At 43.6% G+C, this 72089-nt stretch overlaps 2 long non-coding RNA genes across 2 annotated transcripts in view; one reads left to right on the top strand and one right to left on the bottom strand.

Annotated features, from left to right (window-relative positions):
- LOC121870129 overlaps positions 1-19029 on the top strand; it is a 73537-nt gene extending 54508 nt beyond the window's left edge. Inside the window, exon 3 of the long non-coding RNA XR_006089652.1 lies at positions 18228-19029. This is a non-coding gene — a long non-coding RNA (uncharacterized LOC121870129). The remainder of the gene's footprint in view (positions 1-18227) is intronic.
- A 12744-nt stretch (positions 19030-31773) lies between these two features.
- Positions 31774-59384, bottom strand: LOC121870128. Its single transcript, XR_006089651.1, has 3 exons — positions 59295-59384; positions 46923-47109; positions 31774-31843 (listed from the first exon to the last, which is right to left on the bottom strand). It is a non-coding gene; the product is annotated as an uncharacterized LOC121870128 (long non-coding RNA).
- Positions 59385-72089: the final 12705 nt, after the last annotated feature.

The following is a 72089-nucleotide window of genomic DNA, read 5'->3' as shown; positions in this document are numbered from 1 at the left end:
TCAGTATTTGTAAAGGATTAATTACGGGTCGAGAAGGAAAGAAAAAATATATATATTATACTCGTTATTTCACCCATATTAAGACATATATATTATTGTAATTTAAAAGAACACCTGGCGTATTAATTATCAAGGACATGGACCACACAATAGCGTCCGTAATAAGTACGTCAAGGGAAGCAGGAACTCTCTTTTACGTGTATCTTTCTACTTACCTGTCCTACCTGGTCCTACCTGGCCTCACCTGGTCCTACCTGGTCCTACCTGGTCCTACCTGGCCTCACCTGGTCCTACCTGGTCCTACCTGGTCTTACCTGGTCCTACCTGGTCCTACCTGGTCTTACCTGGTCTTACCTGGTCCTACCTGGTCCTACCTGGTCTTACCTGGTCTTACCTGGTCCTACCTGGTCCTACCTGGGTCATGATTCTTAAACGTACTTACGATATTTTTTTTATTTTTTCTCGTTTTAGTGCTTATTATTATTATTATTATTATTATTATTATTATTATTATTATTATTATTATTATTATTATTATTATTGAAGGGGAGATATTGACTTTTTTTTGTCATAATTTAAAAGTAATTAAGTTAAATAAATTCTCATATGGCAATTTAGTAAGAGGAAAAAAAATATTAGCGTATGAATCTTTGAGAATCTACATCGGTGTCGTAACTTTAAGGAAACGATTAAATAAATTCTCAAAACACAGATTAAGGGAGATATTTGTGTCGGAGCTGAAGAGTTATATACAGGGAGTTAATTTGGTATAGTACCCCCTTCTTCTTTCTCCCACCCCCTGAGACTCAAAAGGGGGAAGGGGAATGGGGAATTCAGTGGTATCCTGCCCCCTTAACTTTCCCTTCTCTTGTCATCTGGGGGAAAAGGAGGAGAGAAAGGAGCGGGAAGAGGGGGGTATAGGGCGAAGGAAGAGAAAGAGGGCGGTCAGGAGAGGGGGGAAAGGGGGACGGGGAGAAGAGAGGAGGGGAAGAAGGGAGAGGGAAGAAGAATTGGAGGTAGGATGAGGGAGAGAGGGGAAGAGGGGAGGTAGAGGAGAAAAAGGGGATAAGGAGGAAGTGGGGAGAGGGGAGGTATAGAGGGGGAAGTTAAATGATGGCAGGTGTTGGTTGTGATCCCTCACCTCAACCCAACAATTTTTCTTCTCACTACGGAAATAACTTACTCTCTCTCTCTCTCTCTCTCTCTCTCTTGCGGCACGATCCTCCTGTACACAAAATATTCTCACTTTGCCATCCACCACCAGGCAGGATAATGTCTTCTCACCGATATTGCTTCGTGTTGAACAGCTTGCAGTGTTGAAAATTGTGTGCGTGGCTCCCACATGTTGCAAGGAGCCGTGAAGTGTGTTGGTGCAGTGCTGGGGGAGGGGTGGGGGAGGGGAGGGGTGGGGGGGAGGATGAGGTGGGAGTGGGGAGAGAAGGAGGGTGGGAGAAAAAGGGGGGAGAGAAGGAGGGTGGGAAATGGGAGTGAGGAAAGATGAGGTTGAAGTGTGTATGTATGTATGTATGTATATGTATATATGTATGTAAGTGTTCCTCATGCATATCCACAGTTTTGAAGATCGAGAAATGAACTTTGGTAGGGAGGTCGGGATGGTCGGCGGATAGGCAGGTAACTCAGCCATTACTATGTTAGCTTTTATAAGTTAGAGTAAATACGTCATAAATACGCCATAAATACGTCATAAATACGTCATAAATACGTCATAAATACGTCATAAATACGTCATACAGGTATTTCTATTTTCAAGGACTGTCTTAACCCAAATTCTTCCTTCAAATACTTCAAAGTCCACAGATTTTTTCCTTCTTTTTTCATTTCATTCAGTCTCCGCCTTACCTCTCCTCCTCCCTCCTTCTGCTTTCAACTCCTTCCCTTTATGTCTCAGGTTTTCTTATGATGTTCTTTAATTATTCCATGACATGATTCCGCCATGACTAGACGAGCGTGGAAATTGAATGACAGAGTTGAAAGAATCTATTTGATGGAGGATTGAAAGGATGTCAGGACAATGTATCAGGGTTATGACAGTGTTGGTATCAGGGTTATGATAGTGTTGGTATCAGGGTTATGACAGTGTTGGTATCAGGGTTATGACAGTGTTGGTATCAGGGTTATGATAGTGTTGGTATCAGGGTTATGACAGTGTTGGTATCAGGGTTATGACAGTGTTGGTATCAGGGTTATGACAGTGTTGGTATCAGGGTTATGACAGTGTTGGTATCAGGGTTATGACAGTGTTGATATCCGGGTTATGACAGTTGTTTGTATCAGGGTTATGACAGTGTTGGTATCAGGGTTATGACAGTGTTGGTATCAGGGTTATGAGAGTATTGGTATCAGGGTTATGACAGTGTTGGTATCAGGGTTATGACAGTGTTAGTATCAGGGTTATGACAGTGTTGGTATCAGGGTTATGACAGTGTTGGTATCAGGGTTATGACAGTTGTTTGTATCAGGGTTATGACAGTGTTGGTATCAGGGTTATGACAGTGTTGGTATCAGGGTTATGAGAGTATTGGTATCAGGGTTATGACAGTGTTGGTATCAGGGTTATGACAGTTGTTAGGTACGGTGGCTGGCGACAGGTGTTGTACTCAGGTTATGGCAGTGTTGGTACTGTGCTGCAGCGTCGGTATCAAAGGTTGGCGGCAGTGTTGGCATCAGGGTTATGGCAGTGTTGGTATCAGGGTCATGACAGCGTTGGGTGGTTTGCGGTTATGGCAGTTAATGTGGCATCATAGGTTATGGCAGTGTTAGTACCAGGTCATGAAGGTCGTTTCGTTTCTAAATCGTGACGAGCAAACTTGTAGGTCGTGATAGCCTTCCTAGTCGTGACGAGTCTTGATAATAGGACAAGACTCCAGGCCATGTCCTCCACACCCGTGCCTCCTACAAGCTCCTGTGTGAGTACCCGTCGAGTCACCACTGCAGGAAGGTGCTAGTCCTCTCTCTCTCCACCATATATTTATTCTCAGTAAAATTAATCCAGCTGTGAGTTAATTCCTGCACACACACGCACACGCACACACACACACACACACACACACACACACACACACACACACACACACACACACACACACACACACAACACGAGAAGTGAGTCACAAAGGCCAGTAGCTATTTACAGCGTGTTGGTCATCGTAGGGGATATAACACCCAGTACAGTGTCCTCTTGTTGGCACCGGCACACTCCCTGGTCCTGCGGTGCCAACATTTAGGGGTCCAGTAGTGGTGTCTGGCCCGAATACGGTCCAGTAGCCTAACTCCGTCGCCAGAGGGAACCGTTACAAATACGAAAGAGATTGGGAGTGTATGCGTGGCGACTTGTGGTGTAATGGTCAGCATGCTCGCCTCGCAACTGAGCGGACCCGGGTTCGATCCTCGGGCAGGGTGAAACTATGGGCAAGTTTCTTTACGCCATTTGCCTCGGTTTTCCTAGCAGTAAGTGGGAACCTGGATGTTAATCGATTTGCGGATCGTGTTCCGGGGTAATGGTTAGCCAGTGCAGTTGGTCATGCAGCTCGTTAACTCAGGGTGTGGTTGTTGTGTTGGCGACAGCTTCTACACCTTAAATAAATTCACGCCTATAGGTGGCCCTTGGGCCGGCCATCCTCGTTACCTCGTTACATGAGGGGCTACCATTAGTGTGTGTGATGCTAAACACACACACGCACACACATACACACACACCGTACATAACATATCACGTTTCCTTTCCCTCCTTTTCTCTCTATTTGTGAGCCAGAGGGCCAGCCTTTCCAGGAATGTACTGTACCTACTTGTAGATCAAAGGTAGAGTGAGTAGGTCCAGGGGAGTAGGTCAAGACTCTACAACACCTGGAAGTGAGGGAAGAGTAAGACCCTACCTTTATCTCTCAGGGCAGGTCGGGCGAAGTGACTTTAAGCTCCACATTGTTACTGTATACTGTATAATGTTTTCCTTCTGTGTGTGTGTGTGTGTGTGTGTGTGTGTGTGTGTGTGTGTGTTAGGTTAGGTTGTCTCCTATACTATAAATACTTTCATTACTAACTAACATTTGTTGACGTTATATATCCCGTTATATCTGTTGGGAATATAATTCACAAAATATAATATTTCCCATTTTAAAAGACTTACTGTAGTTATATATTTGGTTATATATTACAGGTTTAACTCATTTGATAACATTATTATTCGACAGAAAAATATGAATTCATAATATTTTTGGACGGTATGATAGTCTATAATGAAGGACTGTTGAAATACAGACAGAGGAAGAGAGACAGACAGAGAGAGAGAGTCAAACAGACAGACACAGACAGGCAAGCAGACAGATATAGAAAAAGAAAGAAAACGAAAAAAAAATTGTACCTACAGACGAAATTTTGTGACAACACAGAAGCGTATAAAAGCATTGTGAATGTGTCTATAGAAACACGCTTTACACAAACACTAACACAGACAACTACATCACGACATGAACAAACACACGCTTTACACAAACACTGACACAGACAACTACATCACGACATGAACAAACATGACGGTCGGGCACAAAGGTCATCCCCCTCCCCTCCAGCAGCGCCTACGTCAGATACGATCGAGTCTATTACCTAGATCACTGTGTATTCAGCACATGTAACAGTGACACCAATTAACAGGTAGTGATAGTGTCGTACAGGTGATGTCTTAATTTAGATATTTAAATTACAGATACATCATTGTATCGTCGATTAAGTGAGCCAATTAGACACGTTCTGATATACAGGTAAGTTAAGGGAGGATATTTAACCTTAAAGTATTCAACCTTTTGCCGTAAGTTAAATAGATGAGCAGTGTCGTTTCTAACAACAAGCGGAATAATCTTTTAAATCTGACATTCAACTTTAGTCCATTCCAGGGGATCGGGAATGGTCTGCTGAACGGGGAGTAATCTGGGCCCTATGGGAGCTGGGATATTCAACGAAGGATACTGTTCGTGGTGTTCAACGAGGTTCAACGTAGGAGAGTAGTGGCAAGGGAGAGTGTGGGGAAAGGATGGAAGAAGATGGGAGAGTGTGGGGGAGGGTGAGAGAAGGTGGGAGAGAGGAGGTAGGAAAAAATAGATTATGGGAGAGGGAAGGTTCAAAGAGTGGGAGGGGATGGAAGAGGGAAGACAAAGATAAGGGAGAGGATGGGGCGGAGTGGTAGAGGATGAGAGGGCAGAGGAATCAGGGAGAAACGAATTTACAGGGAGAAATAAAATCGTAGGAGGAATGGAGTGGAAAAGAAGAGGAGGAAGCGACGTCCAGGAAGTGGTAATTGAGGAGAGAGGAAGGAGAGATACAGAGAGAGAGAGAGAGAGAGAGAGAGAGAGAGAGAGAGAGAGAGAGAGAGAGAGAGAGAGAGAGAGAGATATGAAGGGATTGGCACAGAAGAAGAAAAGAGAAGGAGAAGGGGAAGATGTCAAAGCCTTCAGAAAGGAGGAAGAAGAAGAGAAGGAAGAGGCGGAGGAGGAGGACGAAGAAGAGGAGGAAAGTTACGTTAATTAAAGATTTATCTATTTTGTCAAGTTTCATGAGGTATACACATTATATATACACATCATACATACACCAACTGACCAAAGTATACACACGCACACACCAGCTGTCAGACATACAAACACACGTCTCTTGTGAACAAAAAAAGTCCTAGCGTGTAAAAATTGAACTCAGAGATGAAAGGCATTTACTGTAAGAGAGAAATCTGGAATATTGAAATGGTACTGGAATACTGAAATGGTTTAGGAATACTGGAATGTTACTGGAACTTGAAGGGTACTGGAATTCTGGAATAGTTCGGGAATACTGGTATGGTACCGGAACTTTAGGGGTATTGGAATTCTGGAAGGGTTCGGGAATACTGGAATGTTATTGGAATTTGAAGGGGACTGGAAATTGAAGGATACTAAAATTCTTGAATGGTTCGGAAATACTGGAAGGGTTCGGGAATACTGGAATGTTACTGGAATTCTTGAGTGGCACTGGAATTTACACACTGCAGTAAAGTTTTAATAAAGCAAGTAAGTTTCCTCAAAAAATGGCCCTGGTAAGAGGGGGGGTGGAAGGCACACTAACCTGGATGAGTGGGGGGCCAGCCTGCCAGGTGAGGGGTAGTAAGGCATCCTTTACCTCACCTCTATTAACACCTTGTCGAGGAAGGAAAAACACTATTATATACATGGGAACAGTACACAATGAATCCAAGATTATTTTGTGTGTGTGTGTGTGTGTGTGTGTGTGTGTGTGTGTGGATTAACGGGGAGGTTTGCCAGAGGGGAGGGACGGGGAGGAGGAAGGAGGAAAGGAGGATAGGAGGGAAGGTAAAAAGGAGGAGGGAAAGTAGGAAGCGGGGATAGATGAAGGTAGGAGAAATGGGAGGGAAAGTAGGGGAAGAGGAAGGAAAAGTAGAGATGAGGAGAGAATGGACAGAAGCAGCAAGGGATGAGGAAGGAGAGAGTGAAGGGAGAAAAGGAAGGAAGAAATGGAGTGAGGGATGGGGGTGAAGGAGTAAAGAAATGTAGGATAAGGATGGAGAGAATGGTTGGAGTCAGAGAGATAGGGAGGGAAGGAGAGATAGTGAAGTGAGGGGGATAGAGGGGAGTGGAAGAGGCAGGAGGAAGCGGGGGGGGGGCAGGCAGGAGGTAGGGAAGGAGAGAGAGGGGAGGGGAATTTGGATTAATCCTCAGTTAGTCCTCTTGGGACTCCTTCAACTGGCCCCTGTGGTTGATACTGGTTCGTGTGGTAGTTGTGTGGTTGTTGTTGTTGTAGTTGTTGTAGTTGTTGTGGTGTTTTGTGTTGTTGTTGTGGTAGTTGTTGTTGTAGTTGTTGTGGTTGTTGTTGTTGTAGTTGTTGTGGTGTAGCTGTTGTGGTTGTTGTTGTTGTAGTTGTTGTTGTAGTTGTTGTGGTTGTTGTTGTTGTAGTTGTTATTGTTGTGGTTGTTTGTTATATTGTTGTTGCTGTAGTTGTTGTGGTTGTGGTTGTTGGTTGTTGTGGTTGTTGTGGTTGTTGTTGTTGTTGTAGTTGCTGGTGGTTGTTGTTGTTGGTGGTTGTTGTTGTTTGTAGTTGCTTTGCGGTTGGGTGGTTGTTGGTGTTGTGGTTGTTGCTTGGTGGCAGTTGTTGGTGTGTTGTATTGTTGTTGGGTTGTTGTTGTTGTTGTAGTTTTTGGTGGTTGTTGCTGTTGTGGTTGTTGTTGTTGTAGTTGTGGTTGTTGTTGTTGGTGGTTGTTGTTGTAGTTGTTGTTGTGTTGCGTGGTTGTTGTGGTTGTTGTTGCGGCGCTGTTGTTGTTGTTGTTGTGGTTGCTGTTGTTGTTGTTGTTGCTGGGTGGTGTTGTTGTTGTTAGTTGTTGTTGGTTGTTGCGTAGTTGTTGTGGTTGTTGTTGTTGGGTAGTTGTTGTGGTTGTTGTTGTTGTAGTTGTTGTGGTTGCTGTTGTTGTGGCTGTTGTTGTTGCAGCAGTTGTGGTGTTTTGCTGTAGTTGCTGTGGTTGTTTGCTGTTGTTGTTGTTGTGGTAGTTGCTGTGTGTGGCTTGTTGTGGCTGTTGTTGTGGCAGTTGTTTGGCTGTTGTTGTGGTAGTTGTTGTGGTTGCAGTTGTTGTGGCTGTTGGGTTGTTGTGGTTGTTGTGGTTGTGGCGTTTGGTTGTTTGCTGCAGTTGTTGTGTGTTGCGTGGTGTTGTTGTGAGGTTGTTGCTGTGGTGGTTGCTGTGGTTGCTGTTGTGGTAGTTGCTGTGGCTGTTGTTGTAGTTGTTGTTGTGTGAGTTGCTTTGTTGTGGTTGCTGTGGTTGTTGTTGTTGGTAGTTGTTGTGGTTGTTGTTGTAGCTGTTGTGGTTGTTGTTGTTGTTGTGGTTGTTGTTGCTTGTAGTTGTTGTGGTTGTTGTTGCTGTGAAGTTGTTGTTGCTTGGTGGGTTGTTGTGGTTGCTGGTTGTTGAGTTGTTTCTGTATTGCTTGTGGTTGTTGTGTGCTGTTGGTAGTTGTTGTTGTGTGCTGTTGTTTGAGTTGTTGTGGCTGTTGTTGTGGTTGTTGTTGTAGCTTGTTGTGGCTGTTGTTGTTGTAGTTGCTGTGGCTGTTGTTGTTGTAGTTGTTGCGGTTGTTGTTGTGGTGTTGTTGTTGTAGTTGCTGTGCTTGTTGTTGTAGTTGTGGTTGTTGCGATTGTAGTGATGGATGTGGCTGTTGTTTTGATTGTTGTTAGTGTTGTTGACTCTTGTTGTGGTTGTTGTTGTTGTTGGTGTGGTTGTTGTAATTGTTACATGGATTGTGTTGGGCGTATGATGCGAGGTACTTAACACACACACATCACAACAAACATACATACACACACACATACACACAAAGGGAATACCTATGACGTAAATATTTTAAATGTCGATATTTCATTCTTCTTTCATTTCATCCTTCATTTCATTCACTTACTTCACCATATCTACCTTCTATCTTCACCCCCACCAAAAAAATAAATTCAAAATAATGATAAATACAAAAAAAAACAGACGTATATTAATACAGGAAATTCAAGTTATATATACTTTTTCCTCACACACATTATACATGTTGCCTCTGAATTGTTCCTTTGGTGTTTAAAATAATAATAAAAAAAAACACATCTCATTTTGGATTTTGTTTCTGTAATTAATTTGGGAGGGTGTGGGGAGGGGGAGGGGAGGTGAGGGAGGGAGGGGTGGGAGGTAGGAGGTAGGGGTGAGGGAGGGAGGGGGGGGGGGGTGAGGTGGGGGAGGGGGTGGAGGGAGGGGGTGGAGGTGGGGAGGTGAGGGAGGGAGGGGGTGGGGTGGGGAGGTGGGGAGGGAGGGAGGGGGTGAGGGGAGGGAGGGGAGGGAGGGGGGTGGGAGGGGGGAGGTGGGAGGGAGGGGGTGGGAGGGGAGGTGAGGGGAGGGAGGTGAGGTGGGAGGTGAGGGGAGGGAGGGGTGGGAGGTGGGGAGGGAGGGGAGGGAGGGGTGAGGGGGGGAGGTGGGAGGGGAGGGAGGGGGTGAGGTGGGGGAGGTGAGGGGAGGAGGGAGGGGGGGTGGGGAGGGGGGAGGTGGAGGGGAGGGGGGGGGAGGTGGGGAGGGGTGAGGGGAGGGAGGGGGTGAGGTGGGAGGTGAGGGAGGGAGAGGGTGGAGGTGGGGAGGTGAGGGAGGGAGAGGGGAGGGGTGGGGGAGGTGAGGGAGGGAGGGGGGGTGAGGTGGGAGGTGGGAGGGAGGGAGAGGGTGGGAGGTGGGGAGGTGGGAGGGGAGGGAGAGGGTGAGGGAGGAAGGGGGTGGAGGAAGGGCGTAGAGGGGAGGGGTCGTAAGGGTAAAAGTTAGAGGGAGAGAGAGAGAACTGAGAGAGAAACGAGAGATAGACAAAAAGATAGAGAGAGAAAACGATGCAGAGACAGAAAAGAAAGGACAAACAGACGGATATACAGATAGAGGGACACACACACACACACACACACACACACACACGCTCACACTCACACACACACACACACACACACACACACACACACACACAATAACTAAATAAATAAAACAAAGAAAAGGAAGAGAGACACAGATATAGAACTAGTAAGAGAGAGAAAAGGAGAGAGAGAGAGAGAGAGAGAGAGATATTGCAGTTAAAAGTTCAGATTAACTCGTGCAATGGTAAAGGGAACAGGAGCAGAAATGGATGGACATGGGAGGACACGGAGAGACATGGGAAACGATAAGCTGCAAGGTAACTGATATATACAGGTGATGAATATTGCAGAGGAGATACATCCAACAGTCTCTCTCTCTCTCTCTCCTTTCACAGTTTTCCTTCACTCTTCTTCTTTCCCGTTCTCACTCTCTCTCCTCTCTTTTTTTCCTCTTCCTCTTCCTCTCCCTCTCACAAGGTAAACTCTCTATCGCCTCCCGTCCACTAAATCACTAAAGTTTTAAGTAATCCTGGCACCATTACTGCCTATCTATCATTCAATCTGCCATCCATTCACGAGCCATAACTCATCCATTCACGAGCCATAAATCATCCATTCACGAGCCATAAATCATCCATTCGAACCTGTATTCGTTGTCCATCTGTACCATCAGCTATCTATCCATCTTCCATTCATCCATCCACCTACCAGCCATCCATCAGCCATCAATTATTTCATCAATCATCCGTCAACTATCTATTCATAATCCCTTCATCCATCAGCCATTCCTCAATTAATCATCCACCAATATCCTCCATCAATCATCAACCATACATCAGTTCATCCACAAAACATCCATCAATCACCCATCAACCATCTATCATTCATCCATCAATCACCCATCAACCATCTATCATTCATCCATCAATCACCCATCAACCATCTATCATTCATCCATCAATCATTCTATCACAAATTGCCAATTCCTAAAAAAAAAAAAAAATATATATATATACTAAAAAAATCCATTAAGACGATTACTTAAAAATAAAGGTGTCTGTTATTGGTTGTTTACTTGTATACATAAACAAGACATAACATTTAACTTTTACAAATGTTTATTTTTTTTAAAGTATTGATCACAAGTGTCAAATTGGTTCGTGTGTTTTCGTTTTCGTAGTGATTTTGTTTAAAGGAAATAGACTCGACAAAATAATATCCTCTGTAGAATGATCAAACTTGGTGGGGTTACAACTGTGGCATAGCGCGGGTCGTCGTGTTTGTGGAGTCCGTGGCTTTTCTGGCGTCCGTGGCGTCTCAACGTCATCCTCCTTGTATACCTGTTGTACGCTTCAGTCCTTTAAATCATAACACTGTCACGTTGTTCCAAGAGTTCACGATCCTTACTCCAGAAAAAAAGTTGGCCCTGATAATTTTTCTGGACTTGTGGCTTCTTTAACCTCAAGTGACATCCAGTAGGGCGAGCAGTCACTAGTTCCTGGTACAGTATTAACATTCGGCTTAGTAATGTTCGTCGAGGTGTTATATAAACTTCTCTTTGCCTGTCTGTTGTATATAAGCTGCAGGGGTTCTAATCTCCCTGGGTATAACGGAGGTGTCTGAGTGCAGTCTCTAGCATATCTCGGGGACCAGACGGGGAAGGAGGAAGGGAAGGGATGGGAGGATGAATAGAATGAAGGGAGGAAGGAAGGAATGGAAGAAAGGAAGGGGGGAAGGGAGGGAGAGAGGGGGGAGAAAGGAGGAAAAGGGAGAATTTGAGGGGAGGAATAAGGGAAGGAAGGAAAGAAGAAAGAGAAGGAATGGCAAAAGGATTAAATAAAAGAAGGGAACGAAGAAATGAAGGAAAAATAATAGAGAAATAAACCAAAATATATAAATAACACCCAAACCCTAAAACTGAACAACAATAACCAATAACCAAACTTGTAAATCACTAAAAAAAAAAAAAAAAATCCTGAGTGGTCAAGAGGATCACAATGGTGGATAAACTCTGTCCTGAATTGACGGCAACGAGCATCATGTGTACATTGTCTTCTACCACCTGCTCCCACTCTCAGCTGGTTGATAGTGCAACTCTTACAGCTGGTTGATTGGGACTCAGGTGGTTAACTGGCACTCTCTCATGTGGTTGGCTTTCTCTCGCTCTCTCTCTCTGTCTCTCTCTCTCCCTCTCTCTCGTTTACCTCCATCGCCTCACCACTTTATAAATATTATGTTAAAAATAACCTTTTCGCTTCTCTTCTCCATGAGGTCATTTTACACACATTCATCGCCTCAAGTAAACAGTGGGGTGAGGTGGGTGGGGGTGTGAGGTGAGTAGAGGGGGGGTGGATGGGGGTAGGTGAGTGGGTAGGTGGGAAGTGGATGAACCGGGTGGGTTAGTTTACTACAAAGTGGATAAGGTGGGTAGGTGGAGTGTTTATTGGATAAAGTGTGCACAAAAGTATGGGCGTGATGTGGGGTTGGTGCTTGGCGTGGTGTGGGCGTGGGATAGGTGTGATGTGGGTGTGGTGTGGGCGTAGTGTGGGCGTGATGTGGGCGTGGTGAGGGCACAGAGGAGAATGAGAACATCCCTCATTGACCGTAATCTGTCTTCAGCTCGTCGAGTCGAGAGGCATTGGAAGCGTCCCCTTCATCCTCCTCCACCTCCTCTCTTTCTTTTTTCATTCCTCCTCTCTTCGCTTCCTTCCCTCTGCAATTCTTCCTAATCCTTCTTCTCTTCCTCCTCTTTTTTCTCCTTCTCCTTGTGTAGGTGTGACATAGAGGACAAAGGTGTTAAGGGAGATTAGAGGACAAAGGGTGTTAAGGGAAGGTATAGAGGACAAAGGGTGTTAAGGGAGGACATAGGAGGACAAGAAAAGGCATGATGAAAGGGAGCAAGTTAAGGGAAGACATAGAGGACAAAGGGTGGGGGAAGGCATAGAGGACAAAGGTGTTAAGGGAGACAGAGGACAAAGGGTGTTAAGGGAAGACATAGAGGGACAAAGGTGAGTCTAGCAGAGGACAAAGAGGGGAAGACATAGAGGACAAAGGGTGTTAAGGGAGGACAGAAGACAGAGCATGAGGGGAGGGATAGAGGACAAAGGGTGTTAAGGGAAGGCATAGAGAAGTTTAAGGGGAGACATAGAAGACAGAGAGGTTTAGGGAGGACATAGAGGACAAAGGGTGTAAATAGAGGACGTAAGGGAAGGGATGAGACCAGCTCCACTCTGCTATTGGTCATTTTCTAATGGAGTCAGGAATAAAAAAAATAAAAACCTGCTTCTGTACACCGTCTGGGAGAGAGAGAGAGAGAGAGAGAGAGAGAGAGAGAGAGAGAGAGAGAGAGAGAGAGAGAGAGAGAGAGAATTATGACGCACATACACTATAGATAAAATACACACACACACACACACACACACACACACACACACACACATTACCTTGTGGTTCATCAGGCGATAAGATGAAGGTAAATCACGATTGATGGTGGGGAAGAGAGAGGAAGGAGGGAGGGGATGGATTGAGGGAAGGAAGAAGGAAGGAGAGAGAAGGAAAGTGAGAGAAGGGGGGGGAGAAGCTACCTGGCAAAGTGAATTATAAAGGTAGGGAGAGAGAGGGGGGGAGGTGGGGAGAGGAGGACGGGAAAGGAATAAGAAAGAAGGGTAAGATTGGGAGGGGAGACAGAGAGGAAGGGAGAAGACGGAAGAAAAGGAGTAAGGAGAGTAAGGAGGAGGATAGAAGGGAAGAAGACGAAGGGGGAGGAGAAAAGAACATGGATATTGTGTTAATTTCATGGGTCTCTCTCTCTCTCTCTCTCTCTCTCTCTCTCTTTCTTCCTCTCTCTCTCTCTCTCTCTCTCTCTCCTCTCTCCTATATTTTTCTATTCGATCTTCCTCCTCTATTACTCGTTCTTCTCATCCCTCTCTTCCTCGTTCTCCTCCTCCTCCTCCTCTCTCCCTATCCACGCTTCTCTTCATTATATCCTTCCTCCTCTCATCTCACTTCTCTATTAATCTTCTTCATATACCCCTTTCTCTTCCCCTCTTGCCTCTCTCACTCTGTCTCTCCCCTCACCCAGTGTCTCTTTCTCTCCTCACCTAGTCTCTCTCCCCTCACCTATGTCGTCTCCAATCGCCTATGGGGAAGAGAGAGAAGAGAGAGAGAGAGAGAGAGAGAGATGGGGGCTAGACTCTGTTTCCCAACATAGTAATTTACGTAATGGTTCCCTACTTCAGAATTAGTACTCCATTGTGTCTACCTGTGTCCACCTGCCCCTCCACCTGTGTCCACCTGTCCCTCCACCTGTGTCCACCTGTCCCTCACCTGTGTACCTGTCCCTCCCTGTGTCCACCTGTCCCTCCACCTGTGTCCACTTGTGTCCACCTGTATCCACCTGTGTCCACCTGTCCCTCTACCTGTGTCCACCTGTGTCCACCTGTCCCTCCTGTGTCCACCTGTCCCTCTACCTGTGTCCACCTGTCCCTCTGCTGTCCACCTGTCCCTCCACCTGTGTCCACTGTATCACCTGTGTCCACCTGTCCCTCTCCCTGTGTCCACCTGTGTCCCTCCTGTCCACTTGTGCCACCTGCTATCCACCTGTGTCCACCTGTCCCTCTCTACCTATGTCCACTTGTGTCCCTGTATCCACCTGTCCCTCATCTGTGTCCACCTGTATCCACCTGTGTCCCCTGTGTCCCTGTGTCCTGCTCCTCCTGTGTCCTGTCCCCATCTGTGTCCACCTGTGTCCACTGTCACTTGTGTCCACCTGTATCCTGTGTCCACCTGTCCCTCTCCTGTGTCCACCTGTCCCTCACCTGTCCACTTGTGTCCACCTGTATCCACCTGTCCCACCTGTCCCTCTACCTATGTCCACTTGTGTCCACCTGTATCACCTGTCCCTCTATCTGTGTCCTGTATCCACCTGTCCACCTGCTCCTCACCTGTGTCCACCTGTGTCCCACCTGTCCCTCTACCTGTGTCCACCTGTCCCTCTATCTGTGTCCACCTGTGTCCACCTGTCCCTCTACCTGTGTCCCACCTGTGTCCACCTGCCCCTCTGCCTGTGTCCACCTGCCTCTCTACCTGTGTCCACTTTTGTCCACCTGTATCCACCTGTGTCCACCTGTCCCTCTACCTGTGTCCTGTGTCCACCTGCTCCTCTGCCTGTGTCCACCTGCCTCTCTACCTGTGTCCACTTTTGTCCACCTGTATCCACCTGTGTCCACCTGCTCCTCTGCCTGTGTCCACCTGCCTCTCTACCTGTGTCCACCTGTTCCTCCACCTGTGTCCACCTGTGTCCACCTGCCCCTCTACCTGTGTCCACCTATTTCTCCACCTGGCAGAGCTGGAAGTGGATGCCAGGCGTTAGTGACCGCTTGTGCTGGCAGGACAAAGATGAGAAGGAAGAACATTAAATGAAAAAAAATGAAAGAAAGTACAAAAGGAAGAGAATTCAATGATAAAATGAAAGAAATCGAGAAAGAAGAAAGATAAATGGCTCAAAGGACTACAACAAAATATACAGAGACAGATAAGGGGTAAATCCGCACCATCCTCGGGGCCAGACGGAAAGACCCATTGGGCTTCGAAACCTTTTCCGAACCCGGTATCTAATGCTTCACCTACCTGCCTAATGAACCCCTGGAGGCTAAGTAACGTCTCATTCTCTCCCTCTCCCTCCCTTCTCCCTCCCTCTCTCCTCCCTCTCTCCCTCCCCACTGTCCCTCCTACTGTACCTCCTCCTGTACCTCCTCCTCTCCCCCCTCTCTCACCCCTCTCCCTCCCTTCAGCTCCTCTACCTCCCACCCTCTTTCTCCACCTCCTCAGAAGTGGATTCGATCGACAAGAAAGATTTCACTAATTAGAAAAGCCCTTTAATTAATTCTAGTAATTAAATAAGCAGGGATTAATTGATTCATTCATTTTGGTGATGATTAGAGAGAGAGACGTGTTAAAGGCTTGTGTATTGCTGTAGGGACTTCTTGGTTAGTGGGGTGAGAGGGAGGTGGTAAGAATGAGGTGGGTGGGGAGTGAAGGGAGGTGGAGGTGGGGTGGGGAGGAGGTGGGTAGAGAATTGAGAGAGAGGTGGGTGGGGGTGAAGAGAGGGTGGGTGGGTTGAGGGAAGGGATGGGTGGGGTGAGAAGGAGGTGAGATGGAGGTGTGAAGAAGAATGGGAGGTGAAAAGAGAGTGAGAATTAGAGAGAGCGAGGAAAAGTGAGAGAGGGAGGGACATGGTGTGTTATTGTTGGTGAGCATCGGAGAGGAGGAGATGATGGATTATGGGGAACACACACACACACACACACACACACACACACACACACACACACACACACACACACACACACACACACACACACAGAGTATCCAGAATTTATATACACCAACGTGCTCTATGTAATTTTTTCAAATAATTCATATTTATTGGACCTTAAAAGCCAATTACACTGCTCTCATTGTGTCAGCTAGCATGATGTTGCTTGTTTGAACGGTGACCTGTGACCTTATCTCTCTCTCTCTCTCTCTCTCTCTCTCTCTCTCTCTCTCTCTCTCTCTCTCTCTCTCTGTCTCTCTCTCTCTCTGTGTGTGTGTCTGTGTGTCTGGTACAATCAAGATGGAGTTTACTGTCATGAAGTTATATTCTGGGCAAGAAGTGATCTGAGAAGGAGGAGGTGGAGGAGGAGGAGGGGAAGGAAGAGGAGGTGGATGAGGAGGAGGGGAAGGAGGAGGAGGAAAAGGAGGAAGAAGAAACAAGATGAAGAAGAATGAAGAATATTTATAATGAATAGAGAGAAAATTAATAGCATCATCATCATCTTCTTCATTATTATTATTATTATTATTATTATTATTATTATTATTATTATTATTATTATTATTATTATTATCTTCATCAATGCGTTAGTCAGCCCTATATCAGCTTCTTCTGACTGACTGACTGACAATGTTTTATCAGCGTGAGAGAGATTTTTCTATAAATACGTCTCTCCATCTGCGCTGCCGGGAGTATGGCAACTGTTTGGATATTAGTTTATAAAAGATTACAATAATTCGAAAAACAAATATATTCATTCATAAACCGGTGTAAAAAAAATTGGGGAAGGGGGGGCATATTGCCATTACGTGTAAACAGTTGTAAATCATTGACGTGGCGTTGTAAATTATAACAAGTTTACTATCACACTGTTGTAAATCATCATTATCTTCTTATCTCTCAAACTTGTGTATATTATCGACATCCTTCCCTCCCCCCTGTCTCTCTCTCCCCTCCTCCTGTCTCTCTCCCCTCCTCCTGTTTCTCTCCCTCCCTCCCTCCCTCCATCACGGACCAAGTTGACATGTCTCAGTTCCCTCCTACTGACGTGATGAAGATATAGAAGGTACCCTCCCTCCCTCCCTCCTTCTCCTTCTCTCTCCCTCCCATTTGTTTGATACACGCGTTATCCCCTCTGGCCCTGGCGGTAAAATATAGACGATGGTTATATACGTGTCTGTTTGTCTGTCATTTTTTTTTCTCTCTCTGTCTGTATTTCTGTCCGTTTGTTTGCCTGTAATCATAACTTCTCTGGGAGCCGATTGTGTCTTCATGTGTGTGTGTGTGTGTGTGTGTGTGTGTGTGTGTGTGTGTGTGTGTGTGTGTGTGTGTGTGTGTGTGTGTGTGTGTGTGTGTGTGGCATTGGCCTGGAGTGCAGGGTCTTAATGTTAAGTGTTCGTGTTTCACCGGATAAGGTAAATTTAACACTAGGAACCTTTGAAATCTTTACTCGATACTCAGGTAAGTGACAGCAAGCAACAACATCAACAAAAACAACAACAAAAACAACAACAACAACAACAAAAACAACAACAAAAACAACAACAACAACAATAATAATAAAGAAGAAACAAAATGATTACTACCCGTCCATCTGTCCGCCCGTCTGTCTGTCTGTCCGTCCGGGTATATTGTGAATGCTGTGACCGGACTAGAAGGAATTAATGGCCCGTTTAATCTCTTCTTTTTCTTCCTCCTCTCCTTTTTTCTCTTTCTCTCCTCCTTCCCCTCCTTACCCGCCTCCTACTCTTCCTCCTGTTCCTCCTCCCATCATCTTCTTCCTTCTCCTCCTACTCTTTCACTTCTCTGTCTTTAGTCTTGTCTTCCTTCCTCTTCACCTCTTCCCTCCACTCTACCTCCCCTCTCTTTTTTCTCCTTTTCTCCTCTCCTCTACACCTCCTCCTCCTCCTCCTCCTCCTCCTCCTCCTACTCCTCCTCTTCCTCCTCACCTTCCTCTTCGTCTTCCTCCTCCTCTTCTAATCACCTGTCTTCCTCTCTCCTCTATACCCTCACTTCTACTCGCCACAAAACTCATTATCATTAGCGCTCCTGCCCATTCCCTCATTCATCATATATTCTTTTCGCCTCCAGTCCAGAGACGGTATATCTTAGTCTCCTATGTCCGTCACACGTCTTCCTATACCTGTCACCTGTCTCCTATGTCCGTCACACGTCTCCTGGTACCCGTCACCTGTCACCTATATGTCCGTCACACGTCTCCTATACCCGTCACCTGTCTCCTATGTCCGTCACACGTCTCCTATACCCGTCATCTGTCCCCTATGTCCGTCACACGTCTCCTATACCCGTCAGAAGGTCTCCTATGTCCACCACACGTTACGGTATATGTCCCTCTTCCCCGGGCGACGTGACTGATAGGTTAAATCCCTTCTGTGATGTTATAGCTGCCTGAGATGAGTTGACCTTGTGTGTGTGTGTGTGTGTGTGTGTGTGTGTGTGTGTGTGTGTGTGTGTGTGTAGTCAGTAATGTATATCTCTCTCTTCTCTTCAGGTGCGAGAGTTACCTGTCGTGACGTCATCGATCTGATCTGTACAACACAGGTAAGTGAGGGAAATACTGTCACCTTAATTAGCGAGATATATTATGCACGTTGGATAAAATGTTGGACAAATGTTGGAGAAATTGTTGGACAAGCTGTTGGGAAAATACTTTATATACCCTATTTGCGTCGATACACCAAGACTAATAACAGAGAAAGAAGGACGTGTTCAGAGACTCGAGTCCAAATCAGTTTCGGATTCTAAATTCACAGGAAAAAACTAACTTAAGTTTACTAATGTCTTATTCATTCACAAATTCTGAGTCTCACTTCCTCTCAAAAATCAGATGTAAACAAACCGCCACCATTACAGCATTCAAGAGAAACGAACTTAAAACGTATTTTACCTTAATAGCATGACAAAGTTCACTGTAAATACGTATATAAACAGTATAATTACACAGAGAATTGAGTAACAAGTTTTAAAAGATGGTTTAGACAACGTATTCAAGTAGACAGAGGGAGAGAGAATGTTTTTAGTGCAAGGGAACAGTTACAGAAGAGAATCTGTCCAACTCGGTGACGCGCCTAAAAAAAATGTCTTCAGATTACCGTAATATATTTCTCCTTGCCAGTGTTGGAGCGTTAATCGGTGTTTTATTAGGCCTAGAGTGGGCTGTTTCTCTTGGGGTGTTGTGACTAGTGTTGAAGCGTTAACCGGTGTTGTTTAGGGTTTGTGTTGTGAGCAATGGTGGATGGGGTGTAGATGCTTTAGGGGAAGGAAGGAAGGAGGGAAGAAAGGAAAAGGGAAAGGAACACACAAACAAACAAAGGAAGGAAGGAGGGAAGAATGGAAGGAGAAAAGAAAGAAAGAAAAAGGAAGGAAGGAAGGAGAGGTAGTGATTAGAGACGGAAAGAGATATATTGTGGGGAGGGGAGAAAGAGAGAGAGAGAGAAAGAGAGAGAGAGAGAAAGAGAGAGAGAGAGAAAGAGAGTGAAAAGGGGAGTAGAAGATAAAAAAAAATATGAAGAAAGAAGGGGAGAGGTATAAGAAGAGATAGAGAAAGGAAAACATAGAAGGGAAGGGAGATGAAGGGAAGGGCAATGAAAAGAGAAATAGAGAGCAAGAAATGAAAGTATAGAAAAATAATAAGAAAGAAAGATTAAAAAACAGAGAAAGAATGAGAAAGGAATAGGAGGGGGAGAAGAAAGGAGAGGGGGAGAACGAGGAAGAAGAGAATGAAAAAAACGAGGAAAAGGAGTAGGAAGAGGAGGAGGATGAGATAAAAGAGGAATAAAATAGCAAAAAATATAGAGGGCAAGGAGAGCAAATCTAAGAACAAAAGAAACAGAAGAAGAAGGGATAGAGGGAAGAGGAGGACGAGGAAACGATATAAAAGAAGAAAAGGAAGAGAAAACAGAGATGGTGAAGGGAGAAAGGTCACCTCAGCGTGATGAATAATGTAAAACAAACTTTCCAGGATACAAGGGGGGGCGCCCAATAAACTTTAGTCCCGGTGTTCTGCCTTGGGTAAATCCGGATCTGTGTATGTAAACAAACTCTTCCTCTGCCTTCCCACCCCTTCGGTACAGTGACTGATGTTAAACAAGTCCCACGAACGCTATCACGAACCTATTTATTTTCTACATAATATCTTGTTTTTTTGTGTCATATATATTTTTTTTTTCCAGACATCCGCTATATTTTATAGAATGTGTTAATATAATACGAATTCTTTACAATGGGATCTTTAATATAGGTGATATAGTTCGCCTCTTAACTGCGCAAAACAAATGATGATCGATTTGCGCCGGGGTGGGGGGGGGAGTTAAGAAAAGTATGTAGAAAGTGCTATTATCAGTTGTTACTCGTATGCTTTTTTATGTGCGTATTTCATCAATATTCTTGAAGTTTTTAAAAGTTACTAAGTGTGAGCCGTCGAGGGTAGGGGGTGGTGGTGAGGAATGGCCGGGCGTCGTTGTGTCGACCTCCCTGAAATATGGTCGTATGCTTCCACTCTGCTTCTCTTTCTCACTATTTTTCACTTTCATTGAGCACAAGACGACACAGTCCTTTTATGATACACACACAGACACACACACACACACACACACACACACACACACACACACACACACACACACACACACACACACACACACACACACACACACACACACACACACACACACACACACACACACCACAAGTCACATATAAAGGAATAGGAATAGAAATAACAACAACAGTAGTATTAAACAATGTATAATACCCAACTATCCTAACCTAACCTAACCTCACCTCAACCAATGCTCCACATATGCTCAACCAATGCTCCTCTTATCCTACCTTTCACCTATCCACCCAAATTTATTACCTTACTCCACCACACCTTATCATTCCTCCTCCTCCTCGGCGTTTCTCTCTCAATCTCCCTGTTATCATTCTCTATGGGGTTCTTCCCTCCATCATCGTCTACTTCTCACGCACTGCCTTCCGTCTTCATATCTCACACTCGTGTTTCTCATATATAACCGAGGGCTGGTGGGCCGTGAGAGAGAGAGAGAGAGAGAGAGAGAGAGAGAGAGAGAGAGAGAGAGAGAGAGAGAGAGAGAGAGAGAGAGAGAGAGAGAGAGAGAGAGAGAGAGAGCTTCATGTAATAAGAGCCCTTGAAAGACAGAGATTCGAGTCTAGGCGAATTTCCACCCCTGTACATACTCTCAAAGATCTTATCATAACTCATAATAAAAATTTAATTCATTATTGCGGTTCAAATCAGATTAATAAATGAATAATTAAAAAAAAATATATATATAATAAAATATATTCTGGTTAGTTGGATGCTGGAGGTAGCGTAAAGAGATTGGTGAATTGTTTAGTGTCTCTTGAATGAGATTTATTTTATTTTTTTAAGCGAGATGTTGTAGAGATGGAGAGGGAGAGATAATTGAGATAAGGGGAATAGAGTGAGAGAGGTGGTGGATGAGACACACACACACACACACACACACACACACACACACACACACACACACACACACACACACACCTGCAGTAATAAAGGGGCATCGTAAGAGGTACCATAAGTGTCCTACCTGCCTGCCACAACACCTCAAGTGGCGGCGAGGAATTACCTACATTAGCAGAGTTTCTCAAGACCTTGGCTGCCGAGTGTTGTTGTGTTGGTCTGTTGCTGTGTCTGTGGGTGTTGCTGCTCAGACACCTCAAGCACCACAAACCAAACACCACAAACAAACACCTGGGACAAACACCTCATTAGAAGATTAAGATGATGACAGGTAAGGCCAACGGTAACCCTCACAGCCTCCTCTCATTGGCCTGAAGAGCGAGGAATCCCCCGCTACCTCACACTTCATGAGGAAGGTGATGAGGGAGCGGCTCAACTCTGGAGGTGATAACAAGGATGAGATTCAACCAACTCTCTCTCTCTCTCTCTCTCTCTCTCTCTCTCTCTCTCTCTCTCTCTCTCTCTCTCTCTCTCTCCCTCTCTCTCCCTCTCTCTCTTCCCTAAAGACTTCCTCATTGTTCCAGAAATATCCTCACTGTCTCGGTACACTCCGGGTATATTGTTCCACCCAGCCACCGACCTCCGGCTGAACAGAATCGTCCTAGAAATGAACAACAGAAGTACAAAACATTTAATTAATTCCACCCCCCCCCCCCAAAAAGAAGCAATAATAAACTTTTCCATTTACTTTTCGAGAAACAATGTATGATTTAAATAAAGTTATCCTAGTGAACTTAAAGGTAAAAGGGGATATTTTTATTATTATTGTTTATTCATAATTAAATGTACAAGTAGAGATACAGACATAAAACATACGGAATACATAAATTCCCAGGCGGTTACAGTATTATAAATTCATTCAGATGTATAGGTACAAATTCAGGTTTAATTAACAGTAACTACAGGTTAGAGTAAAGCCCAGGTGTTGAAAGTTATCATAAACTTAATACCTTAACCTAAATATGAATTGTAGTTAGGATGCATTTAACTTCATATCTATTTAATATCTTAACTTATATATACAATGACAAGTATTTCAGATGTACGTAACTGAGTCACATAATTTTCTCTTAACTTATGTAGTAAAGTAGTAATTAATTCTAGATACACTTAAGTTAGTTATACAGTAGATACATCATAGTCTAGTATCCACAAATACTCGTGGTTGTGTTGAGGAAGTTCTGAGCGGCAGGAGGGTGTACTGACCATCAGAACGCCACACACACTCAGACGACTCGAGTGGCGGTGATAGGGACAAGATCGGGTTAAGTGTATGATGCATCTGGTCAATGTTTGCGGCGTCCTTCAAGGCGTCGAGCCGTATAAGGAACCTTCTCTGTTTGTTGTGGTGCCAGCCTTCCTAATGTGTTGTGTTGTGTTCCATGTGTTGTATTGTGTTGTGTTTTGTTGTGCTTTGCTGTATTGTGTTGTGTTCCATGTGTTGCAGTGTGTTGTGTTTTGTTGTGTTGTGTTGTATTATGTTGTGTTCCATGTGTTGTGTTGTGTTGTGTTCCATGTGTTGTATTGTGTTCCGTGTGTTGTGTTGTGTTGTTATTCTTACATTAGTGATGGCCCTCGCCTGTGAGAACTTAGCCAAAACCTCAGCAAATGGTAGCCAATGTATCCTAACCTAACCCAAACCAACCTAACCTAACTTAACCTAACCTAACTTAACCTCACCTCACCTCAACCTCAACCTCACCTCACCTCACCTCACAATGCGGGCAGCTAACCAGACAAACGGCTCTAAACCAGCTTCAATAACTAACACAATGCATACGTTGGCCCACACTGTGAACTGGGTCGTCGTCCTACTAACTACTGTACTACCATCCCTCTCAATGTGATGTATTTCCTTCTTTGTGTACAAACCTCTGTCCTGCGTGGCAGTGAACAGTGGCATTACCTACATGAATCTGACCGACGTATATGTATGTATGTGTGCGTGTGTGCATGTATATGTACATGTACATGTATATGTTTGTATATGTGTATGTACGTATATGTATATATGTGTGTGTGTGTGTGTGTGTGTGTACATATATGTATATGTACTGTCAATGAATATGATGCAACTCTTTGTGTACGAACCTCTGTCCTGCATGGCAGTGAACAGTGACATTACCCACATGAATCTGACCTCTATACATTTATAGTTGTTAATGAATATGATGTATTTCTTTGTGTGTGAACCTCTGTCCTGCATGACAGTGAGAAGTGATACCACCCTCAGTGTCAAGACCTGACTGAATTACTCAGAATAAGCAAACTGTACTACAAGCTCTCCCAATAAATTTGTTAAACTAAACTCTCAACTATCCACACCCCACTCTAAAGCTTCTTTCTTTCATCCCTTTCCTTCTCTACCACACAAATAGAAGTGAATAATCCTTCTACCTACTCACCCCCTCCCACCCATGACCTCCCACTCACCCCCTCCCACCCATGTTCTCCCTCAACCCCTCCCATGACCTCCCACTCACCCACTCCCAACCATGACCTCCCACTTATCCTCTCCCTCCCCCCTCCCACCCACGCTGTCCCTTCACCTCCCAACTAAGACCTACCACTCACCTTCTACTGATGACCTCCACTCAACCCCTCTCACCCATAACCTCCCACTCACTCCCCTCCACCCACCCCCTCCCACCCCTCGTCATCCTACAATGAAATGACGTAGATTATTCCTCAACTTGTAATGTTTGCTTCTAAAGTTACGAGGGAAGAGGCCTGTCTGTCTGGTCTGTCTGTCTGTCTGTCTGTCTGTCTGTCTGTCTGTCTGGTCTGTCTGTCTGCTCTGTCTCTCTGTCTGTCTGTCTGATCTGTCTCTGTCTGTCTGTCTGGTCTGTCTGTCTGTCTGTCTGGTCTGTCTGTCTGTCTGTCTGTCTGTCTGGTCTGTCTGTCTGATCTGTCTCTTTGTCTGTATGTCTGTCTGTCTGTCTGGTCTGTCTGGTCTGTCTGTCTGTCTGTCTGTCTGTCTGATCTGTCTCTCTCTGTATGTCTGTCTGTCTGTCTGGTCTGTCTGTTACTACTACTACTGTATACCTCAGTTTAGTCTTGGCAGAAAAGATTGTTAATATTCTTTATGGTTATACTTGAGGGAATAATCCTTGTATATATAAATACTAGAGAGAGAGTTGGTGTGCAGTTCAGGCCAGCAACTCGAGCACTGAAGCAGAGTCCTGATACGGTCATTGTCAAGAGGTCAGAGGTCACCCACTATACACCTCTACCCTCTCTATCCACCTCTATCATCTATCGCTAACACCAACACCATTCTAGATCTATCTCTATACACTAAACTATCCTATCACTATCCCCCCTCCTCCCCCAGGGTCGAAGGTTTAGCAACAAACTGGTCTCAAATCTCAATTTGTATTCGATAAAACCAATCCTGTATGTCGAAAATTCCCCACTGGGTAATTACGGTTATTGGCGATACAGTCCCAGAGCAATTTCACCGCCATATTGTTTTTTATTTAGGGGAGGTAGAGTGGTGTTAGCTAGGCGGGGTGATGAGTCTTTCATTTTCGTCTAATAGGAAATAATAAGTTTACCGGGTTTTTTGGGGGGTTAAGAAGGGGGTGGATGGGAATAGGAAAGGAGGAAGGAGTGGTTGTGCTGACGATAACACAGTCTCAGTGCCATTTGACGCCATATTTAATGAAGTTTTTTCTTTCTTTTTACGTTGGGATCTTATGAGTTTTTAAAGACATTTTTATCTATTTAATCTGGTGCTTAAATGAAGAATACCTTAAGCTGCCTCACTCACTCCACCAACTGACTGATCCCTAAAGTTACTCTCTCTCTCTCTCTCGTAGCAGGTACTGTATAACGTAAAGTCATGTTCTGATTTACCCCGTCAAGAGTGCCTTATTATGTTCTGAGTGGCTGGTGGTCTGATTGACAGGTAATCTGAGTGACTGAACTCTGAAATGCCATAACTGTGAGTGGCTGTTATCTGGGTGGTTGTATATACTCAGGTGTGATTAGCCAGGTTGGTTTCTGAGTGGCTGTCCCTCAGAAGGACCGGGATCTGAGTGGCTGTCCCTCATTATAACACAGCCTAACGACCTGTGGCTCTTCAGTACCTCGCCGCCACTCAGAGTTACTTATACTAGTCCTACACTACGAAAACTTACTTACTTCAACCTACTTAAATGCACTTAATGGGAAAATGAGAGTTAGGAGATGTACATGTAATTACTTAAACCTTCCCACCAGTAGTGACTCACTTAACGAAGAATAGTGACTCACTTAACGAAGAATACTGACTCACTTAACGAAAAATACTGACTCACTTAACATAAGAATGGAAATGACCTATTATTGCATACTGGGCAGTCCGTTTACACAACTATTGCTCATATAAGCATCCAACCTATGTTTGAAGCTATTCAGCGTATTCCAGTTAATGATGATATTTGGTAACTTGTTCCATTCATCCCACTCTGTTTCCAAACCAATTTTTACAATTTCGCCCTAAATCTAAATTTGTCTAATTTAAAACCAATTGTTACTAGTTCTCTCCTGGTTGGATAGTTTGAATACCTAATGTCCCTTTGTTTAGCCCTGGCTTCCATTTATACCTATCAGGTCGCCCTCGCTCTACGTCTTGAGTGCAAATTAAGACGCTTTAACCTGTCTCTGTACTCAAGGTTTCCTAATGCCGGATTAGTCTTGTCATTCTCCTCTGTATTCTTTCCAAGGAATCTATCCATTCTGTACCGTGACCAGAACTGCACTGCGTAATCAGGTGAGGTCTCTAAGCGCAAGATATAATCTTAAGATGACCTCGTTAGTCTTGTAACTAACACTCCTTTGTATGAACCCAAGTACTTTATTAGCCTTGTTACTGAAGGAAGAGTACTGCCCTTAACGAAGAGTACTGACTCACTTAACGAAGAGTACTGACTCATAACGAAGAGTACTGACTCATAATGAAGAGTACTGACTCATAACGAAGAGTACTGACTCACTTAACGAAGAGTACTGACTCATAACGAAGAATACTGACTCACTTAACGAAGAGTACTGACTCATAACGAGTACTGACTCCTTAACGAAGAATACTGACTCATAACGAAGAATACTGACTACTTGAAGAATTTCACTAACAAAAGAATAGCTCACTTAACGAAGAATACTGACTCACTTAACGAAGAATACGACTCCACTTAACGAAGAATACTGACTCATAACAAAGAATACTGACTCATAACGAAGAATACTGACTCCTTAACGAAGAATACTGACTCATAACGAAGAATACTGACTCACTTTACGGACATTGGTGATGAAAATAATGAACATTGTGTGGATCATTTAACGAACATCAGTGACTCGATTAACGAACAACAGTGACGTATTTAACGAAGTATAGTGACTCATTTAACGAAAGCAGTGACTCACGAAGCCAGTACGAGTCGTTTTCACAACTCTGCAGTTTCGTAATGATTTTGGCTCTGTCAGTGAATGGGTGAGTCAGTCAGTTAGTCAAAGATAAGCAGACAGAAAATGAGGACATAAAAACACAAACAGCGATAACATACACAGAGTCATTTATATACTTACACATACACTGAGAGACATACACACCAACAGTGATACACACACACAGCAATAATGTACACAGACTGGCACTAAAACACACACACACACACACACACACACACACACACACACACACACACACCAAGAATCCCAGTTTTAGAGTTAAGTGTCTGTCGCCGTAACTGTTCAAAATATGTATGTAATTCAATCCTTTGGAAACTGCCCCTCCCCCTCCCCCCACTCCCCCCCTCCCCTCTTCACCCTCCTCTGGCAGCGTCAACACAGTGCTACTTCACACACACTCACAAGGACGATCATCCCATGTCTCTGTTATGGTAAAGTGAGCCGTAATGCCTTCCATCATGTAGGTCCGTCACATTCTGTCATCCAAATTGGAAACATGAATTAACCTTTATGAAGTGGACCTGTCGCCTCCTCCTCTTACTCCTCTTCTTCTTTCTTCTTCTCTTCCCATCCCATTCTCTTCCTTCCTTCACGGAGGTAAGTACAGAGGGAGAGTGAGAGGGGGTAAGGAAAGGAAAAGGGGGTGTGAGTAATTAAGCGTGGAAGATAATTATGATAAGTGAGAGAGACAAACATATGACACTACATACCAGGAGTAAAGGACTATATCCATGACCTTTAACCCCTCTTGACCCCTGACCTAGAGCCTCAAGAACCTTATTTACGTCACCACCTGACTAGATTGACCTTGACCTCTATCCTAGTTCAGAAAGACGCCTGCGAGATTCTCAAGAGGTTCGTAGGCTAGGTTAGGTTAGTTAGGTTAGGTTAGGTTGAGTTAGGTTAGGTTAAGTTGGGTTTAGGTTAGGTTAGGTTAGGTTAGGTTAGGTTAGGATTTTCTTAACTTGTGAGGTAAAGATAGTATGGTAATGGATGTTTAAGGTTCGTAAAGTGTAAATATTCCCTTAAGGTAAAGTAAAAGCAATATTAAGGTGTTAGTGGTGGTGTAAGTGGTGGTTGTAGTGGTGGTAGGGGCCCTAGTTGATGGTGGTGATGGTGGTAGGTGCCTGGGTGAAGGTGGTGATGGTGGTAGGTGCCCCAGGTGATGGTGGTAGGTGCCCCAGGTGAAGGTGGTGATGGTGGTAGGTGCCCTGGGTGAAGGTGGTGATGGTGGTAGGTGCCCCAGGTGATGGTGGTAGGTGCCCTGGGTGAAGGTGGTGATGGTGGTAGTGCCCTGGGTGAAGGTGGTGATGGTGGTAGGTGCCTGGGTGAAGGTGGTGATGTGTGGTTGCCCAGGTGAAGGTGGTGATGGTGGTGGGTGCCTGGGTGAAGGTGGTGATGGTGGTAGGTGCCCCAGGTGAAGGTGGTGATGGTGGTAGGTGCCCTGGGTGAAGGTGGTGATGGTGGTAGGTGCCCAAAGTGAGGAGGTGATGGTGGTGGGTTCCCAGGTGAGGTGGTGATGGTGGTAGGTGCCCTGGGTGAAGGTGGTGATGGTGGTAGGTGCCCTGGAGTGGTGGTGATGGTGGTAGGTGCCCAGGTGAAGGTGGTGATGGTGGTAGGTGCCCTGGGTGAAGGTGGTGATGGTGGTAGTGCCCCGAGGAGGTGGTGGTAGGTGCCCCAGGTGAGGTGGTGATGGTGGTGGTGGTGATGGTGATGGTAGATGCCAAGTGAAGGTGGTGATGGTGGTGATGGTTGCCCCAGGTGAAGGTGGTGATGGTGGTGGGTGGTGGGTGATGTGCATGCCCAAGTGAGGTGATGGTGGTAGGTGCCCCAGGTGAAGGTGGTGATGGTGCTAGGTGGTAGGTGATGGTAGATGCTAAGTGAAGGTGGTGATGGTGGTAGGTGCCCCAGGTGAAGGTGGTGATGGTGGTGGGTGGTAGGTGATGGTAGATGCCCCAAGTGAGGGAGGTGATGGTGGTAGGTGCCCCAGGTGAAGGTGGTGATGGTGGTGGTGCCCAGGTGAAGGTGGTGATGGTGGTAGGTGGTGGTGATGGTAGATGCCCCAAGTGAGGTGATGGTGGTGGTGCCCAGGTGAAGGTGGTGATGGTGGTGCCCCAGGTGAAGGTGGTGATGGTGGTAGGTGGTAGGTGATGGTAGATGCCCCAAGTGAGGGAGGTGATGGTGGTAGGTGCCCCAGGTGAAGGTGGTGATGGTGGTAGGTGCCCCAGGTGAAGGTGGTGATGGTGTAGGTGGTAGGTGATGGTAGATGCCCCAAGTGAGGGAGGTGATGGTGGTAGGTGCCCCAGGTGAAGGTGGTGATGGTGGTAGGTGCCCCAGGTGAAGGTGGTGATGGTGGTAGGTGGTAGGTGATGGTAGATGCCCCAAGTGAGGGAGGTGATGGTGGTGCTCCAGGTGAAGGTGGTGATGGTGGTAGGTGCCCCAGGTGGTGGTGATGGTGGTAGGTGCCCCAGGTGAAGGTGGTGATGGTGGTAGGTGCCTGTGTGGTGTGATGGTGGTAGCTCTGGTGAAGGTGGTGATGGTGGTAGGTGCCTGAGTGAAGGTGGTGATGGTGGTGCCCCAGGTGAAGGTGGTGATGTGGTAGGTGCCCCAGGTGAAGGTGTGGTGATGGTGGTAGGTGCCCAGGTGAAGGTGGTGATGGTGGTAGGTGCCCTAAGGTGAAGGTGGTGATGGTGGTAGGTGCCCTGGGTGAAGGTGGTGATGGTGGTAGGTGCCCCAGGTGATGGTGGGTAGGTGCTGTGAAGGTGGTGATGGTGGGTAGGTGCCCTGGGTGAAGGTGGTGATGGTGGTAGGTGCCCTGGGTGAAGGTGGTGATGGTGGTAGGTGCCCCAGGTGAAGGTGGTGATGGTGGTAGGTGCTGGGTGAAGGTGGTGATGGTGGTAGGTGCCCCAGGTGAAGGTGGTGATGGTGGTAGGTGCTCTGGGTGAAGGTGGTGATGGTGGTAGGTGCCCCATGAGGGAGGTGATGGTGGAGGTTCCAGGTGAAGGTGGTGATGGTGGTAGGTGCCTCTGGGTGAAGGTAGATGGTGGTAGGTGCCCTGGGTGAAGGTGGTGATGGTGGTAGGTGCCCCAGGTGAAGGTGGTGATGGTAGGTGCCCTGGGTGAAGGTGGTGATGGTGGTAAGTGCCCCAAGTGAGGAGGTGAGGTGGTAGGTGCCCCAGGTGAAGGTGGTGATGGTGGTAGGTGGTAGGTGATGGTAGATGCTTGAAGGTGGTGATGGTGGTAGTTGCCAGGTGAAGGTGGTGATGGTGGTAGGTGGTAGGTGATGGTAGATGCCCAAGGAGAGAGGTGATGGTGGTGGTCCAGGTGAAGGTGGTGATGGTGCTAGGTAGGTGATGGTAGATGCCCAAGTGAAGGTGGTGATGGTGGTAGGTGCCCGTGTGAAGGTGGTGATGGTGGTAGGTGGTAGGTGATGGTAGATGAAGTGAGGGAGTGTGATGGTAGGTGCCCCAGGTGAAGGTGGTGGATGGTGGTAGGTGCCCAGGAAGGTGGTGATGGTGTGGTAGGTGGTAGGTGATGGTAGGATGCCCCAAGTGAGGGAGGTGATGGTGGTAGGTGCCCCAGTGAAGGTGGTGATGGTGGTAGGTGCCCCAGGTGAAGGTGGTGATGGTAGGTGGTAGGTGATGGTAGATGCCCATGAGGGAGGTGATGGGTAGTGCCCAGGTGAAGGTGGTGATGGTAGGTGCCCAGGTGAAGGTGGTGATGGTGGTAGGTAGGTGATGGTAGATGAGTGAGGGAGGTGATGGTGGTAGGTGCCCAGGTGAAGGTGGTGATGGTGGTAGGTGCCTGGTGAAGGTGGTGATGGTAGGTGGTAGGTGATGGTAGATGCAAGTGAGGGAGGTGATGGTGGTAGGTGCCCAGGTGAAGGTGGTGATGGGGGGTGAGGTGAAGGTGGTGATGGTGGTGCCGGTGAAGGTGGTGATGGTAGGTGCTGTGTGAAGGTGGTGATGGTGGTAGGTGCCCGGTGAAGGTAGGATGGTGGTGGTGGTGTGAAGGTGGTGATGGCAGTGGGTGAAGGTGGTGATGGTGAAGGTGGTGATGGTGTGAAGGTGGTGATGGTGTGGGTGGTGGGATTATGGTGGTGATGGTGTAAGGTGGTGATGGTGTGAAGGTGGTGATTATGGTGGTGGGTGTAGTGGTGATGGTGTGAAACAGGTGATTATGGTGGTGGTGGTGTAGGTGGTGATGGGTGTGTGGGGTGATGGTGAAACAGGTGATTGTGGTGATGGTGTAGGTGGTGATGGTGTGAACAGGTATTGGTGGTGGTGGTGGTGTAGGTGGTGATGGTGGTGGTGATGTGTGAAACAGGTGATTTGGTGGTGTGGTGTGTAGGTGGGTGATGGTGTGAAACAGGTGATTATGGTGGTGGTGTGTAGGTGGTGATGGTGTAAACAGGTGATTATGGTGGTGGTGTGTAGGTGGTGATTGGTGGTGATGTGTGAAGGTGGTAATATGGTGGTGGTGGTGTAGGTGGTGATGGTGTAGGTGGATGGTGTGAAACAGGTGATTATGGTGGTGGTGGTGGTGTAGGTGGTGATTATGGTGGGGGTTGAGTGTAGGTGGTGATGGTGTAAACAGGTGATTATGGTGGGGTGAGTGTAGGTGGTGGAGTATGGTGGGGGAAGGTGGTGAGTATGGTGGGTGGTGAAGGTGGTGGTGGTGGTGAGTGCAACTGGTGATGAGGGTGCGTGAAGGTGTGGTGAGAGTGGGGGGTGGTGTGAAGGTGGTGAGTAGTGGTGGTGAGGTGAACTGGTGATTATGGTGGTGTGTGTGTAGTGGTGATTATGGTGGTGTGTAGGTGGATATGGTGTGTAGGTGGTGATTGGTGGTGTGTGTGTGTGGTGTGGTGATGGTGGTGGTGGTGTGTAGGGTGAATTGTAATAAAGAAGATAATATTTCCAGCCTTACCTCAAGGGGCCATGATCTATTACTGAGCAATAGAAGGGTATGAATGATTTCAGTCTTGAGGACTTAAACTTTACCTTATTAACTTGGTAATGAAAAATGGTTCACCATATTATTACTAATTACTCAGCCTTACCTCCAGCATTTTGAGGAGGAACTCAAACACCTGTGAAGCATTAACATTTGCTTGGTGACTGCAGCAACCCAGATGTTGGCACGCTGAGGAGATAAGAGAAAATTGTTTAATGATGCATACACAGAAAAATTTAGGAAAACATTAAGATAACTTAAAAAAAAGTAAATCTGACTCTTTGCTGAAAGTACATACATATATCCCTTAAACAACGAGGGGTTAGGTTAATGAAAACACTGCAAAGACCCAAAACCACGATGTTCACCTATGGGAAGCAAAAAAATAATAATAAATAAATAAAAAATCCATAAAAAAAAATTCTTTCCACATATGCTTTTTATTTTATACAGTGAACCCTAACTTTACGCGGTCAATTGAACCCATTGACCCACGGAGGCCCGGGAGAAACATGTAAAGTGAACAACATAACATATGGGATTAATTGAAATAGAGACCGACGATACCAAACTCCACTTTTTCCCGACACAATGCCTATGTTCTAGTAAAAATAGCATCTTAATTTTATGATGGTACACTACACAATTAATATTTAAGAGAAATAGAGAAATACAGTCGCCAAGTTAATGTCCATTCAAAAATGGACAATTCTCACACTGGCTTCTGAGAAATGTTTGGGGAAAACACTAGATTTTTAGATATAGTAATAAATAATACCAAACTAAAGTTATGATAATATAATTGACATTGCTGGATTTTGTAAGACCAGGAATATTTTGAATATAAATGTCATATATTTTGCACAAAAGATAACATATTTACTCAGAGTAAACAAAATACTTACATTAGATCTAAAATTTGTACAGTATGTCTAATGCAAAATCGATGTTTATATTCAAAATATCATCAAATTGTAAGAATTCAGCAATGTAAATTGTATTCTGGCGGTAATTTGTATGAATTTTATGAGCTAAAAAAAAAGTTATACTACCTGCATATATGAGTAGATGCACAGCGTAAAGTGAGAATTCCGGTTCAGGCAGGGTACCGCGTAAATGTAGAAACTGTAGAAACACGGTGTACAAAAAAAGACGTGTAAAGCGGGTATTACTGTAGTTTTATATTATATTTTCTTTTGCCGTATTGTTTTAATAGAGTGGCAGAATTGTTAAAAAAGTCCGTCTTTCTGAGACACGTGCCGGGAGTCAGCTGGCTGGCATGCCAGTCAGCTGTGGCCTGCGAGAGATGGAAATGCACGTTGTCATTGTAACAAATAATGAAAATGTAAAAGTTGTGGAAAAACCATTCCACTACTCTAATATGACATAGAAATAAAGAAAATATAATATAAAACTATAAAATAAGAAATATTCTGTCTCTCAAGATGCAGTGTCTAACTGGCAGCATTCGTTGCACTCAGGGCAATGCACTTGTGCCGAGCAGGAAGTCAGGCGACGTGACATCACAAGAAACCGTGAGTGCACCACAGAGGGTGAGGCCGCAAATGTTTAAACCCATATAGTTTAAGAGATATGTGCAGGTCACAAATCATTACTGTACTACACACATATAGCAATATCACCGGGTCTTAGAGTTGAAAATGTTGACGGCTTAGGACATACAGTGTACTGTATACAGTAGAACCTCAATAAATTGACTAATTGGGGCAGATGCCAGTCCAAAAAATATGAAAGTCCGAAAATGTAATAGTATTTTCTTGAATAACTACTACCAAACGCCTTTTCCTTTAACCTTACGCTTCAGGTGACATTCCAGAACATCACTGGCGCACTCGGTGACGTTCCAGAACATCCAAATGGCAACCCGGGTAGTTCCAGAATGTTACCATGCACCCTGAGATTTCCAGAACGTGCTTTTTCCGCCATGAATGCCTAGCCGGTTAACAGGTTCCAGTGTGTCTATTTGCCTGTCACCAACGCCGCCACACAGGGGAAGCTTCCTGAACATAATTACCTACTCTAGTTTGTTTCATTTCCATTGTTTGTCCATTTTATCATGTTGTATCAAAGTAATATTGCTAAAAGTAGTGTAGTATTACAGTATAGTCTCGATTTACACGGATTTCCTTTACGGGGTTGGTCATTTACATGCACCTGGCCAGACCGGCAATTATTAGTTATGCGGTACATTACATCATTTTCAAGGAAGCAGCATCGGGCAGGGTGCCATCTAGGCCCCAGTCAACAAAACATTACAGAGTTCTTCACCTCACCCGCCACAGCCAGCCCAAGTCAGTGATAGTGAGGATATGAACTTGAGGGTTTGACAAAGAGGCCCTGCAAGCCTCTGTGGTGGATAGTGATACAGGTGATAAGGATACAGGTGGGGCCAATAATCTGCCCCTGCACTCGAAACCAACCCCCATCCCCGTGTGCCCAGCCATCTCTTCTACTACGTAAGTGTTAAAAACCTAATATTATTGATATTTCTCTTAAATATTAATTGTGTGTGCATACCATCATAAAATTAAGATGTTATTTTACTACAACGCACGTATTGTGTCGGAAAAAGGGTAGTCTGGGGTCGCCTAGTCTCTATTTCAATTAATCCCATATGTTCTGTTATTTTTCGCTTATGAAGCCGCTTTATGAGGACCTCCATGGGTTTAATTGATCGCAGAAACCGAGACTATACCGTAGTGTAAAATAACGCTACGATTATGTTATAAATGTATTTATTTGTGGAATTATTAGTATTTTATACATTATTTGCTCTACGAAACACAAAGACAGCCAGACAGCTTGGCAACCAACTGCGTGTGTGTTGCCGAGCACTTTTTATGAAAAATTATGCAAATAAATGAGTTATTTACAGGAAATAGGTATTATGACCAGTAAATATATGCATTACTGGCCATCCCGGATACAAAGGCAAGCAGAAAATAGCCCCTAAGTGCGCGAGTGACCACGAGCGTCAGCTGCCAAAAAACAGTCCCTTTATCTCCCACGCCACTGCTGCCACAGGGAAGTTTCTAAATGGTCAATATATAGTTTTTCTTACTTCTTTTGATTGTTTAATAATTTAAAAAGGTTACAAATTATTTTTGGAAATGTTTTGATTTTTCTCGATTTACCTCTGGGGAAACACGGCCAGGGGCAAAAGGGTTAAATTAAAATTTACGCTAAATAGAATTTCTGTTATTTTCACTCAATTTAGAAAGCTAGTTCACTAAATCGAGCGTGATTCCGTTAAATTCCATGCCAAATGCGCAGCTTGGCGCATGGGGTTTGTTTATATCCGCTCAGTCTGTGTCCTGTCACCACATGAAGTGCTGTTCATTGTTACCTCTTGGTCTACATCTCAGACAACTAACTACTGTGCTTAGACATCATGCTGAATGTCTCTCAGATATCTCAGAAACGAAGTGGTGTGGGGAAGAATGCAACAGCACCTTTGCTTACCGTATATAAATATTCACCTTAATGAATAACACCAAGTTATTCACCAAGTGAGTCACCATGTTATTCAAGACTCTAGATCACTTGGCTTGCATCTCTCTCAAAGGTCAAGCCAGGGTCAGCTGATTCAGTAAACACTGCTCGCTCGCTACCACTCTCTCACGGCCCAGAGAGGAGCAGTTCACTTCATATCTCAAAGTGCTATTAACAACACTTCCCTGGAGAGAATTCATAATTTATTCTCTCAGATTATATCTATGTATATACCTGCTACTTAATAAACAGAAAATGCCAAGAAGTGTTTACATCAAGCCCTACCACTTAAGGGTTCCAGAACTTAATTAAAACAATTGGTGTTATACCAAAACAGCTATCACACTTGGTAGCAAACGGTGAGACAAATACTATAGGCTAGTGCAATACTCAAAAACAATAATTATATTGAAGAGCCAAGTGACACAAGTGACACTAAGTGAATCATCATCAAACAAAGCATTTTCAAGGAAAATAAGTGGACAGTTGTTATAAACACTTGCAAAACATGTACACAGAAATACAGTGGTAACAAAGACAATATAAATACTTGCTGACACATGAGTCAAACTCCCCAGCACCAGCTAACAGCTCATGGTCAGCCGAGTGGAGCCGACATTAACCGAGCCCACCCGAGTGTTGTCTCAGTGTCCCAGCAGCTAACGGCCAGCCAGCCAGCACTACAACACAGGAGTACTAGGAGGTTGTCATCGTGGTTCCAGACAAGCAAGCAGCATTGCTTAAACAATCAAGCCTTTCCAGTGTGCAAGAAAGGTCAGCCCCGAGTTGGTCGCCACAAGAAAGGTCAGCCCCGGTTTGATCGCCACAAGAAAGGTCAGCCCCGGTTAATCGCCAGAAGACGTGCGACGTCATCCTTCCCAGAGTAGGACATCATCGACTTCTGACGTCACCACCCGGCGTCGAAACTCTACTTAACTCTTCAGTTAGGTAGATCACAAACAATCATTATTTTACAGAATACACAAACACAAGTGAATTTCAAGAAGTCTTCACACGTAGTCAATATAAAATAAGCTCTTTGCAACGCCTATAAGCAAAACTAAATAAACAAACTTATAAAGTAAGAGAGGGCTCTCACAAAGTATATACAGGTACTCTTCGACTTGCGATACCCAGTCATACGACCATCTAGTCGATAAAAATATTTTCAAATTAGGTATTTTCGAAGTCCGACATTAGTGATCGCTATGTACTGACAAAATTTTTTTGCAATTGCCTTAAAATGGCTATGTATTTTCTATATTATTTTAGATTTTCGATTTTAATTAATTCATTTTACTTCAATCTGGTCGCCGTGTTCAACCTTGTCAAAAGTCGGGACTGACTGTATATAGATACTCCCGACTTTCGACCACCCGACATATGCATCACCTCAGTTCATACAAAATTTTGTCCAATTACGTAATTCGAGTCCCAACATCAGTGATTGGCGCTTGTGTACTGACAAAATTTTCGTTTGTAATTCACTTTAAAATGGCTGGCAAGCTTAAAAGTGAGTTTTGTGGTGCTGAGAAGAAAAAGAGACACCCAATTTAAATTTTCTATGTATAATTTAAGCATTTTCGACTTACGACCTGGATTTGGGTCCCTAACCCCGTCGTAAGTCGGGGAACAGCTGTACTTTTAATAATTTTAATTTTCCTAAGAAATATTAGCAAACCAGAGCAAAGAACATTTAGGTCCATGGGCGCTGCTTGACCCGTCAGTTGCTTTGACACAGGTGCCCGAGGAGGTGGGAAACAGAGTTGACAATTGTTTTTTGTGGGAATATTATTTAATTCACTCTAGTAATGATACAATGTTTCTTATTATGTTATCATAGGTAAATGCATGGCTTACATACGGTAATTTGTTTATCACTACATTAGTAATGTACTGTATTTTTGGTGTTAGTTATATCATTTATTAATCGGCGGAAAATACGGACAATCTGCTATTCCGGACAGGTGGCCCCCTTTTTAGTCCAGATCTTCGAGGGTTCACTGTATGTTGATTTACAATGAGTCAGGACTTCATGCTCCGCCACAGCAACAAACCAAAAAATCTTCTGAAACTACAGTCTCCCGACTCATACTCTAACTACCTCGGCCCAACCACCCGCAATTACTAACCTGCCTCAGTCCAGAATTCGACCATCCACACAATATTACCTACGCGCGAGTCGGTACCCAAAATTATTTTCAAATGACACTCACATTTTCTATACCGAAACGTTTCCGGCCCAGTACCTAGAGCATCGAATGGCTTGGGTTGCCGCGTGGCTACAGCACCCACGCTGTAGCAGCTTAGTTGGTGTTTGGCTGTCGTTGTATCCGCAACTAATCGCGCTGTGTACTGACAATATTTTCGTATTTAATTGACTTTAGAATGACTGGAAAGCGTACAAGTGACAGTGCTGGTAGTTTCTCAGAAGAAAAGGAGACGAAAATGAAAATAATAATGCAGTATGAAAATGGAAAAACTGTAGCATCAATTTCACGCGACCTAGGCTTCTCGCATTCAACCATATCTACTATTTTGAAGGACAAGGAATGTATTCGTGAGGTAGTGAAAAGATCAGCATCTTTAAAGGGAACTATATAACTAAGAAAGACAAGGTCCCATTCACGAGATGGAAAAATTACTTGTAATGTGGATGGAAGACCAGATACAAAGGCATGTACCCTTAAGCCTTCTAACCCTACAAGCTAAGGCAAGAAGCCTTTTCGAAAGCCTGAAGGAGCAGGCAAGAGAATGAGGCAGCAAACCTTCACAGCAAGTCATCGGTGGTTTAACAGATTTAAGAACCGCTACAGTTTACATAATGTTAAGGTGAGTGGAGAGGCAGCTAGTGCTGATGTTGTTGCTGCCGAAGCTTTTAAGGAGGAGCTAGATCATGTCATCGTGAAAGGAAATTATTTGCTTGAGCAAATATTCCATGTGGATGAAACTGGATTATTATGGAAGTGCATGCCTGAACGGACATACATCCGCAAAGAGGCGAAAACAATGCCAGGATTCAAGGACCGAATTACACTTCTGTTGAGGGGGAATGTAGCTGGTTTCAAGATAAAGCCCTTCATGATCTATCATTCAGAGCTCAAGAGCTTTTAAACATGTCAGAGAGCACACACTGCCAGTGTTTTATCGCAGTTACAAGAAAGCCTGGATGACCCTAGTACTGTTTGAGGATTGGTTCATGAATTGTTTCAGTCCTCGAGCCAAGGAGTGTTGTCTGCAACAAGGGATTGCATTCAAGATTTTAATAATTTTGGATAATGCTCCGGAACACCCACCACACCTGGAAGACACTACCTATGTCATCCAACCCATGGATCAAGGTGCTATTGCAGCTTTTAAAGCTAATTATTTACGAATGACCTTCGCTCAGGCTGTTGCTGAAGGTGAGAAAACACTCAGGCAGTTTTGGGAAGACTAAAACATTTTGACATGTATAAAGAACATTATTGCAGCATGGGATGAGGTTGCAGAACAGGGCATGAATGGAATATGGAAGAAAGTCCTGTAAAGATATGTGAACAGTTTCAAAGGATTTAATGAAGATGAAGCAATTTCTGAGATTAGTAACAAGATAGTGAAGTTGGGTAAACAGCTGGAGTTAGAAATTGATAATGAAGATGTTGTGCAATTGGTTGAAAGTTTAGCAGAAGAGCTAAGTAATGAGGATCTTATTAAACTGGAGGCACAGAAAATTGTAGAGGAAGAAGAGAGACAAAATGTAGAAGAACCTGCACCCCCAAAAAAATTTTCAGTGAAACAAATGGCAGAGGCATTTGCTACTATTAATAAGGGGATGCAAATGTTTGACGAAATGGATAAAAAAGTTGAGCTTTTTGCAAAAGTTGACAGAATGATCCAAGATGCACTTGCTTGCTACAGGGAGATTTACAATGAAAAGAAAAGGCAAACTGTGCAGCCTAAATTGGACATATATTGTAAAAAGTCCCCCACTGCTGTCTCCTCACGCCCCACCACTGCTGCCTCTTCACTCCCTAAAGATGATCCAATACCTTCAACAAGCAAGTATGTTAGCCTGTCTGAAGAAAGCAACATTGATGACCCACCCAGCACTGTCTCCTCCTCTGCTTCTTTCAATTAATGAAGTCTCCATGCTTAATTAAAAAATTATAGAGGCCCTGTGTGCATTCAGCTGACTACATTAAAGGTAAGTGCACAGTAACACTGTATCCATTCTTCATTATTGATTACTTTTACTGTACTGTATTTCATTTTAGATTATCTATGTATTATTTTTGCATTTTCGACTTACGACCTGGTCGTTGGTCCATAACCCCATCGTAAGTCGAGGAATGACTGTATATCATTTCTCACTTTTGATCTTTTTTCATTTTTGTATTTCTTTAGTAGTAGTAGTAGTAGTAGTAGTAGTAGTACAGGGGAACGAGAGCATCTGCCCCAATTCCGACAACTGCTACAGATATCGACTATGAGGCAACAGTCACTGAATGCCGCATAGATCTGCGGCTCCACTAATTTAACACAGATAGGATGGCTTCTTATGCATTAGGATATTTAATATTAAGGTAATTAAATGGTGGCGAAGGTGTGGCTATTGGGGGAGGCTGGAGGCCACGTTATTAAAAAAAAAAAAAGTAGTAGTAGTGAGTATATATAACTGATATTACACCAGTGAGACCATATATATAGTGGTTATTTGTGCCAAGGATATATAAACAAGTGCTTTGTGTGACAAACTCTTGTCCATAGTGTATCATTCTGATGTATGGATGGTCGCCATTAGGGGCCGTAGCCTACACACCCACGCATGTCGCTACTACCTGGACACAGCAGTCCAGCCTGTCACCTCTCTGCCCTTCCCTCATAAGAACCAGTATTATCTAGTGCCTGGGACCAAATCATATGTTCGGAGGCGGACGTAACTGCCGCCCAAGGTGCAGATCATTATGCCGGGTGACAGACATTGATGTGTCTGTTCTAACCAGTACCAAAAATGCACTAGCTGTGGTTGTGAGAGAAACAACCGACCATGTGTGTCTTGCATAAAGGGAAACAATTGCCGCAACCCTTATAACCTTAATGGCAGGGAGCCGACACAGGAGGTCACAGTGGATATCGCCGGGACCCAGCCACCCGCTGATATCCTAAACGATAGCAGTGAGTCTACTCAACCTGAAAATGTAGTACCAATAAACGCTGCTCCAATAGTAGCAGATGTCCACGAGGTGAATGAGAGACAGCCACCACAGTGGAATGGCATGTCGATGGAAAATGCAGACATATGAGTTAAAAAAACTTACTCAGAAATTGTCAGGTGGTCGCCAGCAAACCTGTTTGAACCACCTAAGTGTGCGGCCACCAAAGAAATGATTTGGGAGATGATTAGTCTCATAACTGAGTACACTCAAGACCGCCTCCTTGACCCGTTAGCTCTTCATATACTGGCAATAATACCACATCTATTCTGTCAGAGGACACACACAAAGACTAAGCACAAAGAAAATGCGGCAGCAATGAAGAGAAGACTGACACTGTGGCAGAAGGGGGCCCTTGATGATCTCCTATGTGAAGCAAGAACACTGCAGGAGAGACTAAAATCTGCAGGAGACGGAAAGCAAAACACTGATGATGCTGCAAGGAAATTTGGAAACAAAATGCGTGTGGGAAAAGTGTCTTTGGCGGTAAGATCTCTCACAGAGGAATCCACCAGTGTCAGTCCTACCAATAAACAGAGAGACATTAAAACAACTGAAAGAAAAACATCCCTCTGCAAGTGATGACGAAGGCATCAGGTTTCAGGGTGCCTATATCACACCAAATGCTGTCCTGTTCGAGAAAATAACAGGAGGGATCGTGTGGAAAAAGGCACTGAAGACTCAGGGAGGTGCCGGCCCCTCAGGTCTGGATGCAAACGGATGGAGAATCATCCTCAGCACTAACAAGTTTGGCCCCGCAGCAAGTGATCTCTGCACGGCCATTGCCGTCCTTGCAAGAAAGCTGGCATCCTCATGCTGCCATCACCTTCATGCTCTGACGGCCTGCCGCCTCATTCCCCTGGATAAGAATCCAGGATGTAGGCCAATAGGAGTGGGGGAAGTGCTGAGGCAAATCATCGGAAAATGCATAATGGAGGTGGTAAAGGACGATGTCAGGGCAGCAGCAGGGAACCTGCAAGTTTGTGCAGGCCAACAAGCTGGAGGGGAAGCTGCCATTCACGCCATGAGAACGATATTTGAGCCACGTGATTGTGAGGCCGTTCTCCTGGTCGACGCTTCAAACGCATTCAACATACTTAACCGCAAGGCCGCACTGCACAACATCAGGATCAATGTCCAAGCTTTGCAATGTACGTTGAAAACTAATATAGGAATCCATCAGACCTTTATATAGTAAACAACAAGGCCCTAAGAGGTGATACCATTTTACAATCAACCGAGGGAACAACACAGGGGGACCCTGGTCCAATGGCAATGTATGCAATATGCCTATCAGTGCTCCAACAAGAAATAAAATTTGAAACAACTGGGGTCAAACAAGTGGCGTATGCTGACGACCTTACAGGAGCAGGAAAAGTGGAGGGCATCAAAAAGTGGTGGGACTTGGTAACATCGCGAGGTCCACAAATAGGGTACCACCCAAACGCCAGCAAGTCCTTCCTCATCGTGAAGCCAGAACATTATGAACGGGCAAAGGAGGATTTTGGCGGAAGTGAGGTCAAAATAACTAAGGACGGCCAAAGACATCTAGGCGCAGTAATTGGCACTACGGACTTCAAGACCGAGTACAGTGGGGTATGCTATAACGAATCTAATTGGTTCTAGAACCTTGTTCGTTATAGCATTCGTTCGTTATATGATTAATCCGTTCCAGGCCCCCAAATACAACCACTTAACACTGAAAATTATAATATAAAATTGTAAAAATTGTAAAAAAGTGCATAAATATGCATCTAAACCCCTGAAATAAAGAATATCATTAATATTTGTAATAAAAAAACAATAAATTAGAAAAAAAAAATTTAAATAATGTTCGTTGTAGGAGTTTCGTTCGTTATAGCATTCTCAATTTTATAGGTAAAACCGTTCGTTATAGGAATATTCGTAGTAGGATCCGTTCGTTATAGCATACCCCACTGTACGTAGCGGGAAAGGTGAATGAGTGGGTTAGTGAAATCCAAGCTCTGTCTGAGATTGCTAACACAGAGCCACATGTGGCTTTCGCTGCATTCACCCATGGAGTCAAGCATCGTTGGAACTACCTGATGCGTACTATCCCTGATATCGGACCCCTCCTCCACCCTCTGGAAGAAGCTATCAATGTCAAGTTCATTCCCAAATTAGTGAAACACACTCACTTAACCCCAGCAGAAAGAGCACTTCTTGCACTTCCATCAAGACTGGGAGGGATGGGACTAACCAATCCAGAGGAGATTGCAGCCACCGAACATCAAAATTCACTTAAGCTCACGGCAGCCCTCACGGACCACATAATAGCCCAGAATGCAACAGGGGAAGTGGATACCAGTGAAGTAAATAAGATTCGTAGGTCCATTACGACAGATCGACAGCACTGCCAAAATGATAAGTTGCAGCAACTGTTGCTGCAGGTATCAGAAAATTATAAAAAAAGTAGCTATAGCGCAGGAGGTGGGCGCCTCAAACTGGTTAACTACGTTACCGATAAGGGCAAATGGTTTCAGTCTTAATAAACAAGAATTTACAGATGCCAATGCTCTAAGGTACGGTCGGCCAGTAGAAGGTCTGCCCTCCCAATGCGTGTGTGGCTCTTCCTATGATGGCGATCATGCCATGGTGTGCAAGAAGGGGGGCCTCATATGCATGAGGCATGACAAGGTAAGGAACCTCACAGCAAATATGTTTCAGGAAATCTGCCGGGATGTCATGGTAGAACCGACCCTCCTTCCATTGGATGGTGAGATCTTCCAACACAGGACTTCAAACACATCTAACGAAGCCCGTGTGGACGTCAGTGCTCGAGGATTCTGGACGCGGGGACAGCGAGCTTTCTTCGACATCAGGATTTTTTATCCAATGGCCGCATGTCACCGTAACCTAGCTCTCGATGCTGCACATATGAGGAACGAGAACGACAAGAGAAGGGCATATGGGGAGAGAGTTCAAAACGTTGATCAAGGCAGCTTCACTCCTCTAGTGTTCACAACCTCTAGTGGGATGGGACCAAGTGCAAGATGTTTCTACGCCAGACTCGCGGAGGTGATCTCCGAACAGAAGCAGCAGCCCAGAAGTTATGTTACAGCCTGGATGAGATGTCGACTGTCTTTCTCTCTCCTTCGGTCGGCTTTGCTCTGCCTCAGGGGAACGAGAGCTTCTGCCCCAACTCCGACAACTGCTGCAGATATTGACTATGAGGCTACTGTCACTGAATGCCGCATAGATCTGCGGCTCAACTAATTTAACACAGATAGGATAGCTACTTATGTATTAGGATATTTAATATTAAGGTAATTAAATGGTGGCGAAGGTGTGGCTATTGGGGGAGGCTGGAGGCCACGTTCATTAAAAAAAAAAAAAAGTAGTAGTAGTAGACCTCTATGTAGTAAACAACAAGGCTCTAAGAGGTGATACCATCTTACAGTCAACCGAGGGAACAACACAGGGGGACCCTGTTGCAATGGCAATGTATGCAATTGGCCTATCAGTGCTCCAACAAGAAATAAAATTTGAAACAACTGGGGTCAAACAAGTGGCATATGCTGACGACCTTACAGGAGCAGGAAAAGTGGAGGGCATCAAAAAGTGGTGGGACTTGGTAACATCGCGAGGTCCACAAATAGGGTACCACCCAAACGCCAGCAAGTCCTTCCTCATCGTGAAGCCAGAACATTATGAACGGGCAATGGAGGTTTTTGGCGGAAGCGAGGTCAAAATAACTACGGACGGCCAAAGACATCTAGGCGCAGTAATTGGCACTGCGGACTTCAAGACCGAGTACGTAGCGGGAAAGGTGAATGAGTGGGTTAGTGAAATCCAAGCTCTGTCTGAGATTGCTAACACACAGCCACATGCGGCCTTTGCTGCATTCACCCATGGAGTCAAGCATCGCTGGAACTACCTGATGCGTACTATCCCTGATATCGGACCCCTCCCCCACCCTCTGGAAGAAGTTATCAGTGTCATTTTCATTCCTAAATTAGTGAAACACCCTGACTTAACCCCAGCAGAAAGAGCACTTCTTGCACTTCCATCAAGACTGGGAGGGATGGGACTAACAAATCCAGAGGAGATTGCTGCCACTGAACATCAAAATTCACTTAAGCTTACGGCAGCCTTCACGGACCACATAATAGCCCAGAATGCAACAGGGGAAGTGGATACCAGTGAAGTAAATAAGATTCGTAGGTCCATTACGACAGATCGACAGCACTGCCAAAATGATAAGTTGCAGCAACTGTTGCTGCAGGTACCAGAAAATTTGAAAAAAGTAGCTATAGCACAGGAGGTGGGCGCCTCGAACTGGTTAACTACGTTACCGATAAGGGCAAATGGTTTCAGTCTTAATAAACAAGAATTTACAAATGCCATTGCTCTAAGGTACGGTCAGCCAGTAGAAGGTTTGCCCTCCCAATGCGTGTGTGGCTCTTCCTATGATGGCGATCATGCCATGGCGTGCAAGAAGGGGGGCTTCATATGCATGAGGCATGACGAGGTAAGGGACCTCACAGCAAATATGTTTAAGGAAATCTGCCGGGATGTCATGGTAGAACCGACCCTCCTTCCATTGGATGGTGAGATCTTCCAACACAGGACTTCAAACACATCTAATGAGCAAAAAACATATATATCTTCAGTAAACAAACAAATTATACTTCACCCGCGTAAATAATGAAATTTACCGCGTACAGTGACCCCTCGTTTAACGAACACCCCGGTTAACGTAATTTCGATTAACGAACTGCCTTCCATAAGGATCTTCAATTCGGTTAATGAAAAAAAATTCGGTTAACGAAGTTCTTACAAACCGACCTCAACATGTTTTCGCTTGCACTGACCGGGCAACCAGCTTTAGTATCAGTCCGCCAATACATTAATCGGTTCTAGGGCTTAAATTCCTTACTATTTTAGTAAATATCAAGAAGTTTATACTATTCAATAATTTTAAAAGTTTAATATTCAATTTTTTAGTCATTTTAACAATTATTGAACATAATTGAAGGTAAAGTGACTAGTTTAATGTGCGGCATCCAGCCTCTTAACACAGCAAACAGGAGTTAGTCTCTCTCTGTTTTCACTGGAGGTAACATCTTGCTTGAGACTCTCTTCAACTAAACGCTTTTTTCTGTGTTTCCAAGCAAATTATTGGTCATTTTGAAATATATTTTACATATTGACAATATATAATGCAGTGCAGTGTTGATTTAAAGAAAATAATCTTGAATTATACCAAGAGGGCTAAAATTTTATGGGTGAAATGGCGCCATGGGGTGACTTCTCTTCCACCCCAATGCCTTCTCTTCTTCCTTCTCCTCCACCCCCATTCTAAATCCCATCATCATCATCATCGTCCAGGAGCCTTCTACATACACACCTCAAAGTAAGTGAACTTTTCTACCATTTTTGTTGAATTTAAGAAATTTTCGGTGAGCTGGAACCAATTACCCAAAAACCCATTGAAACAATGGTTTCGGTTAACGAACTTTTCGGTTAACGAACGACCTTCTGGAACGGATTGAGTTCGTTAACGGAGGGGTCACTGTAATTAAAACCTTTCATTCTGGCAAGGTGAGGCGTAAATGACCAAACGCATAAACAAAAACCGTGTAAATCCAGACTCAACTGTATTACATCTTCGCCCCCCAGGCCCCAATGTGGGTCAGTGACCTGTGCCCAGGTGAGCTAATCCCGTAAAAAAAAATAAAAAATAAATAAATATAATAAAATAAATAAATAAATACGTAAATAAATATTTATATAAATAAATAAATGCACCACCGACTCCCCAGTTGACACCTACCCAGCCCGCACTCCCTCCCCCTGCTGTGACGTCACAACATACATACATCTCAGAGTAAGTTGGTTGATTACTAGGCTGATAGTTGAACTGTGTCGTATCACCCAGAGGATGGTTTGAGTATGGAAGGAGCTATTTTTTTATATAAAATATGTGCTATTTTATTTTATGATAAGCTATGTATCAATTTTATTGTTTATCAAAGCATGAAATTAAAGCCCAGTATAAGGATCAAGAATGAATGATCCAAAAGATTTTTCAATCAAATTTTCTGAAAAAAAATTTTGGACACTACAGTATGTTGAATAAAAAAAAAAGTTTTACAATGGAGTATATAAAAGGAGTTGTAATCACGCTAAATTACCATTGTTTCACCAAAGTGACCCTGAGTAGTTAATCAAGAAACTGTAAACAATAACAGCCCCCCTCCCCACCCGCCAAAACATAATTTCTATACAAAATCGCATTGCGTATCACACCCGAGACTGAGCAGGGTGCAGCAAACACTACTGGCAGGCGTATGAGGGCACCCGGCAACACCAAACGCTCAGTGAATACCAAGAGCATGTGAAGGACCAAGGAAACATTAATTTCCCAACACTTTTATCCACAACCTTTCATACACTCCTAGCATATGAAAACCCCAAGCGGCTAAAAATTTTAATTAGCCCTTGGGATACGAAAGCCCCGAGTTACTTTTAATTCAAGTAAACATTATTTTACAAACAAAACAGGTTATTATAATGAAATTTGGTCAGATTCTCACCTTTATATGGAAGAAACTGGTTCGTGCAATGTTTGTGACAGGGGAGCGCACTTGCTGTCGTGCATGAATCACATTCACTCGGAATGCATCCACTGCATTACGTCCAATGTCATCCCGATATACACGGGATATGAGCACCTCCCCCTTATGGTTATATATAAACAGACCACCCAACATCCTGGAGGTCCTGAAAGAAATAGAGAAAAGTAAAACAAAACATATCGTTTAATACTACACATGTCACTAACGAGTCATTAAGAAATCTCTTAACAATCCACCTTAACTTTTGGGGAGAAAGTTAATGGTTACAAGATAAAAAATTAATAAAACTCCATCTATAGACACAGTTCAATAGTTAAAAGACAAAGAATAGTCTAAACCATACATCAACATAATCAGCAACCACACCTGGCATTATAGCTCCAGTTCAGTACTAACACTGGCAGTGAAGGAATCTCATCAGGAACAATGGGGGGTTTAAAGAAGCCACCAGCTTTCTTCCCATCAAAGCAATAAATTAAAAAGAAATAACTAGATAAACCAGTAATTCAAAAGTAGCCCTCATCAAACAACAAAATTACATCCCCACAAGAGATATTACTCTAATTTATGGCTAACAAAATGGAAGACTGTATATGAAATTAATTTCTGAAGCCAGACAGTAAACATCATCAGCTTCTCCTACCCAGGCAACTTCACATTTTCCTGCAACAACTAGAACTCTCAAATCAGATCAGGGAATGTGCTGCTTCAGCTTTTTTTCTAATAAACTACATACCCTTTCCACGCTAAGCTGGCCCATACATCCCGCCCCTCGTCTATAGCTACAAATAGTTGATTGGTTCCCTTGACCGTCTTACCTCCCCCCGGACTGTGCGTGTATAAGAGCGAATTTATATCGAACTTTTATGATAAATATAACAAATTTTCCAACACCCTCTCTGAAGTGCTAATGCCTTGAAATCATTTTCATTTTGATAGTTCAGATATTTAACATTATTTTAGATAACTGGTCTGCACCCTGATGTTAAGGGAGTGTACATTCCACCTAACACTACCTCTGTCATCCAACCCATGGATCAAGGTGCTATTGCTGCCTTTAAAGCTTATTATTTACGTACGACCTTCGCTCAGGCTGTTGCTGCTACTGAAGGTGAGAAAACGCTCAGAGAGTTTTGGAAGCAGTACAACGTTTTGTCATGTATAAAGAACATTAGTGCAGCATGGGATCAGGTTACAAAACATTGCATGAATGGAATATGGAAGAAAATCCTGAAAAGATATGTGAACAGTTTTAGAGGATTTAATGAAAATGAAGCAATTTCGGATATTAGTAACAAGATAGTGGAGTTAGGTAAACAGCTTCAGTTACAAATTGATAATGAAGATGTTGAACAGTTGGTTGAGTGTAGCAGAAGAGCTCAGTAATGAAGATCTCATCGAACTGGAAGCACACAAAGATGCAGAGGAAGAAGCCAGTCTAAATGTAGAAGAAGGACCTGCACCCCCCAAAAAGTTTTCAGTGAAGCAAATGGCAGAGGCATTTGCTACAATTAATAAAGGAATGCAAATGTTTGATGGCATGGATCAAAATTATGAGCGTTATGCCAAAGTTGACAGAACAATCCAAGATGCACTTGCTTGCTACAGAGAAATTTATAATGAAAAGAAAAAGCAAACTGTGCAGTCTAAATTGGACATCTATTTTAATAAGTCCCCCAGTGCTGTCTCCTCACGCCCCACCAGTGCTGCCTCTTCACTCCCTCAAGATGATCCAATACCTTCAACCAGCAAGTTTCCACAGCACATAAACCTGTCTGAAGGAAGCGACATTGATGACCCACCCAGCCCTGTCTCCTCCTGTATCCATTCCTCATTATTTATTACTTTTACTGTACTGTATCCATTCCTCATTATTTATTACTTTTACTGGACTGTATTTCATTGTAGATTTTTTTTTTTTAATTTTTAATTTTTTTATCTATGTCAGACTTACGACCAGGATTTGGGTCCCTAACCCCGTCGTAAGTCGGGGAGCACCTGTATAATGTTATGGTAAATATCATAAACACACAGGCAATAGGCATGGCTAGGTTTATTACAAAGTGATGAAAAGGATACGCTCAATACTGTACAGTGGGTAGTCCACAAAACATGTAGCCATGTCTCTCTTTATTTGAGTGCCCCGTCATAGGAGTCCGTTTTCTCTCACTTCAGGACACCTGACTCCTCCGTTTTCTCTTAATCTTAGAGTGCACCCGAGACTTCGTTATTCCTTAGTAATGACACAGAATTTGATATTGCAACTGGGGTTGCAATTGTTGAGGCAACTTAGATATGTCTGATTACAGTTGGAATATTCAAGATCCATTGTGAGTGATGTTTAAAGCTTCAACTGTCTTTATGGTTGGTAAAACTTGTCAAGTCTGTCAGTCTGAGTGGCATGTGTGAGTGCTTGTGTTTGTACAACCGCTTTCATTCAGACCCACTAAAGATATAATGTTTTGGTAATTATCAGAAACACACATAGGCACGTAGTGATGGGTTGTCAGACCACAGCTTACATCTCAGAAACAGTCCAGACCTGACCCGACATTAGGAGGGTCAAGTGTAAGGGTAACCACTCAAGGAGTTACAAATCAACTAGCTCCCCTTCCCATGTCACACGGCCCCAACAAACATGTAAGAAACCACCTGCCGACCCTCTCCCAATATACACAACTACAGTGCATCTCAGACAAGGCCCAGACCTATCTTCACATTAACCAGGTAAAATGTAACCCTCGAGCCCAAGTCAAGGGGCCACAAATCAACCAGGGCCTCTCATGTCACACGGCCCCACCAACGATGTTAACAGACAAGCATTCATCTGAAGATTTCTCCAGAATTTACAACAACTTGAAGTCTCTGAAAAAGTCCAGACCTGACCCAACATTAGCGAGGGCAAATGTAGGAGACCCCCCCCCCCGATCAGCTCAACCTGACGGCTGGTTTCCCAATATATAGGACGTCGTAACCTTCCCGCGAGAGAGAGAGCGGGAGAGTGTGTCTTGTAACAAGGAAGGGCCAGCTACGACATTCCCAGTCCCGCTCATAGCCCTCCCTCAGGGGAGCGGCGAGAGAGAGGGAGAGAGAGACACACAGGGATCGGAGGAGGTCCACCACAGCCCAGTCCCGCTCACAGGAGGAGAGTCACGCAAGACTTCCCTCCGGTGCCCAGCTAAGCAGTCTACCCATAGAGACAACCCAGGACCACCTGCTAGGCCTCCCCTAGGTCACGTGAGTTTTTGTCAGAGCTTTCCATGGGATGAGTTACTTACGTGGGAAGTGTATTCATTTCATGTTCGTGTCCGAGAATCAGAGTGTCTAGTAACGTAATATGATGTCCTAGTAACGTAAATATAATGTCCTAGTAACTTCAATAGAAGGTGTTATTAATGTGTCCGTGTCATTGTCGTAATTAATAAAGAGTTGTAACGAAGCGGTGTTTGAGAAGTCGTCCTTAAGAACGTAATAGATGTGTATTGACATTAAGATAAGTGTAAGTTCAGTTCAAATAACTAACACGGCCACGCTACCATAGTCTTCCTCTCTTAACATTTCTCTTACTATCAATATTCTACCTATATGTAATCTTCTTCTTGTGAGATGTGTCTCATTACAGGCATGACTAGGTTTATTACAAAGTTATGAAAAGGATACTGTACAGTGGGTAGTCCACAAAACATGTAGCCATGTCTCTCTTTATTTGAGTGCCCCGTCATAGGAGTCCGTTTTCTCTCGCTTCAGGACGCCTGACTCCTCCGTTTTCTCTTAATCTAAGAATGCACCAGAAACTTATTTATTCCTTAGTAATGACATAGAATTTGAAATTGCAACCCCAATTGCAACTGGGGTTGCAATTGTTGAGGCAACTAGATATGTTTGATTACAGCAAATGTGTTATTGTCAATTTCTAGGTGAAAGATTTTATCCTCAATAGGTGAAGGTTAACATTACACCTGGATGCAAATGCCTAAGGAAGGAAAGATATTCCTTTAACACATAATATCTGGCCAGTATGGGGAGGATCATCGTGTCTCCTTCAGGGGGTCGTGGAGTGGTGGTCCAGCAGGCGTCACGGAAGTGGTTTTTTTTGGGGGGGTGGACGTATATGCGATCGGACGTTGTTCGGTTGGATGTTAACCGGCGCATGACTGCATAGTTACTGTACTGTATCATCATACGCCTGGCAGCACAATCTATTTTGTTTAAGAACATGTGATGCATGCATAAGCGCGCCCGCTCTAAGGCCACTTACGTCCGCTACGTCCCATTGTCTGAACGGGTTTTTTTTATCCCCATTATTTTCTTATTATTTTTATGGGCCACGGACGTATATGCGATCGGATAGACATAAAGCGACACATGGCTGTATATGCCTCCCGAACCATTGAAGCTGCCAGACCATCGGGTCCTGGATTAGCAGGGTCTAACCTGTACAGTCCTGGGAAGACACATGCATATGGTTGCAACATTTAAAAAAAAAAGTACACCAGAGGCTTATACAGGTTGTACCTCTCTAGTCCGGCATTCTGTGGTCCGGAACGATTTTAGTTTGTCCAATAGGTAGATTGGCAGCTTTTTTTTTTTTTTTATCTGAATTATTATTATTATTACAGGAGTATTAAATTTTTGCCCCTCAGGCCCCAATGTCGGTCAGGGACCTGTGCCCGGGTGGGCTAATCCCCTTAAAAAAAACAAACAACAAAGTCAAGGGAAATTAAGGTTTGTTTACATCCGGCAGTTCGGCTGCTCTCTCTCTCTCTCTCTCTCTCTGCTTGTCTATAGAGTACAACATTTAACCCTTCAATATATATGAGCAGTAAATAAGTGTTGCTTTCATATTCTTATGTAGAGTAATGACGATATATTTTCACATGTGCGCACTTACATACGAGCAGTCTCACTTTTTTTTTACCATTAATGGTTAGCTACATATATTGTTCCATTAATTAACATTAAATAACAGTACAGGTACTTCAAGCAACCATATTCATATTTTACATGAATTTTACTACAGCTAAACTCAGGGTCTTATTTTCTTCAGTTTTATATGTAGAACCAATCAGTCACTGGTTTCGTAAGCTTTAACATAAACAATGCCGGCAGCCGTCTCGTCTCCTCTAATATTCCACGTATTATTAATAAATTGTATTGTTAATTTTGCACACACGTACATTAATTCAATAAAAACAAATTCAGAAACATTAATTAAAATATATATGAACAGTAAATAAGTGTTGCTTTCATATTCTTATGTAAAGTAATGATGATATGTTTTCACGTGTGCGCATGCGCACTTACATATGCGATCTCTCTTTTTTCTTTACCATTATAGTTAGCTACTTCTTTTGTTCCATTTGTTAACATTAAATAACATTACTTAAAACAACCATATTAATTTTACTACAGCTACAACCAAACTCTTATTTTCTTCAGTTTTATATGTAGAACCAGTCAGTCACTGGTTTTGTAATCAACGAATACAATGCTGTGTCACTTCCTCGTGTGTTTTAATATTCTACGTATTATTAATGAATTGTATTGTTCATTTTGCACACAAACATTAATTCAATAAAAAAGACATTCAGTAATAAACAATAATGAATCTTTTGTACATAAGAGAAATGACGCTGTTTACACGATTATGCACGTCGTCTGCACGTTGGCGGGCCGTTCAAACCCGTCGAAATTCAAGTTTCCGCCGTCAGAATTTTTATTTATTTATTTTTTGTGTTCCAATAAAATACGTTAAAAATTAAAAACTCGCGAAATTTGAGAAGCTACTATACGACATTTAACCCTTCAATATGTCTTCAAAGAGACCATGATGCAGAGAAAGTGGTGGTAGTGCTTCCAGGCATAAGCACAAGTCACTATCTATCCAGGAAAAGGGTGAATTTCCATGGTCCGGCACCGGTCAGGTCCCGAGGTTGCCGGACTAGAGAGGTACAACCTGTAGTTTACTGTACAGTACCTGCAACTTAACTGAATATGGACGAAAAAAAAGATACAGTAGGGTCGGGATATATACAGTATAGTGACTTTATACAGTAATCCTGTGTTTTTTGCAGGGCTTTTTGTTGCGGTTTTCACCATTCGCAGTTTTTTTACTCAAAAATTATATACAGTACAGCGATCCCTCGGTTAACGAAATTTCGGTTAACGAATTACCTTCCATAAGAATCTTCAATTAGGTTAACGAATTCCTTATGAATTCTTCTCAACATGTTTTCGCTTGCTCACCAGCTGGAATATTAGTCCGCCAATACAGTAATCGGTTCTAGGGCTTAAATTCATTCCCATTTGAGTAAATATCAAGAAGGTTGTACTGTACTATTCAATAATTTTAACAGTTTTATATTAAAATTTTTAGTCATTTTAACAATCATTGAACATAATTGAAGTACAGGGAACTAGTTTTTAGCGCGCCAAACAGCCACTTGACTCACCCAGCAGGCGTCAGTTTGTGTCTCTGCCCAGTGGAGGAAACATCTTGCTTGAGACTCTCTTGAACATAAACTATTTTTACGTTTTTACAGTACAATTATTGGTCATTCTGAAATTTATTTTACAGTGACAATATAAAGTGCAGTGCAATGTTGATTTAAAGAAAATAATCATGAATTACACCTAGTGAACTTAAAATTTTATTGGTGAAATGGCGGCATGAAGCATGGGGTGATTTCTCTTCCACCCCAACTTCCTTCTCTTCTCCCTTCTCCTCCACCCCCACTTCTAATTCCAATCATCATCATCAACCAGGAGTCTTCTACATACACACCTGAAAGTAAGTGTGCTTTACTGCATTTATTTTTAGTTTGTATGTAATTTTCGGTGAGCTGGAACAAATTACCCAAAATCCCATTGAAACAATGGTTTCGGTTAGCAAAATTTTTGGTTGGACCTTCTGGAATAAATTGTGTTCATTAACCGAAGGACCACTGTATATATGAAATATCCTTTAAAAACAAATGTTTAAATTTCACGCCATTTTCAATATTCCCGTGTGGTGCGGTAAACAGACACCACCCTTTCCCGCCTCAGTCACCCGCTGCTCCGAGAAGCCTCAATCCACACGTGCCTACCGTACTGTGATTACCTCTTCTGTTTGTCATCCCACATGCATTCCACATGGCTCCGGGACGTAAGCCAGCCTCATCAAAGGCAAATATTACTAGCAAAGACTCTAAAGTGACCAAGAGATCAAGAATAGTTATGACCTTAACGGAAAAAACAGTTTTATTGGACAAGCTCAGAGGTGGTATGAGCTATGGCTCGAGATGTGGTGAAGACTGACAATTCATTTGTGTCTTTTGCCAGAATATAAGTCTTCAAGTGGAGGAATGTGGGTGGAAGAGGACTGGCTGGCTGGCGTGACTGCGTGCGGGCGGGCAGACGCCGGGACAGCAGGGAGAGGCTGGCAATGCGGGTGTTGCCGACCTTAGCAAAATATAAAATTTTTTATTTACTTGTAAATAAAAAAAATTTGCATACAGTATACTAACTGCATCTATGTTTTTCCATTATTATACTACAATATGATTACAGTGGTCCCTCGGTTAACGAACGCCTCGGTTAACGAATTACTTTCCATAAGAATCTTAAATTCGGTTAACGAACAAGCATTTGATTAACGAAACTCTTACAAAAACATGTCAACATATTTTGGCTTGCTCATCGGCTGGTAGGTTAGTCCGCCAATACAGTAATCGGTTCTAGGGCTTACATTCGTTTCCATTGGCGTAAATATCAAGAAGGTTGTGCTATTCAATATTTGTCCAAGTTTTATATTAAATTTTTTAGTCATTTTAACACTTATTTAACATAATTGCAGTACAGGGAACTAGTTTTTTGGTATTCCCATCAGCCACTTCACTCACCCACCAAGGCGTCTGTTTGTGTATCTATTCAGTGGAGGAAACATCTTGCTTGTGACTCTCTTGAACACAGTATTTTTAAGATTTTACACTACAATTATTGGTCATTCTGAACTTTAGCTAACATATTGATAATATAAAGCACAGTGCAGTGTTGATTTAAAGAAAATAATCTTGAATTACACCAAGTGAACTTAAAATTTTATTGGTGAAATGATGGCATCAAGCATAGGTCCCCTGGAAGGTGATTTCCCCTCCATCCCCACTTCCTTCTCTTCTCCCTTCTCCTCCACCCCACTTCTAATTCCCATCATCATCATCAACCAGGCGCCTTCTACATACACACCTCAAAGTAAGTGTACTTTACTGCATTTTTTTTTTACATTGTTTGTACTTTTTGGTGAGCTGGAACCAATTACCCAATATCCCATTGAAACAATGGATTCAGCTAACGAACGACCTTCTGAAATGAATTGTGTTCAATAACTGAGGGACCACAGTAGTTTCAAATAATGATGTTAGTAAATGCCAGTACAGTGCATCAGTGATCAGTGTGACCACTGGGCCGTGAGTGGAGAGCATGGCGTGGTTAAGTGCATGACCTACCTGAGCTGTTTGGTGGCCACTGGTACAGTGATTCCTAAAAAGAGTATTCGCGGTTTTGGCTTTTCGCGGGGGTTTCAGGAACGTAATTCCCGCGAAAAACACGGGTTAAAAATAGTGGTGATGAAACGGGTTAAAAATAGAGGTGACAAAACAGGTTAAAAATAGTGGTGACGAAACGGGTAAAGCAATGGTGACGAAACATGTTAAAAATAGTGGTGACGAAACATGTTAAAAATAGTGGTGACGAAACGGGTTAAAAATAGTGGTGATGAAACGGGTTAAAAATAGTGGTGATGAAACGGGTTAAAAATAGTGGTGACGAAACGGGTAAAGCAGTGGTGACAAAACAGGTTAAAAATAGTGGTGACGAAACGGGTAAAGCAGTGGTGAAACGGGTTAAAAATAAGAAACGGGTAAAGCAGTGGTGAAACACAGGTTAAAAATAGTGGTGACGAAACATGTTAAAAATAGTGGTGACGAAACGGGTAAAGTAGTGGTGACGAAACGGGTTAAAATAGTGGTGACGAAACAGGTTAAAAATAGTAGTGACGAAACGGGTAAAGCAGTGGTGACGAAAGCGGGTTAAAAATAATGATGTGAAACATGTTAAAATAGTGGTGACGAAACATGTTAAAATAGTGGTGAAACGGGTAAAAAGCAGTGGTGACGAAACAGGTTAAAAATAGTGATGAACGGGTTAAAAATAGTAGTGATGAAACGGGTTAAAATAGTAGTGACGAAACGGGTAAAGCAGTGGTGACGAAACGGGTTAAAAATAGTGGTGACAGAAACAGGTTAAAAATAGTGGTGACGAAACGGGTTAAAAATAGTGGTGACGAAACGGGTTAAAAAAGTGGTGACAGAAACGGGTTAAAAAGTGGTGACGAAACGGGTTAAAAAAGTGGTGACGATACAGGTTAAAAATAGTGGTGACAGAAACGGGTTAAAAAGTGGTGTGAAACGGGTTAAAAATAGTAGTGGCGAAACAGGTTAAAATAGTGGTGACAGAACAGGTAAAGCATTGGTGGCGACAGGTTAAAAATAGTGGTGACGAAACAGGTTAAATATGGTGGTGACGAAACGGGTAAAGCAGTGGTGACGAAACAGGTTAAATATGGTGGCAATGAAACGGGTTAAAAATAGTGGTGACGAAACGGGTAAAGCAGTGGTGACGAAACAGGTTAAATATGGTGGTGACGAAACGGGTAAAGCAGTGGCAATGAAACGGGTTAAAAATAGTGGTGACGAAACGGGTAAGGCAATGGTGACGAAACAGGTTAAAAATAGTGGTGACGAAACGGGTTAAAATAGTGGGTAAATATTTACTTTAGGAGTCCCTACGGGGTGACTATGTTTTTCCAGTGTATTTTGGTGTTTTTAAATGAATCTGACCTTTATTTTTGGCACAAATGACAACCAACCTGGTCAACGAAATTAAAATCGTACCCAGGCTGCTTCATTTGAAAAATCAAATGTGATTGGTCGAAAACAATTTGCGTGAGGATATCGATACTTCATTGGTCAAGACTGGATGACGTCAGTCAACATTGTGCATGCGTGATGCACAGATAACATCTTCTCACCTGTAATGAGGGGTTTTTAGAGTAAGAAGTAGAGAGAATATTTAGTAAGAGAGTAAAAGAGAGGAAGAATTTGGTAGCGTGGCCGTGTTAGTTATTTACTCTGACAATACACTTATCTTATCTTATACGTCAATACACATCTATTACGTTCTTAAGGACGATTCTCAAACACCGCTTCGTTACAACTATTTATTAATCACGACAATGGCATGGACACATTAATAACACCTTCTATCGAAGTTACTAGGACATTACATTTACGTTACTAGGACATCATATTACGTTACTAGACACTCTGATTCTCGGACACAACATGAAATGAATACACTTCCCACGTAAGCAACTCATCCCATGGATAGCTCTGACAAAAACTCACGAGACCTGGGGAAGGCCAAGCAGGTGGTCCTGGGTTGTCTCTATGGGAGACTGCTTAGCTGGGCACCCGAGGAAAGTCGGGAGGGAAGTCTTGCGTGACTCTCCTCCCGTGAGCGGGACTGGGTTGTCGTGGACCTCCTCCTCTGATCCCTCCGTGTGTCTGTTTCTCCCCGACTGTCTCGTGAGGGAGGGCTACAACATCCTATATATTGGGAAACGAGCCGTCAGGTTGAGCTGATCGGGGGGCCGGCGAAGGGTCTCCTTACATTTGACCTCGCTAATGTAGGGTCAGGTCTGGAATGTTTCTGACTAAAGTTGTATATATTGGAGGAATCTTCTGCTGCTTGTTAACATAGTTGGTGGGGCCGTGTGACATGAGAGGGGTGCTGGTTGATTTGTTGCCCCCTTGAGCGGCCGCGAGGGGTACCCTTACACTTGACCCCCCTAATGTCGGGTCAGGTCTGAACTGTTTCTGAGATGTAAGCTGTGGTCTGACAACCCATCACTACACACAGACGAAGACTGAAAACTACTTAAAATCAATTAAATTCAATTGTGTCACTATTATCTATTTCCGTCATGTACAGTATATATGGGTTCAATATGCTCAGAATAGCAAGATCTAAATGTTTCAGTAGTTTATAACTTTCGGGGGTGCTATGTCCGAAATTAAAAGAATACCAACAGTGGTGACGATATGGGCAGACCCCAAATAAACACCGAAAAAATAACTCGGAAACTCAGTCGTAAATAATTACCAGATTCTTTACCCAATTATGAACTCCACTGATTTTTTTTTTTTTTTGCACACAACTTTCCTACCTTAAATCTATTATCATATTCGAAAAAGACGTCTAATTATAAGATAATTTCTTCTATTATATTACCGTCGCAAATGTATAATAACGGAGATAGCGCATCCCAAATGTTTCTATTTTCTTCCATTAATCTTAAAACCAGTATCGTCTACCTCACCTCCCACACTGAGTGTTTCCTTCATAAATCATCGTGTGCATGCGTTCCCGTACGTCACGCGGACAATCAAAAGCTTCTTTTTTTTTTTGCAAAGAATTAAAATGATTTGTGGTTTAATTCGCAGTATTTTTGGCCCAAACTAATTCGATTTTATTTTGGGCCTCATATTTCGTAATTAAAATTCATTTCCGACAATGGAGGTCTGCGATGGGTGTCACTTCAATTATATGGAGCTGATTGTGAGTTTTGGGAGAAATAAAACGAAGAAACTATAGCATTTTTTAGATCTAATGATGTTCCCCCGACCTCAGTAAAAGGTCCTAAGTGCAGGAACGATTGTAAATATCGTCAAGACCAACATATGTGGTAACTCGTCCCTTATCCCTAAGACAGAGACGTTGCAGGCCAATAAGATAAGAAACAAGTGATTCCATCACATGGTGAGTTAGTTAGGTTAGGTTTATGTTTTTCTTGTGTTTTTTTTTTTTTTTGTATTTTGTATTCGCTTAGCCATATTTTTTTTTTCGGACAAAGCCCCACCCTACACCACCGGTAACTAAAAAAACGGGCAATTTCCGACAGATATGAAGGTCAAAACACACAAAACTACACTAGACAAGCATAGTTTTGACTTTCTAACAGTTGTGTGCACTAAAGCAAATTTACCGAGTTTTTACCCGTAATCCATCACCCTCGCTGTCATGGAGGCTCATCAAACGTCGTGGCCACAAGACAGTCAACTAACAATTTTATTATGACAGTTCTCTGCCACACTAAAGGTGTAAACATTGCTAAGTCACTCCAGCTTTCCTGACTTACGTACATGCTGAGCAATTAAAAAATATAGGCCTTCATAAAACATGAATTACAATTTTACAAATTAAATTTACATGGGTAAAACGTCTACAAACCTTGATTAATTACTGAAATAAGTTGTCACACTTTCATCCTCCGATACACCGGGGGGCGGATCAATCCCTACCAGCCACTGCCAGCGTCCGCAGTACTTGTACCAAGATCCACCACAAATTTTCTTAAACATATACAACAAATTATTTAAGAAATTTTAAATTCTCAAAATGAATTTGACATAAGTAATAATTTTTATAATAATTTCTTAATAACGTTACTCAAATAATTCAGTATTTCTGTATAATGTGCTGGAGGACGCGACGTCATAAAAATTAGTTTTAGTTATATACATTGGGACTATTTAAAAATGAATGACCTTTTATGTGATGCTGCAACATGTTCTAAGCTCATAAATAATCCTCTCAACACAGTTAACACCCAGTTCAACAAAAAACTGAAGTTTCTATTGAGAGGCAAAGCTACTCTCATTAAACATCTTACTTCAACGTCCCCTCCACTGCCATACATGTACGGTGTAATCAAGACCCACAAGCCTAATAACCCAGCAAGACCCATCATCAGCTCAGTTGGGTGTCAATCTCTTATAAATTATCTAAAGGGTTAGTTTCCTTACTAAATCCCCTAGTTGGCAACATTTCTAACTCTAATATTAAGAATAATGTGGATCTGGTTGATAAACTCAATAACTTACACATTAATTATGATTTTAAACTGGTCAGTTTTGATGTTGTAGTGGATGCCTCCCCTACAAACGCTGTTTGTCGCTGAATAACCGACCCCGCGAATTCCCCAGTGTATGCCTTGTGGTCTAGGTCAACCAGCGCCGCCTTACATGACGGAGGTCAACTATTAAGCCACGCCTACCTCCGCTATATAAGACCTGACCTCGTGGTGACCTACCTCTCTTTCTACCTACAGCCAGTCTTCAAGTAACAACACCTCCTCCGCTCCTGCCTGGAGGCTCTCGCTCCCTCAGGCAAGCATGGCGACCCACAAGCTGGTCCTCTGAGCATCCTCACCAACCAGCTCTCTCTACATCACGCTTGTAACCACGCTGCCACTTACCAGCACCAAGCTGCACTGTACATCCAATACAATATGTATACAGAGAGCACATTGTGAGTTTCCTTTCTCCATCCCATCCTGAGTGTGAACCAAATAACCCTTACCCCACAATGTAACATCACTCTTTACAAAAGTCCCAGTAGATGATTTACTGGAGTTCCTCATAGATTCCCTGGATAATATTCCATTGCCCGTCTCGAAAGACGACTTCATCGAACTCATCAAACTATGTATTAAGGATTGTAAATTTGAATTCAATGGAGAATATTATGCTCAAAACTTTGGTATGGCAATGGGTAATCCACTCTCACCTGTATTAAGCAACCTATATATGGAATTCTTTGAAAAGAAACTATTAAGTAATATTTTACCACCTTCAGCAGTCTGGTTTAGATATGTTGATGATGTATTATGTCTCTGGCCACGTAATGATGACCTAACAGCTTTCCTGCCACAACTTAACAACTTAGCCCCCTCGATCAAATTCACTGTGGAACTAGAGCATGACTGTAAATTGCCTTTCCTAGACTGTCTGATCCACAGAATAGGTAACACCTTTAAGTTCAGTATTCATAGGAAACCTAGTGTGTGTTCACACATTCATTATTATTCTGCCCGCCATAATAGAGTCAAACAGTCAGTATTTTCATCAATGCATTATTAACCAGATAAACCTCTACTCAAATAATGGTTCTTTCCAAGAATGCATGTATAGGCTTCTTTAAGTCCAAGGTCAGATAGATTCAGATTAAGTATTAACTCAACTACAGATAAAATTGAAGTTTTGCATCCAATACTAAAACAAATAAACAATTTAATGAATTTGATAAAATTATAACAAAAGCATGAACATGTTGGAAAAAAAAGAATTTTAATAAAAATAACTACCATCGACCATGGATAATGGATATATTGAACACAAACATTGATCAATTGCAAAATAGAAAATAAACATTACCTTTATTTACAGACCACTGGGCTGGAGCGAGGGCCACCAGGCAGGAGCGGAGGAGGAGGAGGTGTTGCTTGCTGGTGGCTGTAGGTAGAAAGAGGTTGGTTGGTTGGTTGGTTGGTTGGTTATACGGAGAGAAGAGAGCACTAGCTCTGAGGGTGCAAGAAGGGTACACTACAAGGTAAAGTTAAGAAGTGGGAAATAGAGGAGGAGGTTAACAGCAGGTGGGCTATCCACCTTGCGGAGACGGGTTTTTTTGTCTTCCGTCAACAGTGCTGCCTTAGTGGCTCATGTGGTTAGGGAAGGCCGGTCTCAGCCAAGCTAAGCTAAGTTGTTCTATTTGATGTTTCCTTGGGGCATATTATGATAGGGGTCCCTCCAGGTCCTTGTGTGACTGGAGAGTTGTGCCCATCTTTTGGTTCTTTTTTATTGTGTATATAGAGGCTCTGGTTCTTCGTTATCCTTTTTTCTTCTTCTAGGCCACCATCTGTGCGATGTGTTGTTGTTTTCCTCAATTAGTTGGTTTAGTATGGGATCCTGTTCTTGCTGGATTTTTTCCCATATTGCATTTGCTTGGGTGTGTATTCTGGTGTTGAGTGGGTCTATGCCGTGTTCTGTGTGTATGGTGGTTGGTGTTTTACCGCTCTTCTGAGGGCTATATTTTGCACTGCTTGAAATTTAAGTTGATTTGTTCTTGCGATTGTGATCAGAGGTATCGAAGGGTATTCTTTTTTTACTTTTTTTTACTTTTATCCTCTTCGCCACTGATCGGCTTGTTAGCCGCTTGGGCGATCGGTCACGTCTCTTTTCCTTTATATTCTTCACCAAAAGATCGGCTCGTTAGCCGCCCGGGCGATCGGTCACGTCTCTGTCTCGCACTGGTGGCAAATACTGGGCATGCACCGGCTCCTGAATGTACCTGAACCCGCTCCAGTGTTGGTCAAGTCCTTTCACACTCGGTGCCGTCTGCTTGCCTCTAGTGGGTGTTCCAGGGTTTAACCCTCACTCCGAGGATTTGCCTCACGGTTTTCTGGACTTGCAGCTTCTTCAATCTTGAGCTGGCAGCGACCTCTTGTGGGGCAGGCGTCCGCCAGCTCAATGGGACACTCAACTGAGTAGTGCCCTGAGATGCTTATAAACCTCAGCGGTCCCCCCCCTGCCCGTCTGCTTAGTATAAGCCCAAACAAGTTCAGGCGCTCCAATCTCTCAGGGTAGCTGAGATGCCGAAGTGCAAGGCACCAGTTTGGTGGCCCACTCAACTGGTTTATTTTCCAGCAGCAATCATATCTCGAGGACAGATGGGGTGACAATTACTCTCAGATGAGAAGCACTTCGCACTCCTGAAAGGAATCGTCACGAGGACGGACCGTCTGAATCTGAACGACCTTCTTATAAGACCCAATAATTTATTTTACCTGGTTACCTTCTTCTCTACAATGGCCCGAGAACTTCCAGCTCATTGTCAGCATACACACCTAGGTCCTTCTCACACACAGTCTCCATAACTGGTATATTTCTTCATCCCGTTGGGACGCGGGTATGCTCACGTTGGTACGCCCCAGGTGCATCCTCTTACACTTCGTGACATTGAATCTCAGCCATTCCTTCGACCATTCCTGGAGCCCACAAGTCGCTTCTGCAGCTCTTCACAGTCCGCTTGGTTTCTTATTTTCCCGAAATAACGGCGTCGTCAGCAAACATTTGTATGGAGGAGTGTACAACGTCAGGCATATCATTTATGAAACAAACAAACAACAGCGGGCCCAATACTACCACTGCATTTACTTACTTGTTACAGGTACAGATGACGATTTCGTGCCATTAATCACCACACATTACTTGCAGTCATGTAGAAAGTCTTCTATCCACGCTAGGATATTTTCCCCGAATTCCGTACCCTTCAGTTTGATTTTCAGCCTTTCAAGTAGGGTACTGCTGTCCAGCTATCGGCAAAATCTGAGTAAATATTGTCGATATTGCCACCCCGTTCTAGAATATGGGTCAAATATCAATACCTTGAGCAATTGTGTCAAAGCAAGAGCGCGCCCTCCGGCAGCAAAACCGTGTTAGCAATCTTTTTACAAGGTTGTTTCGTAGTAGATGTTCCATCGCGCTGCATCGTCAGTACATATTGTGCTGGTCAGGCTCACCGGTCTTATAGTTGTTTTGTGGGTGCCTATCGCGCTTCTTGAGGAATGGGACTCCCGCAAGCCCTTTCCATTCACTGAGACACATTTGTTCATCAGGCATTTTGCAAACAGAGAAATCTTCAGGGGCTCTACCAAGCTCGTTTGCTAGCTCATAGCACTCTAGGGGATGCACCATGTCAGGTCGGAACTCTTATGGACCTTTTAGCCTGGACATGGTTATTTCTAAGCACCCTCTTCTGTGAACACAATGTGGGTCAGTGCTGTGTCCGAACCGTCTGTCTCAAACCGCAGGAAGGAGTTAATTTGCATCTCTCTCTTGTGACACTGAGGGAAAAAAGCCCATTCAATGCCTCAGCTTTATCCTGGTCCAGGGGTCCTGCGCTTCTGCATCTTCAAGCCTCAGGTCACCTCGACTTTGCCATAGCGGTAAAACGCCTTTGGGTTTTGACTTAAGCCTACGTATAACCTTTATAGCTCCTTTTCAACCCTCCTACACTCCATCTTTGCTTGGTTTCTGGCTCTGCCCATCCTCTGTCTTGCTCATCGTTTATTAACCCATCTTCAGTTTTCTGAGGTTTCTTCTTGGTACGTGGCTGCTGCATGGTTCATGTGTAAAGGATCCCCTCGTATTCCTAAACACTAGGTTTGGTCTTGGAAACCATATTTATCGATCAAATGGCGATCATTTTTTACTGAATTATGATATTCGCGTAGTGTCTGCGTTCTTGTACCTTAATAAGTCAGGCCAGTTGATACCCCTCATCTCTTCCTCATCTGACCTTAATTTCCTCAGCTGGCCTTTATATTATCTTTAGGTAACAGTGCGTCAGACTGACAACACTGTATGAAAAATCTTGGTGCCCTTTAAGGCAGGTGTTTCAGTTTGGCCTATACCACTCCTCGTTTGTTATGATGAGGTCAGAAGTGGCTTGGGTGTTTACTCCCCTCTGTAATGTGTTGGTCTCTCACATGTTGGAACAGGAAGTATCTCTCAGAGTTTCTACAAAAAGAGTAGGGGATTATTCAAGTCATTCAGGGAGTTTGACTCGTTTCTCCGGTCGATGTGCCACCAGATTAAAGTCCCCCCATGATGAAAGGAGGTGGATGAGGTTGAGCACATCATCACATTGTTTATTGGAGTTCTTAAGTTCCTTCTTTGATTTAGTAGACGGCCACAGTTCAGGGATCTGTAGATACACCCGACGATAAATAAGTCCCCCCTCCCTTTAATTGGTACACACCACTTGGACTCTTCAAGCTGTCTCTCCCTACATGCCCTCGCCTGGCTGGCTCTAAGGTCTTGCCTAGCGTAGATAACCACACCCTCCTGCAGGATTCTTGAGTTAAGGTTCGTCAAATAGGTCATATCCAGCAAATGCTGGACTCACATTCCTCTGGGTCTGATTCTCCCTGTTCTTGACACAACAGTTCTAAGAAACTCCTACAATATCTGGTTGAGGCTATTGCTCTTAGTAGTGTTTCAAACTCCTCCCCCTCTTATCAAGAGAACGTGTAGTATTAGTGTACATGGCCAATTTGTTCTCGTGGCGTCTCTGCTCTTAGTAATAAACCCGCTCCACCCCACATTCTCGGCTGCAGCATTTGCTAAGTACACTGTATTTTTAGGGGTGTAGTTAAAATAATGTCATTGTTTACACGGCACTCATTCCCCTCCCCTGTCCGTGGGCTGGCTGGTGCCGCCTCCCGGAGTGGGGGTTAGTGGAGTGGAGGGGTGCACTGCTGCTGGCCTGTGTCAGCACACTTGTTTCCACTACCACTCCCGGTATAACCCATGTACACCTGTCCCCATTCCTCTCGACTCCTCCCTCTTTAGCTTCAAGTCCTTGGGAGCTTCTTGTGCTGTTCCCTCTGCATTTCCATGCGGTCTGGGTGAATAATACATCCCGTCTCGCTCCTTGCTAAGTTTTTGCCCTGCCGGATAACTTGCCCATTTCTCCTCTCCTTTCCTAATTGTGATCCTGAGAGGCAGGCTTAGCCCTAACTTTTGTCCCAGCTCCTCACATCCTGAGGGGTTGCAAATCTTCAGAACCTCTATTGCAAATGTTTTGAAACAGCTTTTTGGCAATAAATCTGGTGCCATACTCACAGTTCCTCTGCCTGGCTCTCCTGGGACTCAAAAGCAGCCACATTGTTCCTGCGCTGGAGCCGTTCCTGGTGTTCCTCCTCTCCCTAACTTGGCCCAGGTGCGTTGTTTCATTTTAGCTGACACACTTTTTCAGAGTCCCCAATCTGTAGCCAGAACCTGTGCACTGATTCTGCATTGCTCTCCCGCCCCCGTGGCCCTCCCTAATACGTCAGCCTCAACCACCCTGCTTCCTCAGTCTTAGCAAGGATCTCTTTCCCAACTTGCTCCAGTTTGTCAACCAGCAGGGCTCCAGCTTCATCTATTTTCGTCCCTAGAGAACTCGTTCCCTTATGGCTTGCAATCGCTTCATTCACCTTGACTTTGCAGCCAGGGCAATACCAGCAACAGCCATCATGCTTTACGGCAGTTAGTAACTTCTTAACGGTGCATTAGTCAGGCCTATATCCTCCATATGCGACGTCTCCCTGCAGTAATCACATATCAAACTCATGGTTGTTGTTGTGGTGGGGAAGTGCAAGAATAATAATATAAATCTGCACCTATTTCAAAGAAAATAAAGAGAGAAAAAGTACTTAGCTACTCTCTGTTGCCTATAGAGTTGTCGTGTGACTGCGTACACTGTATCTCCCTGTCAATGGTGTATTGTAGGCACAGTTTCAGTCCTTGAGAAAGCACACAATCAACATAAAATTTAAAGTCTCTAAGTGTGGTCTGACCAGTGCTTTGTATAGGTGCAATTGCGTGTTGGTGTTTAATTGGCTGAATCTTCTGAGCTTTGTAAGTTGTGATTTTGCCATAGCTATTCTTTCGTTGATGTGGGGGATTATTCCGTTTCTGGATATCTTGAGTCCTAATATTTTTCCGTTGGCAGCATATGGTATTTGTTGGTTGTTGACAATAATAGGGTAGGGGTTTGTTTTTGCGATGTGAATTATTTTGAGTTTTTTGGACATTGGTTTTTATCTTCCATTTTCGTTCATAGTTGTTTATTATCTCTATTTCTCTGCTTGTTCTAATGGCCATCATTTGTTTGGATTTTCCCGGGTACCTGACTATCTGTGTGACATCATCTGCGTATGCTATATATTCTGATTGCCGTGGTTGCGGCATGTCTGCTGTGTATACAGTGTATAATGTCGGCGATATATTACTGCCTTGGGGAACTCCACTATGAAGGTTAAAAGTTTGTCCTAGATGGTTGTCGATGATTAATTTGGCCTTTCTGTTGTCTAAGAAATTGCATAGTAGTGTTGTGATATATTGGTAGGCATGTCCAATTTGATTATTTTCAACTTCAGTCCTTCATGCCAGACTTTATCAAATGCTTTTGACACATCTCTTAGAATTATATTGCATTGGTCTCTGTTGCTTGCAGCATTTGCAATTGATTCGTATATTAGTGCTATTGCTGTGTTGGTTCCTCGATTTTTTCGAAAGCCGTGCTGTCTCGGGTTATATTTGTTTTCTTGGTCTAGAAAATTTCTGAGTCTGTGGTTGACTATTTTTTCCAATATTTTACCGGGTGTTTCCAGTAGTGAGATAGGTCTGTAGTTCTCTGCTTGGGTATGGTTCTTTCCTGCTTTCGGGATGAGTCTGATTTTGGCTATATTAAATTTGGTAGGGAGAAGCCAGTTGCAAGTGAGGCATTGTATATATTTTTAAGCTGTTCGATCATAGACTGAGGAATGTTTTGTAGTACGATTTTATTAATTTGGCTTATGCCAGGTGCTTTGTTCTTGAAGCTTGCTATTGTTTTTTCAATATCATTTTGAGTTAATGGAGCAATTATTGGGTTATTGATGTTTAATGAATTGAGGTTGATTTTCCTGGTAGGTTTCCATTTCTCTGTGTTCTGGCTCAAATATGTTCTAGTTGCCTGTTCTGTTTCTTGGCAGAAGCTTCTATTGTCTTCGTCGTTGATTCTGAATATGTCTTTCCAGTATTCTCTAAATATTGGTTCTTTATCGTGTGGTTCTGTTACCTTTCTACCGTTATTGTCCTTTATGAAGCTAGTTTCTTCCGAGTTAGTTCCCATTAGGTTTTTTATTTTTTTCCAGAATGCTTTTGGATTTCTGTAGTCTGCTTGTGTATTGTAGTGGACGTCTCCCCTACAACTGCGTAGCCGCATGCCACCTGCTACGTCTTCCCTAGCAACCAAACGAGCGGCCCAGGGGGGGGGGGGCGTCACCAGATGCCACAGTATCCTAGCAACCAGCCACGTCTTCCCTAGCAACGGAGTCAAGAAACCAGCGACTTCCCACGGTTTACTTCCGGCGGCTGTGTATATAATTTATGTCTCTCCATTGAGATTCATTCTGGCCTCGGTTCCTGAACACGCAACACCTCCTCCTCCGCCGCTGCCTGGCGGCCCTCGCTTCTCCTCCGCCTGCCTGGCGGTCCTCGCTCCCGCCGGCGAGCATGGCGACCCACCAGCTGTCCTTCTCTGAGCGTCCTCACCAACCAGCTCTCTTATTCTGCTCTCGGTTCCTGAACACGCAACACCTCCTCCAAGCAAGCTCCTCGCTGTCCCGTTCTCATTCAACCAGGAGGCCAGCAACAGGCAACATCTTCTCTAACGAAGCTCCTGCACATCTACCTCCTTCAACACGCTACTCACCGAACGTGTCTACTGAGCAGCTCCTCACCACACGGCACCTCCAGCACCAGACTGTCTACCATATAACTTTTATTATATAAGAAAACCACCTTAGAGTTTCCATCCATCCTGAGTGCTAGACAACATTATATCACGAAACCCTACAGTATCATGGATCAGCTTGTTCCATGTTTCATTGTGTTTGTTCTTGCTTATGTCTTTCAGTTCTTCTTTTAGATTCCTGTATAATATTCTGTTGTCATTGCTCCACCCGTGTGTTTTTGTGTATTCATATAGATTGGTGAATCTAGTTTGGATCATTTTCTCTTCATATGTTAATTGTGCATGTGGTAATGTACGGTATGTTGTTTTTGGGATGTTGTTTTTCATTGCTGTTGTTACTTCATTGTACTATGTATTTAGTGATTTGTCAATCTCTGTTGTGTCTTTGTTGTGTAGGAGTGTTGGTTCGTTGTTGCTAAGATCCGATTTAAATTTTTCCCAATTTGCTCTATTGAGTGAAAATCTTGGGATTGATGGAATTTGTATCGGGGATGTGGATAAAGTTGCTATTATGGGTAGATGATCACTGGTTGTTGTGGGTCCAGCTTTTAGATGTACGTTTAGATGGTGATGCCTATTGGTTAAAACAATGTCTGGTTTCCCAGAGTTACCGGCTGATGCGTAAGTTTCGAAGTCGGGCCCGAGGTGTGTTATTGTCCCGTGTTCGATGAGAGCATGGAGGATTTTTCCTCCTGGGTTTCTGATATTGTGTTCTAAGGTTGTGTGTTTAGCATTTGTAGTATCTTGCGTTATTTAATGAGAACCCTCCAAATGGTGACTCCGGAATTCACTCACACAGGATGGAGAACACAATCACACTCCCCAAGCAGCATGGAAGAATAAACATCACACAAGCAGCTCTGCTACTCCTAAGCAGACACCAGCTCTATTCACCACCCCAAGCACCATCCTACCAACCCCAGCACACCCGTCCTGCCTCTGACGGCGACCCGGCCAACAGTAACCCCTGCCGCCCCTGATGGCCTCTGTTCTGAGTGCGGGACACACACCCTCTTTTCTCCCACTGGTACTCCCTGCTAATAATGCTGCACCCTGCTGCTGTCGTGGACCAGCTGCATCACGAGCCCTTATCCTTCTGCTGACGCAGCCCTGCTCCTGACAGGCCCACACACAACAGACGCATCTGACATTTCTTGTGTACCTATCATGAGGAAGAACTTCATCGCCTCCACACCCTTTTTCTCTCTCTCCTCCAGATATAGTGTGTATATAGACAGTTTGTATCCAGCGACCGGCTAAATCCACGCCATCGCCGTTGTATGCCATGTGGCATGCGCGCACCGTTCTGCCTCACATGTGCTAAAAGCAACTTCTACAGACAACAAGTGTCCTACCACCGCCTGGAGGGAAGAGAACATTGTAGTGGACGTCTCTACAGCTGGGTAGCCACAAGCCACCTGCTACGTCTTCCCTAGCAACCAAACAGAGCGGCAGGGGGGGTGTCACCAGATGCCACGGTATCCTGGCGGGAGGCGGGCAGCAGCTACTTCCCGGGATTTCCCACCGCAGCTCACGGCTGACCGGCTGCTGCTGTGTATATAAGCTGTACCATTTGAGATTCATTCTGGCCTCTCTTCCTGAATTACGCAACACCGCCTCCTCCATAAGCCTGGCGTCCTCGCCTCCGCCGGCAGGCATGGCGACCCACCAGCTGTCCTTCTCTGGGCGTCACCTCCACCAGCTAGCTCTCTTATTCTGCTCTCGGTTCCTGGCCGTAACACCTCACTCCAACAGCTCCCCTCGCTGTCCCGTTCTCATTCAACCTGGGAGGCCAGCAACAGAGCCTTGTCTTCTCTAACAAGCTCCTACACCTCTACTATCGCTGTGCAGCTGCTCACCGGGCGTGCCTACTGAGCAGCTCCAACCCTACAAAAGCTAAACAGAAAACTAGGAGGAGAAATAGTGTTTGTGGTGGTGTTTTTCCTGCTACTGAACTAAATTTCTCATCTGCTTTTCGTCAGATGAGAGAAGAAATAGAAATTGAAGACAACAACGAAGAGATGGAGATAGATAATTATGAAGGGAAGGAGATAGATAATGATGAAGAGGAGGAAATAGAAGATAATTACGAAGAGGAGGAGGTAGAAGATAATTATAAAGAGGAGGGGGTAGAAGATAATTATGAAGAGGAGGAGAAGAAGAATAAGAATAAGAAGGAAAATAAGATAAAAAATTAAAATGAAAAAAAAATAATAGTAAGGTAATGAAATGGTTGGGAAAGAATGGCTTTGCAGTCTAAGTTAGGCTGAAAATAATATTCACAGAAATAAGGTTATTTGTGAAACTGTCGATGGATATACTTTCCTTTATCAGATGGAGCCGCATGAGGGGCTGAGTATTGCCTCTACTATAGAGGCAACAACATTACTACTACTATATTATTATTATATTATTAGTATATATAACAAGGAGAGGATAAGACTGTATATTGTCACAAATAGTTATAAAAACACTTCAATAAGAAATAGACTATGCTTTATCCTTGGTAAAGGAGGAGGAGGAGATAAAAGGAAGAAGAGAGACGGGAGGTAAAATATATTATGAATTTTATGGAAGAGGGAAAATAGAGTAAGGATAAGACTATAAAAGAGAAGAAGGATTATACAGGTTAAGCGTGGCAACTGGCATGCCTAAGTTGCCAGTTAACCTCGTATGCAGTGTGTATATAATAGTGTTTAACAACTGACTATATTAAATCGGTTTACCCCAACAAACTAACAACATTGTCATTGATGGACTTAGAATTTAGCTAAGGCATCAATCCTTCAGAAACAAGCAGGTATCAAGAACAAGTAGTGAGGAGGGAAAAGCTGCCTGAGCTGCCTGAGGGACTGCCTATCGCCTTCTACTCTGGAAGATATTACAAAGACAACTACTCGCGCTATATTGGAATTAATATCCAGTTTTCCTTTATCAGTGAGAAATGAGGTGGAGAACGATAACTGTAGAAGAGAGAAAGAAAGTGTATGGAGATACAATAAATGGCATATGGCGTTTAAAGACATCTTCAAAAGATATAAAAGAGAGAAGAGCAAGAGGAGCTGCCTGCATGGCTGCCTATCACCTTCTATGGTATAGATCGTCACTACAATGTTACTGCTACCTACAACGTTACTACAGCTATACGACAACAAACACCATATATCCCCCGACAAAGACAAAAAAAGCCAGTTTCTCTGAAAAGTATGTGGCAAGATTTTAAGTTGTGTAAGAAACCTTCGCAAACATGAGTTGCGCCACAACGTAGAGAATACTTATAAATGTGAGTTTTGTGACAAGAGATATTATGGGCCGAATAGCCTGAATAACCACAGAAAAACACACATACAGGAAGAAAAGTTCCTCTGTAACGTATGTGGCAAGATTCTAAGCTGTAAAAAAAACCTTCGCGAACATATTTTGCGCCACAACGAGAAAACTTTTATATGTGAGTTTTGTGATAAAAAGTATTACGGGCCAAAAGTCCTGACTCAACACAGAAAAACACACATACAGGAAGCAAAGTTTCGCTGTAATGTATGTGGCAAGAATTTAAGTAGTGCAAGAACCCTTCCTGATCACCTGTTGCGTCATAGCGATAAAAGAGAGAAAACTTTTAAATGTGAGTTTTGTGACAAGAAATTTTATTGGCCGAGTAACCTAACTCACCACAGAAATACACACCAGATATCCCCACAACAAACCACGTAATGTAACATGCCTTCGCGAACACCGGTTGTGCCACAACGTAGAGAAAACTTTTAAATGTGAGTTTTGTGCTAAGAAATATTATGGACTACAAACCCTGAATAAACACAGAAAAACACACATACAGGAAGCAAAGTTTATCTGTAACGTATGTGGCAAGAAATTAAGTAGTACTAGCAACCTTTGCCATCA

The sequence above is a fragment of the Homarus americanus genome, unplaced genomic scaffold (genome assembly GCF_018991925.1).
Source record: "Homarus americanus isolate GMGI-L3 unplaced genomic scaffold, GMGI_Hamer_2.0 scaffold32335, whole genome shotgun sequence".
In the NCBI taxonomy this organism is placed as follows: Eukaryota; Metazoa; Arthropoda; class Malacostraca; order Decapoda; family Nephropidae; genus Homarus; species Homarus americanus.
The sequence above is the reverse complement of the archived record's forward strand: the minus strand, read 5'-3'. Positions and strand labels throughout refer to the sequence as shown.